Source organism: Aquarana catesbeiana, linkage group LG01 (genome assembly GCF_042186555.1).
Source record: "Aquarana catesbeiana isolate 2022-GZ linkage group LG01, ASM4218655v1, whole genome shotgun sequence".
Lineage (NCBI taxonomy): Eukaryota > Metazoa > Chordata > Amphibia > Anura > Ranidae > Aquarana > Aquarana catesbeiana.
Window position 1 is genome coordinate 902,015,496 of NC_133324.1, and position 72,089 is coordinate 902,087,584.

General features: G+C 43.5%; 1 protein-coding gene across 2 annotated transcripts; it reads left to right on the forward strand.

Moving 5' to 3' along the window:
- The first annotated feature begins 6,056 nt into the window (after nt 1-6,056).
- LOC141119193 (charged multivesicular body protein 3-like) lies at nt 6,057-35,476 on the forward strand. 2 transcript variants are annotated; one of them, XM_073610970.1, is made up of 6 exons: nt 6,070-6,416; nt 12,393-12,453; nt 17,914-18,093; nt 24,000-24,121; nt 27,023-27,137; nt 29,674-35,476. In XM_073610970.1, exons 1-6 carry the CDS (start codon nt 6,372-6,374, stop codon nt 29,808-29,810), a joined length of 660 nt encoding a protein of 219 aa, XP_073467071.1. In that variant the 5' UTR covers nt 6,070-6,371; the 3' UTR covers nt 29,811-35,476. The 2 variants fall into 2 exon arrangements, with proteins under 2 accessions (XP_073467072.1, XP_073467071.1); XM_073610971.1 differs by lacking the exon at nt 17,914-18,093 and having other exon boundaries at nt 6,057-6,416.
- Nucleotides 35,477-72,089: the final 36,613 nt, after the last annotated feature.

Here is a 72,089-nt window from a genome sequence, read left to right on the forward strand (position 1 = left end):
GGCGTCTGTGACCCTAGGATTGGCCCTGGGCCTGCAGTAGGGTGCCCACGTCTCCCGGATTTCCCGGGATTGTCCCTCAATTCAGATTTGTGTCCCGGGAACCTTCATTCAGGGACAATACAGTGTCATGGAATGAAATAAGGACACATAGCCACCCTGATAAACACTGCCAAACTGGTTGCTAGGGCCGCCCTGCCTTGCATCTATCAACCAGTGACATCATTGGCAGAGTCAGTCAGAGGCTGAGCGTCGCGAAGTCCACCCACCTCCTCTCCTTCTCTGCCTCCGGCCGCAGCAGCAGTATCAAAGAGAGCAGCCCAGTCCAGAGTGAGCGTCTGTATCTCCTCCTCCAGCGGCATTCTGCGCTGCAGATCCACGGCAGCCTGTGCCCAGTGCCAGCCAGTCCCGGGGCCGACTCCTGCTGCCTGCAGTACATTGCCAGCAGCCAGACTTCTATCCTCCTCCCGCCCACGAGGGCCGCGGCCCGAGCTGCCTGACTGAGTGCCTGAGGGAGGGTCCCCCAGCCAACTTCCAGGTTTGTAATGTATTAGTAGGTGTGTGCTCACTATTCTATGAGAAGAACATGCATGCTGAGCTCAGTGGAGTCCCTGCTGCTAGCCTATTCGTGCACTATATTTACAATTATTCCACTAGGTGTATGTTACATGTAACACTGTATAACAGTTAATATAATAATACCATATGTAAAGTTCATTTTTTTGGGGGGGGGGGGGCTGTTTGCAGGGGGGCCCCATACAACATTTTGCTATGGGGCCCTGTGATTTCTAGTTACGCCCCTGAGGACAAGGTAGAAAATATGTGGAGTGATCGAGGGGTTAGGAGGATATGTGCTGGGGGGCTTTGGCAGGAGGAAGATATGCTAAAAGTGTGGATTGGATTTGAAATCTGACAACCCCCTCCTAGCAGTATCTCTCTTCCTTCCCAAAGATCCCCTCCAGCACATATCCTACCCCCCCTACCCCCCCCCCCTTGCACTGGCCCTCTTCTCTCACAAAGCACCCCCCCCTCCCCCAGCACATATCTGACCCCCCCAAGCGCCCCAGCACATATGGGCACAGGCTGCATATGATGGGCACAGAGGCTGTACAATTGGCACAGAGGCTGTACAATTGGCACAGAGGCTGCATATCATGGGCACAGTGGCTGTATGATAGGCACAGAGGCTGCATATGATGGGCACAGTGGTTGTATGATAGGTACAGAGGCTGCATATGGCTGCATATGATTGGCACAGGGGCTGTATGATTGGCACAGGGGCTGCGTATGATGGGCACAGAGGCTGCATATGATGGGCACAGAGGCTGCATATGATGGGCACAATGGCTGCATTTTATGGGGCACAGTGAGGCTGCAATTGATTTTTTTTCCTGAATTTTTCAGTTTGTTTGCGTCCCCCCAAATTTTGAGCGCCAGCCGCCACTGCCCCCCAGCAAATATCTAACTCTCCCCACCCCCCTGCTACCACTAGCCCTCTCCCCAGGACATATCTGACCCCTGCATTCCATGCAGAACACTCACAATTCAGCCACGCGCACTGTTTGATGCGGCGAGATATGCGCCATATTACTACTCTCTTTCAGGCCACCAAAAGTGTCCCAGGTCTTTTACAATCTTATAACGTATACCCCCCCCCCCAAAAAAAAAAAAGCTGCCGCTAAAGTGTTCGGGTTTGGCTTTAGGAAAAGGTGGCAACCCTATACGAGGGGCCAAATTACACAGCACAAACACTGTGCTGTATATAATGCTTTAAAGGAACAGGATCTTTATTTTTTATTTTTTTGGGTTAACAAGCACTTCATCCCTTAAGAACCACTTTAAAGTCTCTCAGGCACCTCCTTGCGTTTGACACCGAGCTGCGCTTGTGCAGCTCAGTCTACAATTTCAGCAATGTGAGGGAGTGACATCATCTCGTTCTGGAGTGGGAGTGAGTATAGTTCTGCTTTAAGGCCTTGTTTACACATGCATTGCACCGTGAAGAGCAATCAGCTGTGGAATGCATTTCATTGAGCTGTGCAGGTGTGGCATGTTTTTTTTTTTTTTTAAGACAGCAAAATGGGCTATTTGAATGGGAATACGTGACACAACTGCTAGCCAAGGGCTTAATTTACCAGCGCTTTATGGCTGGGGCATGTGTGCAACCCTGTCTAGCTGCTTCCTCATGACCACCAACACTGTTTTTTTTTTCTTGGCCATTTTTTTTTTTTTGTGTGTTTAAAGGAATAGTCCACCTATTGTAAAAAAATATATAATTATTTGCGCTCACATTGCAAAAAGAAAAAACGTGCATTAAGCAGTGCAACCATGATCATTGGATCAAGGGTTCAATACACAGACTTCTGCAGACCCTTCCTCCAGCCCAAGGTCTATAACAAGGTTGTGTGTATATATATATATATATATAAACCCACTTTGAAAAAAATAAAAAATAAACTAACACCTGCAAGAAAAAGGCATAATGAGCTAGTATGCATAGCATACTAGCTCATTATGTAATACTCACCTGAGATCGAAGCCCTCGCTGTGGTGCCCGTACACAGCACCGGCCAGTGACATCACTCCCGGGGGTAACTCCGCGCTGTGATTGGCCGGAGCTGCGATGACGTCACTCCCTGGCATGCGCGTGGTAACGGCACACTCACTGAAACAATGGCACGTACATCCCATTGCTTCAGTTTGTGTCAGTGCGCATGTGCCGATGACGTCGGCACATGCAAATACAGGGGATATCTCCTAAACCGTGCAGGTTTAGGAGATATCCTGGATAGCTACAGGTAAGCCTTATTATAGGCTTACCTGTAGCGAAAAAGTGGTCTGTAAGGCTTTACAACCACTTTAAGTTATGGAGACAAAGAAAGTAAACAATGCATTACAATTGTGGTGATGTCACTGCACTTGTGCTCTATTGGGGCAGATGGGACTTGTAGTCTTCCTTGTGGTCTTCACACCCATGTGAATGGATGACGCAGGTAGAGGCATACACAACCACGACAAATTTAAAAATCAGCAGAAGCCTGCGGGAAGAAGCACCCCACAATTCTGTTAGGGGAGAATGGGTGACTGGGGGATGGCCCATGTTTAAAGTAGTTGTGAAGCCTCAAGATTTTTGACCTTAATGCATTGAGTTTTGCTGTGATTTTTGTACGTTTTTTTATATGACAATTGCGGCAAAGTTGCACCGTGTTTGGGGTGCCATTAAGAACTAATGGCACCACAACATACCTCCCAACTTTCTAAGATGGGAATGAGGGACACCTATAAGCAAAAGTATACAGGCATAGGACACACCCTCTGCCTCACTTCCTTGAAGGAGAATTATGCAAAAGAAGTTAAACCCACAAGTGTTTTTTTTTTCTTTTTTACCACTACTATTCCTTTATATTGGCTTTTGAAATGTACAAATACAACAATTTAGAAACTGGGCGAAAGGCTTAGCACTGCGAAACACTTTTTGAAAGATCAATGGTGCATTTTATATACAACTATATAGATCAGACCAAAATGAGGGACAACCAGGGACAGTTGGGAGCTATGCCACAAGCGTGTCAAATGGTTCGCTGCCATACTAGAATTGCAGGCAGAGTCATGTTGTTCTGTCCGCGATTCCGATATGAAAAAGTGTAAAAGGGGTCTAAATGATTTTTGTCTCCCTTCACGCCTAATTGCGATTCTAAATCGCTGCAAAACGCATGACGCGTTTGTGATGCCATTACTTTTAATTGGACCTTGTGACGGGAGGGCCCGTGGAACTCAGAATACATCTTATGTCTAAGTCACCCTCTGCTATCCTGGAACAGGGTGAGTGAGAAAATATATCTTGGACTACTTAAAATGGGACAGTAATATTTGTCCACAATATCTCCCAGGATGTATGTAGAGACTATTATTGGTTTGGTTGATTCTGAACTCAACCTGTTAATTGAGTGAGCTGATCACATTAGCCTCCAGGACTGGCTAGGAGACGAACTGTTGATGAATAGGCTGAGGAGGGGCGGAGATTGTTGTTTGTATTGTTAATTGTAATTAGCTCCAGCTATTGTGTTTATACTACTGTGTGAAGCTCAGTGCCCACAAGTCTGTCATCTGGTCTGGGTAAATTTTTTAGTAAATTAGCTCATGTTAATTAGGTTAGCTTTGAGTCAGCCTGCTGTATAAATGTGTGTGAGATCTCAAATAAAGAGTTAGTTCTGATGTACTCCAAGACTGGTGTTGTCTAGTTCTTGGGGGATCCTATAGCCAGATCCATTGGACTTGTGTTCCAGAACTTAGGAAGCGGTATACTGACGGAAGCACTCAAGCGGAGTGTGGGACGTTCCGTGACAGACCTCAAGCGCGCCCCCATTTTGCCGCAATTGTCGCACGGTAAATCATGCCGCAATTGCAACGCGCGCTGCAGTCCACCAAAAGAAGCTCATGTATCTTTGTGAGCGACAATCGTGGCAAAAATCGTGGCGTGATTGGGGTGCCATTTAGAAGTAAGGCTTTGCAGCAATTTGAATTTGCAGGCGGAATGGCTGTGATTCCATCCGCGATCAGGTGTGAATGGAGCCCTTATGCCGCGTACACACGACCGGTTTTGCCTTCGGAATAAACTCCGATGGAACTCCAACGGAATTCCATTCAAGCGGTCTTGCCTACACACGGTCAAACCAAAGTCTGACCAAAGTCTGACCGTCCAGAATGAGGTGACATACAACACGTACGACGGGACCAGAAGAAGGAAGTTCAATAGCCAATAGCCAATAGCTTCTGTCTCGTACTTGCTTCAGAGCATGCGTTGTTTTTGGTCCGTCGGAACAGCATATAGACGAGCGGTTTTCCCAAAAGGAATTGGTTCCGTCGGAAATATTTAGAACATGTTCCATTTCTAGGTCCGTCAGAATTTAAAAAAAAAAAAAGTTAGATGAAGCACACACACGATCGGAATATACGATGAAAAGATTCCGTCGGACATTCCGCTCGTGTGTACGCGGCTTTAGTGTTTTGGAGCCTCGAGCTTCAAGCTCGGTTCACACTGATGCGACAATCGCTCTGACTTTGGAGCACTTGTAGCGTCAGAAGTCGGACCCCATTTAGTGCAATGGAACCGTTCTAATCAGTGCGACTTGAGTCGCTCCTCAAGGTTCCTGCACTACTTTTGGTCTGACTTGCATTGACTTCTGTTAGACCCCTTTCACACTGAAGTCAGTTTTCAGGCGTTTTAGCGATTGAAATAGCGCCTGTAAACCACCTCCCATGTGTGAAAGCCCGAGTGCTTTCACACTGGGGCGGTGCGTTTGCGGGACAGAAAAAAAAGTCCTGCAAGCAGCATCTTTGGGGCGGTTTGGGAGCGCTGTATACACCACTCCTAAACTCTTTCTTCAGCCGCTAGCGGGGGTTAAAAGCATAGCTCCCAACTGTCCCTGATTACAATGGACTGTCCCTGATTTGGAGCAATGTCCCTCTGTCCCTCATTCCTCCTCATTTGTCCCTCATTTTGGTCTGATCTATATAGATGTATATAAAATGCACCTTTTATCTATCAAAAAGTGTTTTCCAGTTCTAAACCTTTCATCCGATTTCTAAATTGCTGCATTTGTAAATTCTAAAAGTCAATATAAAGGAAGAGTAGTGGTAAAAAAAAGCACTTGTGGGTTGAACCAATCTTTTATTTTTTTGTACAATTCTCCTTCAAAGGGGCGTGACAAGGGGTGTGTCCTATGCCTGCATACTTTTGCTGATAGGTGTCCCTCATTCCCATCTCAAAAAGTTGGGAGGTATGTAAAAGCGTCCCGCTAGCGCTCGAAAAGTGCCACTAAAATGACAGTAAATCGCCGCTAAAACAAGTGTGCCTTTCCCGCCAACGCAACCGCGGCTACAGTGTGAAAGTAGCCTTAAAGTCTCATGCAAGTTGTGCCAAAGTTGCGCTGGGGTCCGGATTCAAAGTTGCCCTGTAGTTGCGCGACTTTTGAAGCCTCGGTGCTGGTGTGAACCCGGGCTCAAGCTACTAAACGATCAGGCGTGAAAAGGGCCTCAATAACGCAACACACATGCAATAATACAATGAATAATGGGTGCTTGTTATGTTTATTCGCCAATTTAACAGCAGACAATGGAAAACCATAAAGATTAAAATAAAAAAAAAAAATCAATAAAAAACAAACACATTGCTACTTTCGCCCAGGTCCCATAGCCCCGCCCATCTCTTGGCAGTGGCGTACACGGTGTGACGCGTAGCACCCTTACGTCACGTTCAGGGCGGAAGAGAACGGAATGCTGTGAAGGGACGGGCGGAAGCAGGAAGTACAACTACCGGACGTGGTTAGGAGATATTTCTGGGGACTTGTGTAGTGGTTGTAGTCGGGTGAGCTGACATGGGGCTGTTCGGGAAGACGCAGGAGAGGCCGCCTAAAGACCTGGTGAGTGAGGCAGGCGGTAGAAGGGTCATGTCCTGAATTCTCCTCGAACCTCATAGGGGTTACCCGGTGATATTAGTCAACCTGTGTCACGTGAATAGGGCTCAGCACTTACATCATCTGTATAGGGGGTGATCTTCTAAATAAGGAACATCAAGAGCCGGTACATGGCATAGGCTGTCTAGGCTGTGATGCTGGTCATTAAAGAGAACCTGTCACTAGTTCATGGCTCCTAAAGGTGTTCAGGGATGCTTGTCACCGCACCTCACAGCCACCGGAGGGCCCCGTTTACTTTAGTGTTCTACTATGTTCATACCGCCAACACCTACTGGACCCTTCTATAACATCGGTTATATTGTTCTACCGATAGGGGATCTGTCCGTGTTATGAGAGAGCCTGACCACTAAAACATGCTGGAGGGCTGCAAAGGATGCCTGTCGGCATGGCAACCCATGTCCTAGAAACAGCGGGGGTGGGACAGGGGAACGCTGGCCAACATGGCCCCTCCCCTTAGGTGTGTTCATTGAACAGGGGGCTGTGTTGGCAACTGAGCTTAACATTAGAGACGCCCACAAATTGGGCTTTCTTCAGGGGAGGAGCAGAGAAGCTGAAAAGCAAGTGAATTAAAAAAAGGGTTTTCCCTCACACTTCAATACAAGGCTAATGCAGATATTCTCACATGAATGTATGGACTGGTATTTAAAGTGTAAGTTCACCTTTTACAGTAAATCTGTAAGCTGAACTTACACAGGACCCCCCCCTCCCTATTCGCCGACCCCCCCACCCCCGGTCCCACTCACCTGGATTCCCGCAATCACACGCTGTGAGACAGCGGGTCGCCGCTTTACCAGTCTAGAGATTTAGAATCCCCGCAGCTTTCTCTCTCCTCTCCTCCAGCACTTACAGGATGGATGCCTCCTATATGTACCTTTACAAGATTAAGCCGCAGGGATTTCAAATCCCCTGACAGGTGAAGTGGCGACCGAATGTGTCACAGTGGGTGATTGCCGGACTCCAGGTCAGCTCGACCAGGGGGGATAGGGAGGGGGTCCAGTGTAAGTTCACCCTTTAGAGAGGTATTAAACCCAAGAGCAAACATGTTATTATATTGCAGCTTACACATTCTTAGATGTAATGGTTGCATTCATTTTTATTTTTAAGCTTTCTTTCCTTCATTTTGAGCTGGTGATCTATCCAGTAAAGCTATTATTTTTTTCAATAGAACAAGCTGTCCTGCAGATGTAGCAGTTAAAGGGCTGAGACAAACAATTTAAAGCTGGCCATAGATTGATCAAATCTCTGTTGGTTAGTTAGTTGGAGTAAACTCCCATCTCTGACTTGTACCTATAGGCAAGTCCATAATAAGGCTTACCTATAGGGTACTGTAAATATGTCCTAAACGTGCCGGAGATATTTATTGTACATGCATCCGGTGACGTCACCGGCGCAAGCGCTCTGAAGGGCTGACCACCTGGGCCATTCCTTCAGAGTCCTGTGCCGTAAACGGCAGGTCCCGGGTGCATGCGTGGGAGTGACGTCATCGCAGTTCCAGCCACTCACACAGCCAGAGTCTGTGGACCCGGAAGGAAGACCAGGTGAAGATGGGGTGCCTGCAGCGGTGACAGCACGGCGCTGAAAAACTTTGTTTTCAGGTAGGTTTAACATAATGTGCTAGTATGCGATGCATACTAGCACATTATCTTGCAGGTTAGAGAAAAAAACGCCCAGCGCTTTACTACCTCTTTAAGCAGGGACCAGCCTAGATTTGAGCCATCTGTAGCCATCTATTGATCGTCTGGGGTACAACCAGCCTGTTGAATTTTTTACATGCAATTACTGCCTGTGGGTAAAGCCGCTACCAGTAATCATTGTGTTCTGCCAGCCAGAAAGGCAAAAAACTCAGAGCGATTCCCCCATCAACACTGACTGAGTTGATGGGGGATTTGAGTGATTTTCTTTCAGTCCACTGGTTATGGAAGGAAAGAAAATCACATAAACTTTGGGCTGCTTAACACTGACAGGAGTGCTTAAAATGATCAGCTTTTATTTATTTATTTATTTATGTAAAACCTTTGTCCCAAAAGGAAAAAAATTAGTTTGCTGTAACCGATTATAAAGTATTAGCTTCAGTTCATCTTCTTCAATCTGTTAATGTATTTAAATCTGCTAGTACATCTAACACTCCCGTCCCCCCCCCCAAACTGACAATGTTTTGTCCAAAGGGGCCCCCTGTGCTCCTTTATCCAGAGTGTAGGCACTCTAAGGCTCCATTCACACTAGCGCGTTTTTTGATGCATTTTGCAGAAATGCATGGGAATTTTTTAACATGGGTTCCTATGGAACATGTTCACATCAATGCCTTTTTGTACCTCTGCATTTTTGGAAAGGGTCAGGGACTTTTTTTTTCATGCAAAATGCAGCGTTTTGCATGTAATAGAATTCAATGGACCAGCATCAAAAACGCAAGTGCAGCGTTTTTGGCGTTTTGTTTTTTTTTTCTTTTTTTTTTTTCTTTTTTTTTTTTAGACTGTATACAGTCTAAAAAAAAATGTAAAAAAAAAACCCACAAAACTCTGTAAAAACGCTACAAAAACGTGGTGAGCATCACAAAAAAAACTCCAAAAACGCTCAAAAGCAACATGCATAGGTGTGAATCGAGCCTAATACAGGAGATGTATTACAGATAGAGTTGCCACCTTATCCCTTTAAACCCGAACACATATGAATCACACGGGTTCTGTGGCTGATTTAAGGTGATAATTAAACTCACTTATTGCCTAATCTGCATTTAATTAGCCTCAGAATCTGTAATTTATATGTGTTCGGGTTTAGGCTAGGTTCACACTGCTGCGAATTCTATTGCGAATTTGAGCCGTTGCGATCGCTCAAATTCGCAAGTCATTTAAATTACATAGATTAACATTAGTGCCGTTCACATCGACGCGTTGCGAATATAACCTGCGTGAAAAAAAGGTCCTGTGCGAGTTTACTGCGTTGCGTTGCGAATTTAGTCTCCATAGACATCAATGTAAATCGTTCTTGAATCGCATTGATGGTTCACATATGTGCGAATTCCACCACACTACTCTCCACAAAAACCAGGAAGTACACAGGAAGTTAAGACCCTTTTTTTTTTTACATTATGATTCCATTGGCTAGACTATCAATCTCAGCTATATCCAACTCCTGAAATTCGCGGTAAAATCGCGGTAAATTCGCGGTAAAATCGCGTTAAATTCGCACTGCAGCAGTGTGAACCTAGCCTTAAAGAGATGAGGTGGCAACCCTAATTACAGATCACTGGGTAAAAAAAAGACTAAGGAAAAAAAAAAAAAACAAATGCAGCCACCACATCTAATGATTGGTAAGCTGCAGTATATTACATTTTTGGGTTTAATACTGATATTTATAGTAGAATTTTGGGATATATTATTATTATTATTATTATTATTATTATTATTATTCAGGATTTATATAGTGCCAACAGTTTGTGCAACACTTTACAAAATGAAGGCAGACCGCACAGTACACACAATACCATTTGGTACAAGAAGAATCAGAAAGGCCTGCTTGTTAGAATTGGGCTGATTTACTCAATCTGGCCATACACACAGATTTTTTTTTTTCCCTTCAGTTTGCAGCTTCCTCTGCCCATACTCAACAATGCAGATGTAGAAGTCTTCCACTGCAGCCATTGTACTTCTACAGCCTGTGTTGCAGCTGGCTGTCTAAATACCTGCCTGTGATTGGATGCAGGCTCTGCTCAGCTGACAATTTCCTGAGAGGCTTCTTCAATTTTTTTTTTTCAGATGTGTGAATGCACACTTCAATTATCCAATCGTGTGCAGATGAAATAAGTAAACAGGAATTTTGCTTTTCACTTAGGTGGATAATTGAAGTGAATATTCATATAATTTATGGCATTAACATTCTCAGCTCCTTTAGTAAGACATCCTCACTGTGTACAAGAACAAACATTGTATCACATTGGGATGGCTGTGTACTCCTTATGAGGCTTCCATCTTGAATTGATCATGTACACTGCTATTATTTACACAGTACACCCTGATGTGTCAGTTTGTGTGTACATTCACTGCTATACCTTCTCCGTGGGGTTTAGGTTGATAGGACTAGGCTATGTTCACTTTTAGGCTCCATTCACACCTGAGCTCAGAGCTTCAAAACACTCAACGTCCAGAATCCTGTGTATTTTATTGGTGGCCATTCACAAATGAGTGAATCTGATCTTAAAATTGCTTTCCCCAAACACCTGTACTAACTAACCCATGTAAGATAGATGTACTGTATAGTACATTCACATCAGTCTCTGCCCTCAGGGAGCTTACAATCTAATGTCCTGAACTCACATTCATACATAGACATACTAGGGCCAATATAGACAGGAACCAATTGGCCTACCAAGCGTGTCTTTGGAGTGTGGGAGGAAACCCACACAGGGAGAACATGCAAACTCCAGGCAGGTAGTGCTGTGATTGGTGTGTGAACCAATGACCCTAAAGCCTCGTACACACGATCGGATTTTCCGATGGTAAATGTTTGATGACAGGCTGTACGCTCCATCGGACAATTGTTGTTTGATTTTCCGTGGCCAAATGTTGGATGGCAGGTTTTTTAATTTTTTTCGTGGACAAATGTGTGTTGTCAGATTTTCCGATCACGTGTACAAAAGTCCAAAGTACAAACACGCACGCTCGGAAGCAAGGGCGAGCCAGAAGCGGTCGGTCTTGTAAACTAGCGTTCGTAATGGAGAATTAACATTCGTGACGTGGCAAACTATGAATTCTCGAAATGAAGCGCACAATTCTCTTCTTCTTTAATGGGATAATAATGAAGCTGCTTTGCTGGTGATACTGATGGAGTTATTGCAAACTAATTTTCAAAGGCTTTTTTTTTCTAGTGATATCAAGAATAATAATATTATGCTTTTTTCTTTTTTTTTTTTTTTTTTTTTTTTTTTTTGGGGGGGCAAATTACCACAGCACCATTATCCCGTAGTTTTTAAGATCAAAGATGTTGGTGTCCCTTGTTAATTTTACATTGAAAAAAATACAATGTAACCGCCTACTCCCAAACTGTCATTTGAAGTAAAACACATAGCCAAGTATTATTCTCCACAATTTTTTTTTATTGTGCATTAAAAAAAGAAAACAAATAAAATTAGACATGCTATCTGCCAATAGAACTTAACCAAAAAGTGCATTCTATGCATCCAAAAATATAGAAAATATAACAAATCAAATCATTATTCAACCAAAAAAATAATGTCAAACCAATAACTCCAAGGCCAATAATAAATAACACGTTATCTACTCCGATTCCGCAACATGTCTGGTTCACGAACGGCCGTTCAGAAACTAACTGAAAAGTGCGAAATGAAAAGCGCGAATCAACACTCACCAAATTTCTACTAACACGAAATTAGCAGAAGGAGCCCAAAGGGTGGCGCTAAAGAGCTGAAAAACAACGTAGTACGTCACTTATGTTCGTATTTGTTGGCCGACAATTCCTTGCCATTTCTATGCAAGACAAGTTTGGGCCAATGCCCTTTGGACAAAAGTCCACGGTTTTGTTGGCCAACAATCCGATCGTGTGTACTGCTAGGTGGAAGTGCTAACCAGTTCCTGCTGAATCGTTGCAATTTAAGCTGTGGCTGGTCTTGTTGAAACCACCTGGCTCAAGAAAAGTGACAATGACTGCATCCAGTCAGGTATTCAGGCAGCGGGTGTCGGGTATATATCATGACGTGTATTAATAAAATTACCATTGCAGTAGATACCTTACTCTGTCCAGTGTTTATATAACAGTCGCTCTTTTTAACCTAACATTGTAGTGTATAGAAAGTGTACTTCATCTATATTATGATTCTGTAAAGTGCATGACACTGTACATTTTATAAATGATCTTGTATTATAATTTTAAAACTTTACTTCTTTTTTTGTTCTCTTTTTTTAATTTTAGGTCAGTGAATGGTCACTAAAAATTCGTAAAGAAATGCGTGTTATTGACAGACAGATAAGAGGTAAGAGAATGATTTCATCATCATAGAAGAAGCCTCACTAGACTTCTCAATTTTCTATGTAATCTGTTAGGTGTGCCCATAGAAATTGGTCCTACAATTGCTAAGCAGTGTGGTCAGACAGTCCCCTTTAGTGCAGTGTTTATTTTTTCATTCATAATATTATTAATAATAATAATAAAAGAACAGTTATCTTTTATGATGGCAAAACACATCTAGAATTTCATTCAAAAATTTTTGTTTTAAGAACGTTCATTCAATTTTTCTAATCGTTGGTGGGGTCAAATCGACGTTAGTGTTCGACTACAGGGACGGGAAAAATTCGAAGAGCGGTATAGAAAACTTTTCATGATCAAATTCATTTTCGGACAGTGTGTGTGTGTGGTTTTCGTGCAGAAATTGCATTCATTTTAAAATGGAATGTTAAAGTGGTTGTATGCCCCAAAAAAACAAACAAACTGTAAGGCAAAGGCATAATGAGCTGGTATGCGGTGCATACTAGCTCAATATGTCATAATTACCTTAGAACGAAGCTCCCACAGGGCCGCCCAGTCACCGTTGAGGGAGCCGACATGTTCCGGGTTCACGGCTCCGGAGCTGTGAGTGGCCAGAGCCGCAATGACCTCATATGCACGCGGAAGCCCTCCGTTCCGGCACAATACGTGGGACCCTCACTGCGCATGCGCCGTTGACGTCAGCGGCTGTATGCAAGGACTGTAGTGCAAATCTGCAAAATGCAAAAAGCACTAAAAATGCTTAGGTGTGAATCAGGCCTAACACAACAGGGAGCTGAAACTGGACGTTTTAGGGAAGCTAGAAACATTGTTTGTTTATAAGAAGTTCTGTAAAGTACAAAAAGGCAGAGATGAATAAATATTAAAGGATAAGTTCACCTTTTTTTACAAAAAGAATTTTAAATGCACGTTTCTTTTGCATGTAAAAAAAAAAATGTGCATTTTATTATTATTTTGTTGTAGGAACCTGTAAAGCATTGCACCAGCAATCAGCAGATCCCGGGTGCCATGTAGGTCACCTGCAGACCTGTCAGTGTATCTGCTTGCTCGTACCTCTTGCAGGCAAGCCAATACACTCTGGCAAGAAGAACCATTGATCTACCGCAGTGCTCAAGGCGCCAAGCTTAGCCCAGGAAAGGCAAGTAATTAAAGGGATTTTAAGCCCTCGCCTTTTTTTGATAATCCTGCTCCTTTACTCTAGTCTAGCGTGTAATCACACACTAACCTTATCCTTCATTTCTGCATAGAAATGCCATTTTGTGAGGTCCGTTTTCCCCACTTCCTGTCCTCTCCTATGGGTGCCCTGTCTTCAGCGCTGTTCTCAAGGAGTCTCCCGTGCATGCATGCTCCCATGACTGGGACTTCATCCCTGCGGGGAGGCACTGGTTTCGCTTGCAGGCATGAGAGCCGTGGCCGTGTACGGCGCTGTAGCTCCGCCTTGTATGGGAGATGGGAATGGGCGTGACTTCCAGGAGGTGTCTGAATACAGAAGGCTGTACTAGCTATCAAGAACTAGGCTCATTCTCAATCAAGCAGACAGGGGAAAGGGAATGTGCGATGCCGCTAAGCATGATGGGAATCGTAGTTCAAAAAGCCATATGACGTAGCGCAGGGAGCGTGCTCAGAGAACCTTAAGCTGTGGGAATCTAAAGGAGGAAGAACATACAATGTATGTATAATACACAGAAAATAAACATGTTGGGGGATATCTCTCTATCTCTCTCTATCTCTCTCTCTATCTAATATATATCTCTCTCTATCCCCCAACATGTTTATTTTCTGTGTATTATACATACATTGTATGTGTGTGTGTATGTGTATGTGTGTAATATATATATATATATATATATATATATATATATATATATATATATATATATATATATATATATATATATATATATATATATATTTCCGTATGTATGTACCATATACAGCAGATATATGCAAAAAAAAAAAAAAAAAAGTACCTTTACAACCCCTTTTTAAGCTCTTCTAGTACTGTTGTTTTATCAAAACCAGCTAGACCATGACTTTATGGTTTGAGCATAAGTCCCAAAATGGTATAAGCTGCGGATTTACGTGTTTTTCAGTTAAACAATAGGAATGTCACCTCTGTTAATTCAATCAAATGAAATTTTAAGATTTTTTTAAATTGGTGTTTAAATCACCGTTCTGAAAAAAATTCTTAAAAAAAAACAATTACAGCGCATGGACCAACTTACTGTGCAATTCCAGGCTATACCTAACTAAAATTGCTCCCTCCCCCTCCTCACACCTCTGTTGACTAACCTGTGTAAGAAAGATGTCTATACTTGCCTATTTTAAGCCAATTCGGTCTGGTCATGTGATCTGGCTTGTACTGACAACGGATGGGCCATAGGAGTCTATGGGTAACATCGCTGCTCCTAGGCATTACCAGCAGTTGCCGAGTGCGCTCCCCTGCAGCCACCACTGGCTGACAGAGTTGTTCACTTGACCAGACCAGATTGGTCTGAAAATAGTTAAGTATATACATCTTTGTTACACAGGTTAGTCAGAATAGGTGTTGGGAGGTGGAAGGGAGCATTTTTAAGAGTAGTTGGGTATAGGCTGGAATTCTACTTAAGTACATCATTAAAGAGCATGCTGGGACTTGCAGACTTTTCACAGTTGGAGGTCATCAGCTTGCCCAGTCCTACTGTAGTCGGTTACTTGACTTTGTACACAAATAGCTTCCTATAAATAACTTAAGTCACAGTGATGTGAGCTGGTCTTGTGACTAGATCGATGGCGTCATCTCCAGTGTTTACTTTATAGTTATCACTCGCCTTGCAGTAAAACCGTTTTTTCTGATCTTAATGTGTCATATAAAGATTATTCCTTCAAGGGCGCCATACTGATACGGTATTGAGAAAACGTCAACATATTGTAGAATGGAAATCTGCATAAAAATGTTCTCGTATGATTTCAGAATAATCTTGTAGATGTGAGAACTTTTGTCAACCTGACCTAGCCTAACAAGTGTCCTAGATAACATGAGCGTTTAATGCTGAACTCGGGGCTAGTTTATAAATTCTCTAAATGCTACTTCTCCTTTGCTAGAGTAAAAACTAGCATGTAATTTAATCTACGCTTAGTGTATTTTGTGCTATATTTACCTATTTAAAAGGGTGTGATGCTAACACTGAATATGGAGAAATAGAGACCTGACTGGGCACCACAAGGAGGGGTCAGGGAAGCGGCAACTTCACTTCCTCTGCTGCGGGAGCTACTATTCCTGTCATGCAACTGTAGTTCTTAATTGCTGTTATGTGGGTGGTGGTGTTGACGATCCTGCCATTCACTTACAGTAGGCTTGGATGTGCATGACAAACCAGGAGTCTCCTGGTCTGTCAATCAAATAAAGCAATGTAAGTAAGCAGGTCAGACCAGGAGTTTGAGACTTCTAGGTTCTCCCAGTAATTCTACTCACTATTTGCTCAGTTTTTTTTACCAAATGTTTACTGAGCTGTTCATGCGCAGCTCGGTGTGGTCCCGGCACACTTCAGCTGTGCCAGAATGACTGACTCCATGTGCATTTGCAAGATGATGCCATCCCTGCTAAAACCTGGCATCTGAAGAGGAGATTACAGTGGCCAGTGAGCGATGTAACTGTTGCATCGCTGGAATGTGGAGGTGAGTATACTGGGAGTTCCGCATTAAAATAAAACAAAGGCTATTCTGGAACTAAGGCACGCCCACTGTTCTTCAACTGTCAGAACCTCTGGGGAAATCCTAGGATGGAAAAGGACCTGGGGGTCCTAGTAGATGACAGGCTCAGCAATGCCAGGCTGCTGCAAGCAAAGCCAACTGAATATTGGAATACATTTAAAAAGGGGATCAACTCCAGAGATAAAAACACTAATTCTCCTGCTCTACAAGATTCTGGTCCAGTCGCACCTGGAGTATGCCGTCCAGTTCTGGGCACCAGTCCTCAGGAAGGATGTACTAGAACTGGAGAGAGTCCCGAGAAGGACAACAAAGCTAATAAAGGGACTGGAGGATCTTGGTTATGAGGAAAGATTACGAGCACTGAACTTATTCTCTCTGGAGAAGAGACGCTTGAGAGGGGATATGATTTCAATGTACAAATACTGTACTGGTGACCCCACAATAGGGATAAAACTTTTCCGCAACAGAGAATTTAAGAAGACACACGGCCATTCACTAAAATTAGAAGAGAAGTGGTTTAACCTTAAACTACGTAGAGGGCTCTTTATTGTAAGAGCGGCAAAGATGTGGAATTCCCTTCCACAGGCGGTGGTCTCAGCGGGGGGCATTGATAGTTTCAAAAAACTATTAGATAAGCACCTGAACGACCGCAACATACAGGGATATACAATGTAATACTGACATAAAAGTGCACACACAGGTTGGACTTGTGTCTTTTTTTCAACTTCACCAACTATGTAACTATATAAGAACCTCAGTCTGAGGTAGAGAGACTGGAATTCCAAAGTTGAATAAAAAGGGGCAGAGCTTAGTAAAGAAAGGGGGATTATTGTTAAGAGAAGTATGGGATTTGCTTTTTTGTGAATCATACTTACCTAGGTGGATGCAGCATCTGTCCCCCACTGGCTTAAACACTAAGAAGAACCAAGCGATCAAACACCGCCATCCACTCAGTTCTCACAGCTCTGTGAGCAGTCGGCTCTCTGCTCTGCCCCCCCGAAATTCCGATCGTGTGTACACAAATCCGACGCACAAAGTGCCATGCATGCTCAGAATAAATTAAGAGACGAGAGCTATTGGCTACTGCCCCGTTTATAGTCCCGATGTACGTGTTTTACGTCACCGCGTTCAGAACGATCAGATTTTCCGACAACTTTGTGTGACTGTGTGTATGCAAGACAAGTTTGAGCTAACATCCGTAGGAAAAAATCCATGGATTTTGTTGTCGGAATGTCCGATCGTGTGTTCAGGGCATTAGAGTGACCTGGTGGTATAGAGACAGCAAGTGTTGGAAAATCTCTTCAACTGTAGTGTGGACAGCGATAAAAACCTGCCAAAAGGTCTCACCCTTACTCACTGAAATCAAAACATAAAGAAGTTTAGGCTGGAGTTCCACATAAAGGCAAACTTTGCCAAAAACTTGACTGGTAACATAACCCACTTGTAGGCCCCCAAAATCTAGATTTTCCACTGGTTTTTCTGTGCCATAAGTGTGGGCACACCTGAGTCTCTTCTAAAGGTCAACCTTGGTCGCATGGTCTATGCTTAAGGGGTTGGAATGGTTTAGGCAGACCCGTCAACTGTGATTGACCGGGGAGAAAAGTTATCAAGATGCAAAATAAAAATTAATTTGACCTCTCTAAAATGTTTTATGATGTCTGAAGAGGTGGTTTAGTTGTGTGGACAATACGGGTGCGCTTCTAAATGCTTCTGTTTTTTTGTAGCAAGCCAGATGATATATGTACATGTGTTCTAGATATCCAGAGAGAGCAAGAGAAAGTCAAGCGCTCAATAAAGGAATCGGCAAAGAAAGGCAACAGAGATGTTTGTAAAATATTGGCAAAGGAGGTTGTGCAGTCCAATCGGGCAATAAGTAAGCTCTATGCCTCCAAGGCCCACATGAACTCTGTACTCATGAGTATGAAGAATCAGTTGGGTAAGTCTTTTTCTTTCTAGGGGAGGGTTAAACCGCTTTGTTGACTCATTTATGATGTATGCCTGGTTTTGGATTTCTGTTCTTGTATGTGTGTTTTTTTTTTTTTTTTTTTGTTTTTTTTTTGTTTTTGTTTTTTTGGATCGAGTAAGAACTTGGGCCCTCTGGCACGTTTTTGTTTTCCTGTCCTGGGAAACAGGAAGTGAGGGGAAATCTCTTTAGATTGAGGGGAAATTCTCTCTCCAAAGCAAGTGTCCACATTGGAAGATTTTCCCTTATTATTATATTATTTTTTTTTTTTTTTTTTTACTTTTTTCAGTTTTCGATTTCTCAGTAAAAATCGTCACCAAGACAGAGAAGGGGGTGAATCTTGCCTAGAAATGTAACTGCACAAAAAAGACTGAGTGGTTCATCAAGTCTGCCTTTTATTTATTTTTTATTTTTTTTTATTTTTTTTTTGTACATGTTTTGTGTGTGTGAAAATATATATATATATATATATATATATATATATATATATATATATTATAACATGCACCCCAAGTTTAGGAGGGAATTTTAAGGAAAAAAAACTTACATTTAAATGCCCATCAATGCAGCGTTATCGTGTCCATCTGCAGCCTTGTCAGTGCAGCCTTGCCCCCAGTGTACATTACATGATCGCCGCCGACATACACAAGTTTAGTGTGTAGTTTTAAATATGGCGCCTCGGAGTTCGGAGGGACTCGAGCTGAACGAGCGCCGCCGAGAACACAGTGACTGGGTGGAACCAAGATACACATAGCCGAGGGTTCTCGGCCCTTCTAGGCGCCCTTCACAGTCACGCCCAGTCCCTATGATGGACATAACACAGGTCCAATGGCGGGACTGGGCGTGACTGTGAACGGTGCCGAGAACCCTCGGCTATGTGTATCTCGGCTCCGCCCAGTCACTGTTTTCGGCGGCGCTCGTTCAGCGTCCCCGAGTCCCTCCGAACTCCGCGGCGCCATATTTAAAACTACACGCTATGTGAATGTCGGCGGCGATCGCTCCGATAGATCACAAAATAGCGGGGATCGGCGTATAACATGCACCCACGATTTTTCCCTGATTTTAAGGGGAATATATATATATAATTTTTTTTTTTTATTTATATTATTAGATATATATTAATCTATATCTATTTCTCTTTTGTCCCAAGCATGTTTAAAGCCATTTAGCCTAGGTTCACACATATGCGATGTGGGAACCGGCGCAATTCCAGCGCTGGTTCCCGCATCGAATCTCTCCTGCATGTAGTTTACACTGCCCTCTGCAAACCGCTGCAGGTGTCAATACAATGTTAAACACACCCCCAGTTTGGTTCACAGATCGCAGTGTGAACTCGCACAGGAATCAGTTCCCTGCACTATTTTCCTGCGGATCGAATGCGGGTTCAGCTATACAACTGTATGGCTGAACTCTCATTGCAGATATTGCATGCGATCGGCACCGTAGTGCGAGTGCGAATCACATGCGATGTCTGTGTTCGCACAAGTGTGAACCCAGGCTTACTTTTGAATAAGAGCCAGAGGACAGCAGTAAAAACATAATTAACCACTTGCCCACTGGGCACTTATACCCCCTTCCTAACCAGGCCAATTTTTAGCTTTCAGTGCTCTCACATTTTGAATGACAATTCCTCAGTCATGCAACACTGTACTCCTATAATTTTTGTGTGTGGTGTTTTATTTGTTTAAAAAAAAAAAAAAAAAGAGCTTTTTTTTGGTGGTATTTAATCACCACTGGGTTTTTTATTTCTTGCGCTATAAATGAAAAAAGACAAAGTTTTGTAAAAAAAAAAAAAAAAAATGCTTTTTTTCTTTGCTTCTGTTATAAGATTTTGCAAATTAGTTATTTTTCTTCATAAATGTTGGCCAAAATTTATACTGCTACATATCTTTGGTGTATATTATTTGGTCTTTGGCACCATAGCTTGTAAACTCTATAACTTTTACAATCACTGAAAATTGATCACACCTGATGTACTGACGGCCTATCATTTCTTGAGACAATTAGACCACTTTCAGACTGGCACCGCTCCGTGTTGGCGGTAAATCGCTGCTAGTTTTAGCGGCGCTATACTGTCGTTTTAGCTGTGCTTTTTGACCGCTAGCGGGGCTCTTTTAACCCCCGCTAACGGCCGAAGAAAGGGTTAAATTGCCTGAAAAGCACCGCTGCCGAAGCGCTTTGCAGGTGCTTTAGCAGCGGCGCCCATTCATTTCAATGGGCAGGGACGGTGTACACACCGCTCCAAAGATGCTGCTTGCAGGACTTTTTCTAACGTCCTGCAAGCGCACCGCTCCAGTGTAAAAGCACTTGGGCTACAAATTCCCCCCAAATGACCCGTTTGGAAAGTAGACATTCCAAGGTGTTTAGTAAGAAGCGTGGTGAGTTTTTTGTAGTTGTAATTTTTTTCCACAATTCTTTGAAAATTGAAGATTTTTTTTTTTTTTTTTTTTTCCCCATAAATTTTTTTCACAACGTTGTCAACTTTATAATAATATTTCCAACACATAGCATGTACATAGCAAAAATTACACCCCAAAACACATTCTGCTACTCCTCCTCAGTATGGCTATACCACAGGTGTGAGGTTTTTACACAGCCTGGATACATACAGAGGCCCAACATGTGGAGAGAACCATCAGGATGAGCACTGGTGTGGCACTGATGTAGCACGGTTGAGGTATGAATGAGACGTGTATGAGGCATGGATGGGGCATGAGTGGGCACAGATCAGCGCTGTGGGCACTTTACATCCAGCCCACTCGCACTGCTGCACCGGCTCCCTCCTTTCCTCACATGCTGTACCAATCGTTGAGAGGAGAGAGAGCTGAACCAGATGTGCTGGCTTGTTGACAAGTGATCGCTCCGTTATTGGATGGAGCAATCTCCAGGTAAAAGGCCACTATCATCGGCCCTTTACCCCGATCCGTGATGCGACAGGTCCTCCCAGGGGGCTCCCCTGAAGCTTGAGTTCAGGAGGACGTCATAGTTCGCCCCCCTCAGAACTAGCTGACCGTGATGTAGCGGTCATTCGGCTGTGGCCCGGTCGGCAAGTGGTTAAGGGGTGGTTTGGGAGCTGGACTGTTAAATATGGTTGTATCTAGAGCCCAGGTCTGGAAACTGAGGCTCTGTTTCCACTAGTGCGACTTGTCATGTGACTTTGGAGTCACTGTCAATTTGTTTTTTAATGGCACCCGTTCCAATCTGTGACTTAAAGTTGCAGCGGCTTTGAAAAGATGCCCGCGCTACTTTGATGTGACTTTGATTCAGAGAGCGTAGAGTTGGATCAAAGTCTCACTCTAAATCGCACGACTTTGGAGTTGCACTAGTGGAAACATAGCCTGAAGGTTATGTTTTTGTTTTGATATTTGTACTTTTTAGGCAGCTCAGCGCAGAGGATTGAAGGGTGCACACCCCATATGTTGTGTAGAAACTTGACAGATTCTAAACCTCCCTACTACGTCTACACTCCAAACTTCTACAAAAAATAAAGTTCTGGCTCTATATACACATTTAAAGCTATTCTAGAACTAATCTAAAATTGTGTGTCGAGTGTTGTGTGCAGTAGTCTCATGGTTGATGTGCTGTGGTCTCATAGTTCTACTTTAAGCCATTGTAGTCTCTCTGGTTTGTTATTGCAAGTAGACTGGTTTTCCAGCAATGCACCCTTAAAGCTCATAGATTGATCAGAATACCTGCCCCCTGTATAAAATGCTTACAAGGGAATCTGTCCTTGCATGTACTTCCCCTCCCACCATGTCCCCTCCTTTAATTCACATTTATCTATTTAAACCTTGCGAGTTGCCTACACTTTTGACTATGACAAAGCACTCCTGCGCGAAACGCGTCGTCAAGGCAACCCCAGTACAGTGGCCCCAGCCAGAGCCATTTCACAGTGAACCTTGATCCATCCATCCATCCATCCATCTTTTTGTGATACCGCCCCATCAACCAGCAGTGGCTTTCCCTCAGCATCATTCCTTTTACCACTCCTTCCTGGTCTGGCGACTTCCGATCCAGTTTTCCGGGTTGCTCCATTTTTCATTTTTTATTTTTATTTTCTACCCTTTATTTTTCAGTTTTTTATTTTTACTATTTTATTGCATTTACATTTTTCTGATGAACCCCAGGCCGTGTGGGCAGATGAGAGCTCCATCAGCCTGCTGGCATCATCATTTCCCCCTTGACCAGCCTCCCAGTTTCAGTACAGATCCCTGTGCTGTGTCACCATATTTCACTGAGGAGCTTTTACCCCTGTGGAGACAACATCCGGCAGAGCAGCGGTTCGCTGCCCACCCACTGACATCCCAGCGGCTCCCCCCGTGCTGACGTCATCTCTCAACGCCACGGAGCTCCAGCTGGGCTGCTCTCCTCACGGCGGAGCTCTGTCACCATCCACGCTGCGGTCATTTCACAGCCCGTTGGAGCCGGTGAGCCGTTCTGAATGATGCCAACCTCCCCAACGAATGGGGTAGCTGCGTGTGTTTTTCTCCTGCTGTGAGTACTCTGCTTCACCCCCACCACTTCACCCACTGCCTCCTGCTGTGAGCACTGTGTTCCGCCCTGACCACCTCACCCACCATCTCCTGCTGGGGTAGTTTTTTTGGCAAGGATCTCCTGTGATTGTCTCTTGTTGTTCCAAGGCTGACTGTATCCCATTTCAAGTGCTCTTCATATGTTGAAACTTAGAGCAATACCTATTAAGTTTTTTATTATTGTGAGATTGTGGTTCTCAATACTGTGTTACTGTGGTTTTTCTGTAACAGTGCTTTTTAACTTTATTTTTTTCAATCAGTAGCCACTACTGTCACTTTATAAATATTTATTACTGATTTATTAAATTACTGAATTTTTATGACTGTTGCAGGTTGCTTTTAATACACCCTGAGCGCTGGGCTGCATTTGTGTTCTTTTTTTTATGATCTGTATTTACCAGATATGGTTGGTCCGGCTGCACGGGTGGTCCCTGATTGTCTTCTTCCTCTACTCTTTTGTACAAGTTATTTGATATTTATTTACAATGTTCTAGTACATGGCATGGTTTATACACAAGTTATATATTACATGTCCTGCTTGGAGCTCTCTGGGTAGTATAACATTGGCGCTGGGTTATTGCTGTGTGTGTCTCTCAGATTTGAGTGTCATGGCAAAGGCTGCGAATACTTTTATGTACATGTGTATGTTTTTTTTTTTTTTATTTTTTTTTTATTTATAATAAATTTCCTAAGATTTTCAAACAAATTTCTTTCACGTTGTAATTATGGGGTGTTTGTAGAATTTTTGTGGGAAAATAATGAATTTAATCTATTTTGGGATAAGGCTGTAACATAACAAAAATGTGGAAAAAGTGAAGCACTGTGAATACTTTCTGGATGCACTGTAGGTTAAATTCTAATATTTCTGCAGGATAGAGGGACAGTGGTGGGAGAATAAAGGGAGCAGTGTTAGAGCAATAAAGGGGGCAATGGTAGAGAAATTAAGATAAAGGTAAAAATGTTTTGTTAGCAGTATTGCCCTCCCCCTTATACTTGCCTGAGTCCCCACTTGATCCAACGCTGTGCCATTCTGTAGTGGCTCTCCTCTCTCCCTGCTCTCACAGGCTTTGCTGAGGCAGTGGTAGCCATTGGCTGATCTCAGTTAAATCCTATGACAAGGGGGCAGGGTCCTTTCAGTGCAATTCCATGAGACCGCTTGGTAAAGATGGCTATCAGATTCCATTGATCCAGAAACCCGTTCATGGAAAAAATTCCATAAAATACGAAACGGTAAGACATTAAAATGTCATGGTATAAGAAAAAAAACACAATTATCACTCTGGAGGTGCACACTGTTAATACATCTTTTGTATCCCTTTTCTTAGTGATTTTCATGTGTTTTTACAGCTGTCCTCAAAGTCTCTGGGTCCTTACAGAGGAGCACAGAGGTGATGAAAGCCATGCAGAACTTGGTGAAAATCCCTGAGATCCAGGCTACCATGAGGGAGCTTTCCAAAGAGATGATGAAGGTAAGAGCAGAAAGTTGGAGACTCCATTGTTTGATAGTTTTGTGTAGTATTTTGTCGTTTTTGTTGTACATCCCAAGACAAAAGGGTATCTTCATATCTATTACTATAAGGTAATGCCGCCACTTTCTGATGATTGGATACTGGCAAAACAGACAGGAAATCCCCTTCCAGGCATAACTCCTTTAACTGACAAACCAGTACTATAACCTGACCGTAATAAAAAGTTTGATTTTATTTTTTACTGTGGTTGTATGTGATCATTACAGTATTGAACAGTTACACCATGCTGTCTTCAGGTCAGTGTGGCCTCTGCAAGGCTTAGTGTTTGTTGGCAGGCAAACCCGACAGCTTGCATATGATCATTATGTCAGATTCCATTTGATAGTAAATGCTAGAACTGTCAGATAAAGCAGGTATATCTGTGCACTGCTACCAGTCAAATTGTGTAACGTTGGTTAACGTTATCTCTGCACAAGGCAATATGGTGGGAAACTTCAAACTACAGATTAAAGGATGCTGAGGACATTTAGATCTCTTATTGTGTTGCTTCACAAAACATATTTGCAAAAAATGCACTCTTTCTATTGGCACATCGATCTAGAAAACTTAAAATAATTCTTAGGCAAATAAGACTTTTGCACAGTAGTGTGTATGTACTGACCATTCTTCCCAAGAAAAAGGTCCAGAAAGCATGTTTTAAAACTCAGGTTTATTTTCTATTTTTGACACATTACCCAAGGGTAAATTTTAAAGTGATACTGTACTAAACACACAATATTTAATTTACATTTTCCCTTCTATTTCTCTGTTTGAATGATGGAACTGTAATTACCGTATTTTAATTTAAAAAAACATCCAAGTACCTTTTTCCTAGACGATATACAGCTGCCACATGACCCAGATCTTACCCAGCCTGTCTACAGGGAAACCTAAGCTGAAGGAGCTTCTAGTCCTCTACTGCTGGTCACGTGTTAAAAAAAAAAAAAAAAAAAAAAACAGCCTTTGGAATACAGAGAAAAATATCAATAAACTGTTTTAAATTGTCATACAAATATATATTTGAAACCAAATCTTTGTTTTGGCAATAAAATGTTGTGGGTGGACTTCTGCCAGTTACAGGCCCCTCCAGCCTGTGTGTTAGAATAAGAGGGAGGTGGGGTGTCATTTACCACGGTGTATACACCCACTTGTGTGACTCTATAGTCACCTGGGCTGCTCAGATTTGATAGAGAGGAAATGCTCAGCATAGATACTCGCCGAAAACTGAGCATGTGCAGAGTTGCCACCACAGCTGCAAAATCCCTAGCTGAATTGGGGACATGAACAGAAGGTGGAGATAGAGAGCGGCAGGATCAACCAGGATTTTTGTAGAATACTGAAAACAAATCTCCTAGTGACTGAGTATGAACAGCATGTAATACACAATTTATTGACAGTTTTCTATAATGTGGGTTTAGTGACACTGGTATAGAAAAGATATTTCTCTTACAGCTGCATGCAGTCTATCAAACATGTATGCATATGTTTAAATCCTTGTGTGTTTTTTTTGGCTGGCCTTTTGCTTACAGTGAACTTGTCACAGATAAACATTCAGTTTACAGTTGTTAGAATTGTAAAGCATGTTAACTATGAATAAGAATGTATCATTTAAACTTGGGGGGTTATTTACGAAAGGCAAATCCACTTTGCACTGCAAGTGCACTTGGAAGTGCAGTCGCTCTAAATCTAAGGGGTAGATCTGAAATGAGGGGAAGCTCTGCTGATTTTATCATCCAATCATGTGCAAGCTAAAACGCTGTTTTTTATCTTCCTTGCATGTCCCCCTCGGATCTACAGCGACTTTCCTTCCAAGTGCACTTTCAGCGCAAAGTGGATTTTCCTTTATTAAATTACCCCCATAGTGTCAGTCATTTCCGGCATGGTATCATCCTTACAGTTTTCTCAGACAAGGCCTCTGGTTCTGTGTATTTCTGGGGGTACATCTCGTCCCCTGACAACAGGCTCACAAGATGAGCATGGTGGCTTAGTGTTTATACAACCCCAATTCCAAAAAAGCTGAAACCCTGTAAGATCTACATAAAAACAAGATGCAATGATTTGCAAATCACATAAACCCGTATTTTATTCACATTAGAAAACATATCAATCTTTAAATTGAGATGCACCAATTTAAGAAGAAGAAAGGATAATTTTAAAATTGACGTCTTAAAACATTTTGGACGGGGCCATGTTTACCATGGTGTAGCATCCCCTCTTCTATTACCAACACTCTGTAAATGTCTGGGAGCTGAGGAGACCAGTTGCTGGAGTTTTGTAGAGGAATGGTGTCCCATTCTTCGCTGATATCAATTCTAACTGTTCAACAGTCCTGCATTGTTTCTTTTTTTTCCCTCATTTGTGATTCAAAATGCACCAAATAATCCAATATGCACCTTTTGGCAACTTTTTTTGGAATTTGGGCTGTGTCACTTAGTAGGGGAGCAGTGTACAGACCTGGAATGTGGGGGTGTAGTGTTCTGGAGTGTAGACAGGTTTTTTTTTTTTTTTTGTTTTTTTTTTCATTTTAACTAACCTTTTGCATAGGAAGCAGGTAAAGTACTAATTGCATGTTTTGGAGAATTTAAAATGTAGGTCTTGCAGCATTCTCCTGGTCTATTAAATTTGCATTAATAAGTCAGAAGATGTCCTTGACAGGGCTGAACAAATCCCAGGAGCTAAAGAGCCAATCTACCTACAAAATATTAGTGAGTTTTCGAATGCTTTTCTTCAGCTTCTACAAAACATTATGGCCCAGAAGTTGCCTGCAGGCCCCCAGATTAAATGGAGTAGCTTTCAAATTTTAGAGTATTTTGTTCATGTTCATCCTAGGTTCTTTAATTGCTTTTTGTTTATTCCCTTTAGGCAGGGATTATAGAAGAGATGCTGGAGGACACCTTTGCAGGAATGGAGGATGAGGATGAAATGGAAGAAGCAGCAGATCTGGAGATTGATAAGATTCTGTATGAGATCACAGCAGGTAATTTCCGATAACAATATTGCATTCCATGGGAGGACTGTAATATAAATCGAGAGCACCAAGCCTGCTCTATGCAGGCAGGGAGAAGGTATAAAAATATAGATTACTGGAGTACTGCTTTAAAGCGTATGTAAACCCTAAAGCCTTGTTCACAGTGCAGAGTAGAGTTGTACTGTGGCAAAAATCAGTGTAAATCTACGCCAAGGATCACATGTGTTTGAGATCAGGAAGTCTGTTCAAATCGATGACTCCTCGACTCTTCTCATGTAATTGCACACTAAGCAGTTACATGCAATTAGGGACAGATGAATGGCCATGAATGCAAACTGTCTGTGTGGGTTTACCTGGACTCTTGCCACACTACAACCCTAATTGACCGTGTGAATGAGGCCTTACTGTACATTTTTTGTTAATTTTTTTTTTTTTTTAATGTATTTTCTCTTGATCTATTAAATATATACCATTGAGAGTGTTTTGTTATATCTGTTGGATTAGTGCAGAAAAATACTTATTGATCCTGCCTTCTCATCTGATAACTTCATGTGCTCTCTTCCTGTGTTGTACGCTAATCACTTAGGCAGGCCATACATCGTTTGAACCTTGTATGGGCAGGCTGAATGTACCAAGTTAATCCATCAACTTGGGTACAACCAACATGCCAGGTTTTACAAACGATTATCACTAGCGGCTGCTACATGCCCTAGCAATAATCACAAACTTTTCCTGGTTGGGGGGGAAGCTTCAGGTCAGGACTCTGTGCAGGCCAGTCAAGTTCCTCCACCCCAAACGCACTCATCCATGTCTTTATGAACCTTGCTTTGTGCACTGGTCCAAATCATTTAGTGGAGGGGAGATTATGAGTTTATTAACCACTTGCTGCCCGCCTGCCGTCATATGACGGTGGGACGGTGCAGCTGTTGTTCTGGGCCGCCATCATATGACGGCGCAGACCAGGGGGCGCGCGCCGCATCGCTCTGGTCCCAGTGCGCATGCCCGGCGGCTGCGATGTCCGCCGGGCACTCGCGATTGCCCGGTAACCGAGCAGGACTGTGGATCTGTGTGTGTAAACACACAGATCCATGTCCTGTCAGATGGGAGGAGACCGATGGTGTGTTCCTTGTACAGAGGAACGCCGATCGGTCTCCTCCCCTTGTGAATCCCCACCCCCCACAGTTAGAATCACTCCCTAGAAACACATTAACCCCTACAGCGCCCCCTCCTGGTTAACCCCTTCATTGCCAGTCACATTTATACAGTAATCAATGAATTTTTATAGCACGGATCGCTGTATAAATGTGAATGGTCCCAAAAATGTGTCAAAATTGTCCGATGTGTCCGCCGCAGTCAGATTAAAAATCGCAGATCGCCGCCATTACTAGTAAAAAAAAAAAATAATAATAAAAATGCTATAAATCTATCCCTTTATTTTGTAGTCGCTATAACTTTTGCGCAAACCAATAAATATACGCTTATTGCGATATTTTTTACCAAAAATATGTAGAAGAATACGTATCGGCCTAAAATGAGGAAAAAATTTGTTTAAAAAAAAAAAAAAAATTTGGATACTTATAGCAAAAAGTAAAAAATATTGTGTTTTTTCAAACTTGTCACTTTTGTTTTGTTTATAGCACAAGAAATAAAAAAACGCAGAGGTGATCAAATACCACCAAAAGAAAGCTCTATTAGTGGGGAAAAAATGATAAAAATTTTATTTGGGTACAGTGTAGTATGACCGCGCAATTGTTATTCAAAGTGCGACAGCGCTGAAAGCTGAAAATTGGCTTGGGCAGGAAGGGGGTGAAAATGCCCAGTATGGAAGTAGTTAAAAGCCAATTGGCACATGGGTAGAAAAACAAGAAGGCACATCGATATGTCTGTGGCAGAGGTGGTTCAAAGGAGCTGAAAGCTCCAGATACTGGCGTGCCCAATTTATGATTGGATAAACCTGGCTGGAAGCATCAGCAGAGGGAACCAGGTCGGGAGTGACATTGGTGAGAGACTAGGAATGCGGCATCCGCTTCTATCTCAAACCTTTAATTCTAACCTGCTACGCTTAGTCTGGTGTCCTCTTGTGTTTCCTAGTGTTAAAATCAGCACACTTTTTTTTTTTTTTTTATTTAATAAATTTACACACTTTACTATATTAACACACAATATTTGTCCTGCATTAAATTCGGATAGGAAAAGGTCAAAACCGTATTGGTTACTGTCTTTAGGAGAGGAAATAAGGGAAAAATCTCACTAATGGGTAAACTGCAGCTAAGACTTGACCAAAGTTCCAACACTTCCCCATGTTGCTAAAAATACATTTGTTTTTGTTGCTGTCTATGCCCCTATGGGGGATATTTCCTCTTATTTGCTGTGTTGGTGACCACTCTCTCTCAAGGAAAGGAAATAAATAAAAACCTCCCCTAAAGAGAGCAATAAAAATCTAGTTCTCACTCCAAAGAGAAACCATGTTTGTCTGTTAGGCTTAAAGGATAATAAGTGTGAATTTTAACCTTGATCTGTTTTTTTTTTTTTTTTTTTTTTTCAGGGGCCCTGGGCAAAGCTCCCAGCAAAGTCACTGATGCCTTGCCAGAACCGGAGCCAGAGGGCGCCGCCGCCGCCGTTTCTGATGAAGAGGAGGATCTGGAAGCCATGCATTCGCGACTGGCTGCCCTTCGCAGCTAATGGTGACCGTGCAGTTTCTCCAGTACTGAGCGACTTTGTTTTCCTCTATATGTAACTTTCTTTTGTGAAAGTATTTGGGGTAATATATCTATCTTTGGCTTATTAAAGGTGGCAAAACCCTTGTGCTGACTCCTCCCCCTGGTACTGGTATTCACATCTTGCTTGAGAAGGAGGCACGCTGAAGGCAAAGACTGGACATCTTTCCGTGCCCATAATGTACTTTGCACTCTCTATCTCTCTCTGCTGCCGGGCAGGCCTTACTCTTAACGGGAAATAACCAATTGAACGATTTTACCTGCTGGGCAAGTTTAGTGGAATAGACTACCAATGGACAAAGAGAGGAGTCTGCATCCATCATTAATGTCATTGCACTCTGTGTAAACCATTATTACCAATGTCTTAGTCGCAGCATATTCTTCCTCCACCACGTGGCCTGGTTCTCCTTTTAAAGACATTTGACGTATGTTTGATCCTTGTACCTTACCATAGATATATTGTACAGTTTTAGCACTCATCCATATAAGGCTGCCTAACTGGTAAGAATCATTTTCATTGATAGGGCACCTGGTACCTCATGGAGAAGAGGTAGTGATTTTGTAAGCTTGGGGATTTGATTTTTCAGGTAAATATTCTTGGTTCCTAGTGCATAAAAGGGTCAGTCCACCCGAACTGATATTCCAGTTATAGGTGGCTGCTGCTGGGACGGTTAAGTCACTGGCTTATCAATTTATCAGTCTAGGATTCAGGGCTCACAGGTGAGCTTTTGATCAATTGCGATCATGAACCCCCTTTAACCACTTTCTGACCAATTGCTCACTTTTTTTTTTTTTAAAAGGGCTAGTTGTCAAGGAGGGGTTAAATTGTATGCTATGATAACCATCTCATCGGTAATCCTACATACAGTCAATCAAATGATTGGCTGTTACAACCCTGTTGTAGTGGCTGAAGTGATCTTTCATTACAACACAAAGAGGCAAACCGAGGCCCTGTTCACACTTGGGCCATTGCGATAGTGGGCAGAATGACAGCGATTCTGCCTGCGATCTCAAAACTGAAAAATCGCACTACGCTTGTTCAGGATCTGTTGTGATTGCCGAAAATTGTTGCCCAAAAAAAGCTGACTTGATTAAAGAGAAAAAAAAAAAGATCTGAGTCATAACAGTGAAACAATAAGGCCCCATTCACACCTGGGCGTTCCCATTGTATCTGCCCGTGATCCCAAAACACTCTACAAAACTGACAAATCGCACCATGCTTGTCATAAATTGCACTGCAATTGTGGCAATCTGCATCGTGAGATATTTGTCACTCAAAAAGCAGTAGAAGCTTCTTTTGGGCACCAAGTTTTGACAATCGCGGCAGAACCGTACTCACGTTTAGGTGCCATTGAAAATGAATGGCACCTGAACAAGTGTGGTGTGATTTGTCAGTTTTGCAGAGCGTTTCGGCATCGCAAGCAGAATCACGGCATTTCTGCCCACGTTTCCTAATGCCCAGGTGTGAATAGGGCCTTAATGCTTCAATGTTATGACTGAGTAACATCCGTTTCCACCATAAGCTCCAGTGAGCGCATATGATTTGAATTTTGCTAACAATCCAGTTGTTTTCATCTTTTCCTAAGGCGTAACTATACTCTCCTTCTCTCCAGTGCTGTGGTGTCTGTCCCAGAGCTCCCCACCAGCTGCTGATCTCTTCGGCTGGCCTGCTTCTGGGTACCGATCATCAATCGTTTTCATTGGCCAGGCCAAGGTGACGTCACTCCTGCGCATGCGCAGCAGTTCAATCATTTTGGTATTACTGAAATTTTACATTGAGTTGCACTTGACAGTTTTATAGCAGCTAAATAAACTCTCATCATTTTTTAATTTTAGAAAATAATTGAAGTAAGGGAGATGTCAGTTAGCATTGGCAGCTCTGTTGCTGAGCCAATGACTTCTCAGAGCTAAAGAATCTCAAGCTTCAATACCTTTTTATCATGTAACCCAATGCAGTGAATAGTGATCATGGCCTACCACTGTATCTGCATTGGTCACTGTTGTAGACAGAAGCAACTCTGTATCCAGGTACTGATCACAAATAATATAAACCATCACAAATCTCTGCTACAAAGTGGTTGCTGGGACATGGCTGTAACATCCAATAGAAAATAGCCAACATAGAGTGGGGAGCCCCTTGTAATGGCAGCTGATGAGAGATTGGGTTTTGAACTGGAAACTATTTCAACATCAGAGTTATTCGGAGAGCTAAAAAGCCAGTTGGTTGGTCTGCCGCAAGCATCTGTCTATAACTGCCAGCAGTTTTGGTTGGATTGGTGCTTTTGTAGCCTGAATTTCTGTAGCGCCGGCGCAATCCATGAGACGGCTGCATCTTGTGAAGGTGACGGAACTGTTGCTGCTGTTCCCTTCCACTAATAGGTCTGTTTGATCTTATCCATAAGCCCCTGTCAGTTTGGAAACACAGTAATGAGGCTTGTTTAGGTACACTAGGAAAGTGGTGATGTCAATACAAGAAATCCACAAGACTACAACTGTCCATTTATCTAGTGCAGGCTAGAAAGTGAAATTTAGTTGATTTTGATATGGGCAACACATATTTTTTCTTTCTTTTTTTTTTTTTTTTTTTTTTTTTTATGGAACCTGTTAAAATAAAAATAATAGACACTGCCATTGCTGACTTGTTTTTGTAGGTGAATGTTCCAGGATTGCCATTTTTATCCTTCCTTCTCTAGTTCGTGAGACAGTGACCTGAAACAAACATGTTGAAAGAGAAGTATTAGCTTGTAAAAAAACAAAACCTTTTACTCACCTAGATGGATGCAACATTGATGTGATGCTGCATCTGTCCCCCGCTTCTTCTAAGACTGAGAACAGAGCGATCAAAGACCTCTGATCCCTCGGTTCTCAGCCTTCAGCGAGCAGAGAGTCTGAGACTGTCAGTCACTGGCTCTCTGCTCTACCCCTGTGGAGGGAGTTGGAGCGGCTGGCTCAGCAGATCGCTGAGAGGCTGAGCCAGCTGGCGGTTCAGGCTTCTGGGCAGATCCGGACCATATGGTGAGGATCTTTTCAGAGCCTGGCCTGGCTCTCTGACGTCAGCCGACAGTGGGCTTTAGCCCGCTGTCTGCTGAAAATGGGTCACAGGAGTGCAGAAGGAACTGAACCCCCTGTTATCCCTAGGAGAAGTGTAGCCAAAATAGTTTTGGCTATACTTCTCCTTTTAAGTGTATGGATACTTTGACATACCCATTGCTTGTGACTTGCCAAGCAAGAATAAGAAATCAGCCTTGAACTATACACCTGCAAAAACAAGTCAGCATTGGCAGCTCCCATGTTTGTCTCCTGGCAAGTTCCCTTCAAATAGACACCTTCTCCCCCCTATTGGCAGCTGATGTACCGTAACTTAACACTACAGAAAAAAATATTTCTTCATGTGCAATTTTTAAATAAAATCTATATAGAGAATTGTAGGCTTGACCCCTCCCCCACCCCACAGGTGAGCAGCAGAGCTTCATAGATGCAAAGCAAGGCATATTGGGAATTGTATAACTGGTGTAGGATGCATTTTAACACTTTAAACACCAGAAGGTAGTCATTTTTAAAACTCTTTTAGGCTAAAGAGGGCAATTTGTTTCCGAATTTATTTGAAGCTAAACTCTGAGCAAATATAAGGACACAAATTAATTCAGCTCTGTAGTGATTAACCTTTTCTTATAAGTGCTCATATTTACAGCAGGAAGGGTGGACCTGAAGATCCACACACTGCACATATGCATTTGTGGCAGGTGAGGTTTCTGTGCTAAAAGTGTGCTCACTGCACACTCAAAGAACAGTGATAGAGCTGTCACAAATAGCTCCCAGTCTTTGGTTGTGATCGGGCTGGCAGAGGGGGTCTCCGATTATGAGAGCACTGTCACAGCCAGTCGCAGTGAACACATGCTTGGGAAGCCGCCCCCCCCAAAGCCCAACACTGCGGTGTCAAGACCCATTTAAAAGTGAGTCGGAATGGGTTAAAATATCCTTAAAGGACAATTGTAAAGTATATTTATTTAATTACTCCCCCCCCCCCCCCCCACCTTTTATGATTACTGTCGATTAGGTGCTCTATTTTATCCTTTTAGGCTGGGTTCAAATATATATGTGAATTGGATGCATTTTTATCAGCATCCAATTCACATAACGTGAATGTGACCGGCTCTCACATGCCTGGGGCAGAAAAGGGTCCTGGATGTTTTTTGGGTCCGGTTCAGGCGCAAATTCAGGCAAACATTCTCACCTGGATCGGTGAACAGAAACGCACCGGACTTTGGACTGGAAACCGCAGCCTTACATGCGTGAACCCGGCCTTATACCCTCCGCCCTGATCCAGTGGTCTTCATTGTGTGGCCCTGCTCGGAACCACATTGTCTTCCTTCTGAAAGTGGCCTATTTTACTTTACATGCGCACTGTGGCCCCATTCTGTCTTATGGGACTTTCCTATAAAAAGAAGTGAGGATAAATCTGCAGCAGACACAGATATTATTATTATTTTTTTTTTTCATTTTATTTTTAAATTTGAATATAGAAAAGTAAAACTCCACCAGATTTTTATTTTTTTGTCTGTGTCCCTCTTGCAGATATTTCCCCACTTTCTATGGGAACTGTTGTTAGCAAAACAGAATGTGAATGAGCTCCAGATAGCAGTGAAGACCTCACAGGGATTCTAATCCCTCCCTACTGTATCCAAAATGACATAAAAAAGACCATGAGTTTTACAAATGTCCCCCCCAAATAGAAAGCCATTTTGTGGGTTGGGCAAACATTTTCCAAAGGGCAGCCTCACCACGGTATGGCCAAAAGCACGTGGTAGCCCTGATGGAATTGGATATGTGGTCTATGGCAATCAAGTTTTTACCCTTAATGTTGACTTCTGGGATGTGGATATACCAGCTTGAAGCTGATTGACCATTGTGGTGATAAAGTTGCACGATTTCAGGAGCTTTGGGAAAAGAGGCCCCAGTGTGTCGCTTATTCACTAACATGTTGTCCCATTCCACAAAATGACTTCACACGGGTTTCTCAGGTATATGTTGAATCTTTCCAATGGATCACACTCTAAAAAGCTCACACAGCTGCCACTGCAAATAAGTAAGTAAAAATGTAAAGACGTGTGAAGTTTATTACAAAACTTCACACGTCTTTTAGAGAACAGACATTTGTAAGTGCAGTGGCAGCTGCATGAGTCTGTTTTCCATTTCCAAGATTATCTATGAAGACATCAGTTTCCATCTTTATAATATTTGTTTGATTATATTTCTTGGAGGTTTCTGGCATTTCTGTTTTTAAAATGTTGACTCTTACCTGTATGCCAAAAATATGTACAGTAAAAGTGAAGTCTGTAAAATGCAAGCCGCCGTTTTGTGAACAAAGCATGTTTTCAGCACACATGCTCCCGTGATGGCTTAGCAAGTTGAAGGCCACAGGCCAAATTTACGTCCATAACATCACCAATACTGTAAGCAAAAAAGAAAATAGTTGACTCTGTTGCGTAGCCTAATTATAATAGCCTGGCACAAGAATTTAATAGAAATTGGCTGGCGTGGGAGTGTTTAAAATGTGTGAATCCTCTTATTTTTCTACAAGATGGAATTTGTGTGGCACTGTAACTATAATAAAGGCTGTTTATACACTTACTGGGGTCTTTCTTCGTTTTGACAATATACTCCTGCACAGGGCTAGCCAAAACAAGTACTTTTTTTTGGTACCCATAAAGTAAGTTGACCAGATTTTTAAAATGAAATCCGGGGACATATTGATTTTTTTTTTTTTTTTTTTTAATTGGCAAATGGTAAACTTTTTTTATAAGCATATTTTCCTCAAATTATTTATGTAGTGTATGTGTTTATGGAATAATTGTATGATACAGTGCCTTGAAAAAGTATTCATACCCCTTTTAAAATTTTCCACATTTTGTCATGTTACAACCAAAAACATAAATGTATTTTATTGGGATTTTATATGATAGACCAACACAAAGTGGCACATAATTGTGAAGTGGAAGGAAAATTATAAATGGTTTTCTTTTCTTTTTTTTTTTTTTTCTTTTTTTTACAAATAAATGTGAAAAGTGTGGTGTGGATTTGTATTCAGCCCCTTTACTCTGATATTCCTAACTAAAATCTAGTGGAACCAATTGCCTTCAGAAGTCACCTAAATAGTAAATAGAGTTCACCTGTGTGTAATTTAATCTCAGTATAAATAAAGCTGTTCTGTGAATCCCTCAGAGGTTTGTTAGAGAACCTTAGTGCACAAACAGCATCATGAGCATCATGAAGGCCAAGGAACACACCAGACAGGTCAGGGATAAAGTTGTGGAGAAGCTTACAACAGGGTTGGGTTATAAAATAAAATAAAAAAAATATCCTAAGCTTTGAACATCTCATGGAGCACTGTTCAATCCAACATCCGAAAATGGAAAGAGTATGGCACAACTGAAAATCTACCAAGACATGGCTGTCCACCTAAACTGAGAGGCCAGGCAAGGAGAGCATTAATCAGAGAAGCAACCAAGAAGCCCATGGTACCTCTGGAGGAGTTGCAGAGATCCACAGCTCAGGTGGGAGAATCTGTCCATAGTCATGCACTCCACAAATCGGGCCTTTATGGAAGAGGGGCAAGAATAAAGACATTGTTGAAAGAAAGCCATAAGAAGTCCCGTTTGCGAGAAGCTATGGGGTGGACATGGCAAACATGGAAGAAGATCCTCTGGTTAGATGAGACCAAAATTAAACTTTTTGGCCTAAAAGCAAAACGTTATGTGAGGCAGAAAACGAACACTGCACATCACCTTGAACACACCATCACCACCGTGACACATGGTTGGTGGCATCATGTTGTGGGGATGCTTTTCTTCAGCAGGGACAGGGAAGCTGGTCAGAGTTGATGGGAAGATGGATGGAGCCAAATACAGGGCAATCTTAAAAGAAAACCTGTTAGAGTCTGTAAAAAAACTTAAAACTGGGGCAGAGCTTCACCTTCCAGCAGGACAACGACCCTAAACATACAGTCAGAGCTACAATGGAATGGTTTAGATCAAAGCATTATTATGTGTTAGAATGGCCCAGTCAAAGTCCAGACCTAAATCCAACTGAGAATCTGTGGCAAGACTTGAAAATTGCTGTTCAGACGCTCCCCATCCAATATGACAGAACTTGAGCTTTTTTGCAAAGAAAAATGGGCAAAAATGTCACTCTCTAGATGTGCAAAGCTGGTAGAGACATCCCCAAAAAGACTTTGCAGCGAAAGGTGATTCTACAACATATTGGGGCTGAATACAAATGCACGCCACACTTCACATATTTATTTGTAAAAAAAATTGAAAACCATATTTTTTTGGATATGACTACCAAATGTTAAGAAAATAAGATAGAGAAAAAACTTTTCAATGCATAGTTTGTATTTTATTCTTACCAAAGAATTTTGGTTCAACAATAACAATGTAAATTAACAATTCAGAACAGTAAAAGATTGCATAGTAGCACGTAGGATACCTTTGAACATAAATAATCAAATATTAATAGTACTATGTACGGAGTGCAGTGTTCAGGGGTGTCCTACATATAGAGTGCAGAGATTAGGAATGCGTTACGTACAGAGTTCAGGAGCACGCTATGGGGTTTATTTACTAAAGGCAAATCCACTTTGCACTACAAGTACACTTGGAAGTGCAATCGCTGTAGATGTGAGAGGGACATGCAAGGAAAATAAACAACATTTTAGCTTGCACATGATTGGATGATAAAATCAGCAGAGCCTCCCCTCATTTCAGATCTTCCCCTCAGATTTACAGCGACTGCACTTCCAAGTGGACTTGTAGTGCAAAGTGGATTTGCCTTTAGTAAATCAACCCCTATGTGTAGCATTCAGGCATTTAGCGCCTCTCCTGTCACTCCAGTGTGAAAACCCCATTGTAGCTCTGACTGTATGTTTAGGGTCATTGTCCTGCTGGAAGGTGAAGCTCTGCCCCAGTTTTAAGTTTTTTTACAGCAGAGATGCTGTATCTCAATCCGCCTCTGAAATCAGGCTGCCGGGTCTAACTAAAGATTTTTGGCTAATGCAGCTGGAGCTGCTGTATCCCTCCACAGGATAAAGAGTCCCCAGATTTCTGGCATCAATAGAGAATGTGCATGTACAAGAAAAAAAATTGTTACATATGCAAGTAGTGGCATCTGAATTTTAGGGTTGCTATGAGGGTGCGACCTTTCCCTAGCCATGACTAGCTCTGTGACGTTAGCCAGCAGCTGTTTGCTGAAAACAGGTCACAGGAGTGCAGAACGCACTGCATTCCTGTGATCCACAGGAGAAGTACAGCTAAATGAGCAGCTTTGGCTGTACTTCTCCTTTTAAGCCCGCTCGGGGGTGCATTTCTGCAAATAGAGTTGATTTGGTCAGGATCAATGCCATCCTCCATGTTGAGAAATACAGGCAGATACTTACACGCCTCCCTGATGGTATGACATGATGGATGATTGGCCCCAAATTTATTCTGCAGCTGGACAACGACCCCAAACATGCAGCCAATGTCATTAAAAACGAATCAGCGTAAAAAAAAGAACAAGGAGTCCTGAAAGTGATGGTTTGGCCCCCCACAGAGCCCTGATCTCAACATAATGGAGTCTGGAATTACATGACGCGACAGAATGATTTGAGGCATCCTATATCCACAGAAGATCTGTGCTTAGCTCTCCAAGATGTTTGGAACAACCTACCGGCCGAGGTCCTTCAAAAACTGTGTAGAAGTGTACTTACAACCACTGGCAAAAATTATGGAATCACCAGTCCCTGAGGATGTTCCTTCAGTTGTTTATTGTTGTAGAAAAAAAGCAGATCACAGACATGGCCAAAAACTAAAGGCATTTCAAATGGCAACTTTCTGGCTTTAAGAAACACTAAAAGAAATCAAGAAAAATAATTGTGGTGGCCAGTAACAGTTAGATTTATAGAACAAGCACAGGGAATAAATTATGGAATCACTCAACTCTGAGGAAAAAATTATGGAATCACCCTGTAAATTTTCATTACAAACACTAACACCTGCATCAGATTAAATCTGCTTGTTAGTATGTAGGTAAAGAGGATAAGTCATCACGCAGTGTTGCACAAGATGTTGGTTGTTCACAGTCGTCTAAAACATGGACCAAATACAAACAACATGGGAAGGTGGTTAAAGGCAAGCATACTGGTAGACCAAGGAAGACATCAAAGCGTCAAGACAGAAAACTTAAAGCAATATGCCTTGAAAATGTACAACAAAACAAATGGGAGGAAACTGGAGTCAACATCTATGACCGAACTGTAAGAAATTGCCTAAAGGAAATGGGATTTACATACAGAAAAGCTAAAGGAAAGCCATCTCTAACACCTAAACACAAAAAAACAAGGTTACAATGGGCTAAGGAAAGGCAATCGTGGACTGTGGATGATTGGATGAAAGTCATATTCAGTGATGAATCTCGAATCTGCATTGGGCAAGTTGATGATGCTGGAACTTTTGTTTGGTGCCGTTCCAATGAGATTTATGCAGACGACTGTCTGAAGAAAACATGCAAATTTCCACAGTCAATTATATGGGCTGCATGTCAGGTAAAGGCACTGGGGAGATGGCTGTCATTAAATCTTCAATAAATGCACAGGTTTACATTGAGATTTTGGATGTTTGGGGATGATGAAATCATTTATCAAGATGATAATGCATCTTGCCATAGAGCAAAAACTGTGAAAAAATTCCTTGAAGAAAGACACATAAGGTCAATGTCACGGCCTGCAAACAGTCCGGATCTCAATCCAATTGAAAATCTGTGGTGGAAGTTAAAGAAAATGGTCCATGACAAGGCTCCAACCTGCAAAGATGATTTGGCAACAGCAAGCAGAGAAGGCTGGAGCCAGATTGATGAAGAGTACTGTTTATCACTCATTAAGTCAATGCTTCAGAGACTGCAAGCAGTTATAAAAGCCAGAGGTGGTGCAACAAAGTACTAGTGATGTGTTGGAGTGTTATTTTGTTTGTTTGTTTTTCATGATTCCATCATTTTTTTCCTCAGAGTTGAGTGATTCAATAATTTATTCCCTGTGCTTGTTCTATAAATCTAACTGTTACTGGCCACCACAATTATTTTTCTTGATTTCTTTTAGTGTTTCTTAAAGCCAGAAAGTTGCCATTTGAAATGCCTTTAGTTTTTGGCCATGTCTGTGATCTGCTTTTTTTCTACAACAATAAACAACTGAAGGAACATCCTCAGGGACTGGTGATTCCATAATTTTTGCCAGGGGTTGCAGAAGAATCGATGCTGTTTTGAAGGCAAAGCGTGCGTGAGTGTTAAACTAAGTATTAAACACGTCACCATTTTTCTAGGTAAACATATTTCTAAGGGTGCTATTGACATTACATTTTTGCCACATGTCGGTAACAATCCATGCAATCCATACATACAAAGAAACCAAAATGAATAAGTTCAGAAATTAGGTTATGTGTAATAAAATGGAATGACACGGAAAAAGTATTGAACACGCGAAGAAAGGGAGATGTAAAAAACGCATGGAAAGCCAAGAAACCAGCTGAAATCTATCAGTAATTAAAAAGCAACCCTGACCCTTGCCAGTTCAAATTGATATCAGCTGGTTCAGTCTCAACTGATGGCCTATAAAAAGGTGTCTCATTACCAAGGTGTCACACAAGAAACATCTCATGATAGGTAAAAGCAAATAAGTTTTTCTCAAGACCTTTGCAGCCTTATTGTTCCAACACATACTGATGGCATTGGTTACAGAAGGATTTCTCAACTTCTGAATGTTCCAGTGAGCACTATTGGGGCCATAATTCGGAAGTGGAAAGAACATCATTTCACCATAATCCAGCCAAGACCAGGTGCTCCTCTGAAGATTTCTGACAAAGGAGTGAAAAGAATTATCAGAAGAGATAACCAAGGACCACTTGTGGAGAGCTTCAGAAAGACCTTGAATTAGCAGGTCCAACTGTTTCAAAGAAAATAATAAGTAATGCACTCAACCGCCATGGCCTGTAAGCATGCTCACCATGCAAGACTCCATTGCTGAAGAAAAAGCATGTTGAAGCTCATTTAAATTTTGCTGCTCAATTTTCTGTTAAAAAAAAAAAATTTGCTGCTCAACATTTAGACAAACCTGTGAAATACTGGGAGAATATAGTCTAGTCAGATGAGACCAAAATGTATCTCTTTGGATGCCATAATACACACCATGTTTGGAGGTCAAATAGCAAATCACCCCAAAATTAAACCCATACCAACAGTGAAGTTTGGAGGTGGGAACGTGGTGTGGGGCTGTTTTTCAGCATACGGCAAACTTCATGTCATTGAAGGAAGGATGAATGGAAAAATGTAATGTAAGACATTCTGGATAAAAATCTGCTCCCATCGACCAGGATGATGAAGATGAAACAAGGGTGGACATTTCAGCAAGACAATGATCCCAAACACAAAGCCAAGGAAACTCTCAATTGGTTTCAAAGAAAGAAAATAGAGCTGCTAGAATAGCCCAGCCAATCACCTGACTTGAATCCAATAAAAAAATCTATGTGAAGAACTAAAGATCAGAGTTCATAGAAGAGGCCCACGGAACCTTCAAGATTTGATGACTGTGTGGAAGAATGGGCCAAAATCACACCTGAGCAATGCATGGGACTAGTTTCTCCATACAGGAGGCATCTTGAAGCTGTTATTACCAACAAAAGATTTTGTACAAAGTATTAAATACATTTTAGTTAGTGTGTTCAATACTTTTTCCCTGTGTCATTCCATTTTATTACACATAACTTCATTTCTGAAGTTAATTGTTTTGGTTTCTTTGTATGTATGGATTACATGGACTGTTACCACCATGTGGTGAAAATTTCATGTCAATAGCACCTTTAGAAATATGTTTACCTAGAAAAATGGTGATGTGTTCAATACTCTATTTTACCCGATATATATCTATACATATATCACACACACACATATATATAGATATATATATATATCTATATATATATATCTATATATAGATATATATATAGATATATATATATCTATATCTATCACACACACACACGTAGAACTCCTATTATAGTACCCTTTGTGCTGGCCTGAAGGCTATGCTCACACAAAGTTTAGCACAAATGATTTAACAGACAATACCTGACTTTACCAGCAGGTGCCAGTATAGGTTACATTTTGTTTTTATTGCAGCTATCTAAGAAGACACTAGAGGTCGTTGGGAGCTTTCAGTGTAACTACAAAGACATGTTTAGATTATAAATCTCCTTTAATTGGAATGCTTCTTTCTCTAATGAGCTACAGTCATATATCTTATTTTTAATGGAGCTGGCCTTACAAGTAAAGCTTTCCTTTGAGAAATATGGAGACTGTCACTGCTGACCTCCTGAAATTTCCAGTTGCCTGGTTGTTATGCTGACCCAGCACAAGTTATCAATAGCTCAGAGTTGAATAACATGACAGGCAGACAACCGGCATTTGCAGAATGAGAAATTAGCAATGTCAGCCTTGATGTTTGTCAAGAAGATTTTCTTTCAGCTTTAGTTCCTGAAGCCGAGCTTGGTCCTATCCTATATAAAGGTCCTATGTTATCAGACTTCTTAGACTGTATATACTTGTAGATTTTTTTGAAGATTTGATTTAGTATCATTAGCTTTCCGTTTTTCAGCTTCGACCTCTGCCAACTTGATTTTTATTTTTTGCAGCTTATATTAGATTCATAGTTCATTAATTAATACACTCAACCTTCAGTCCCACACATACCTATGCAGTTTAATGTGCATCAAAACCCGTGCAAGGTTCTCCCTCGTTTTTGATGGTACTAGTTCACACATACACAGCTAGTTGACATGAATGAATGAATAATAATAAATATTTTAAAAAAGCTCATGTCCATTTTTACATCCATTGACATGCATTACAAGGGCTTGTAGCCTCCCTGGCGCTTTTCCCGAGTGTGGCTCGGGGTTAAAATTCAGCACCATTAGTGGTAACCCCGAGCCACACTCGGGATTACATCTCAGGATCCTGGTGCCTCCTTACTTACCTTGTCCCCGGGATCCTGCAATGTCCCCCGCAGTGTCCAAGGGCTCCGTCCTCCTCCGAAGCCTCTCTGTGCCAGGCTCCGTTCCCTGCGAGCATCGCGACGCGCGGGGGCGGAGCCTGGCGGCAAATTCAAAATAATGTAAAAATCATAACACATAAAGTACTGTAATCTTACAGATTACAGTACTGTATGAAATGATTTCACATCCCTTTTGTCCCCAGTGCTTTGGCCCATGCCCTGCATGCAGTTTTACATGATATACACTGCTCTTTCTGCCTGGAAACTGGAGATTGTCCATAGCAACCAAAAAGTGTCCCTTTACGTCAAAAGTGACTTTAGACCAGCTAGAAAACAGCGATAGTAAATTAGAACACTTGCAGAATTGAGCGATAGTGAATCGTGGGGAAATTTATTTTATTACTATTTAGTTTTATTTTTTTTAATTATTTATTTTTATTTATTATATTATAATTTATGTTTTTGTGTTTCAAACTTTATCATACCCGGGATATCTACTAGACTCTGGTTTGGACAGATTTAAGTGCGTTATTGTTAAGATTTACAGACCTACAATATAAAACGCCAAATTTCCATGCAAAATAATTGTACCGCTTTCAGCACCTAAAATCCGAAAGAATCATACCGCCAGGGAGGTTAATAGGCATAGTCGCACATGTGAACAAATCAAGATGCGTGTCAAAAACTTACGATGCAAGCTCTTATGTGTGTATCAAGCCTAAAGTGTTAAAATGCTCTTTTCCGCCCCCATATTATATTTAAAAGAAAATCCAATCTAGCCACATGTTTCTTTGTATTGCCATTGTCTGGCTACTTTCATCAAATGAAAGTTTGATAAGCACAGACACCCACGTCTTGAGTTTAGGTGGATTCACAGGAATCAGAAATTCGAGCGATGTATGGCCAGCTACAGCCAGCAGACTGCAATGCACAATAATTAGGCACATCACTGTTTTTTTTTTAAATGTGTGGAGCCTATTTTCTTATTTTTACCATACCAGTGCTTTTCAAATGTACCCCTTTGTTCCTATAAGAACAAAAATGTGTGCAGCGCTTACAGTTTTTCCTGGAGGGAAGGCAGACTTCTTGTATGTCTAAGTAACACATCCTCTTGGACTAGTTTGGGGCAATTTGAATCACCAGAATGCCCTCCCTCTCAATCCTGTGGATCAGATGAGGGAGAAGCTGGGGTAAAGGCAGAGATTAGACCCGTGAAATCACCAGTTAACTGTAAAGGTCCAAGGGTCCTTTGAACTGGCGACAAACCTGGCCAGTTTGTTGTTGAATCTAGACGCCAGAAATTACTTCTTGTGTCCCCCACCTAGGTCTTGGAACACTTCCGGGTGTTCTACTGAGAAAAAAGCGCCCCGCTAGCGGCCGAAATGCGCCGCAAATCTGACGGTAAAACGCCGCTATAAATAGCAGCGTTTTACCGCCGACGCTATAGGCGGCTCAGTGTGAAAGGGGTCTAAATGCTATACATTCGTTACTGTATAAGCCCAGATGAGATAAATCATCCTCATCAACATGCATCATTACTAAATACAACCGACAACATGCTAAAGTACGACATATTTATAATAAATTTTGGTACTTATTGGCAGCTGACCAAAAGGTCTCTAAATTTATTAAACCTCACCCGGAAATCACCTTTAAACGATCTCGATCATTAAGAGACACCTAGGTAAGTAGTCATCATAGCAACCTGGCTACCATTAAAACCAAATCACCGGGTACCTATCCTTGTGGCAAGTGTAATTTTTGCCCCTTTATTATAGAGGGGAAAAGTATTATGCTTCCCAATAACAATATCTGGACCCCCAAACATAGGACTAACTGCCAATCAGTTGGCTCGGTATATCTAATGAAATACTCCTGCGGAGCGTTTTATGTGAGGAAGACAAAGCGCCCACTATTCTGAAGAATCAGAGACCATGTATCTCTGATTTCCAAACACAAGATGGAAACACCAAAAAGCCGTCAAGTGGAGCTGTACCATAAATTTGATCTCAAGTCCATTGGCTTTTTAAGCCTTGAACATCTTTCCCAAAGTGAACACGGGGGGGATATTGACAACAAGCTCCTCCAGTTGGAGACGAGATGGATCTATTCGCTACAGGCGACTCAGTTCCCAGGCCTTAATGAGGGGATTAGCTATAAGCCTTTTCTGTGATCAGTGTCTTTCCCCTGATGTGTTTATCTTTGGCTTTTTTGATTTGGTGACTAGGAGTGTTGGCACCTGTTTGGAGATGTTAGCTATTGATTTGGCCATATTTTTCATCTATCCTCTTATTCTTTGCTATTCATCTACCCTTCGGTGATATGTGACTTCATGTGTATGTTATACTTTGTGTACCTGACGGGTTGTCCCGTTTGATGTTGCCAGCTATATAATTTGCAATATAAGGAAAGGAATGTATGGCTAGTTATATAGAATATTTCATGTGATTTTCTCATTTCCTTATTATACAAATGTAATTAATATTCAGGTTATTGAAACCTAATTATTGTGATGCACATATATGGCCACACTCATGCTCACTGCAGCCCCTCAGTTGGGTAGGTCTATACGCACACAATTTATTTTATTTATTATTTATTTATTTTTTATTTTTTTCTCTCTTCTACACCCATTCCACTTGCAGTCTCTCTGGTCCCTCGCCAATAGATCCCCATATGGGCACCCAAGGGTGTGCAGTAGAGCTAGCAACTTGCCCTCTCGCGTAGTGCTGCCCCGCTGCACGCCCGCCTTGAGGTACCCTGTTTTCCTATGGCGCTCTGGTCATACAGCGATCAGTCTACCACATACCACCTTTCCAGACCACAATTCCACTCTGTTGGTCTGGTACTGTTTCCACTGCAGGCTACAGTGGTGTTTGACTGTTCACCGGAGGTCTTAGTTACTTCCGACTTCTGGTATCCGGTCTTCAGTCCATAGGACATGGACCTTCCCTTTGCGTCCGCTTGGCGTCAGTGTGGCGTGACATCACACGCTGCATTTTGGTGCCATGGGGAGGGATATTTAAATCCCATACCTCACCTTTCTCACCTTTCTGGCATCCTCCCACATCTATGTTCTCTCCTAGCTGTGGTGATTGGGGCAGGGTGTAACCCTGCACACAGTGGTGAGACATATTGAGGTGAGCAAACTTTCTTGAAGCTATAAGGATATATTTGACATTTTCCTAATGTATAGCATTTACATATATTTATATATACACATTTTTAGAATTCGTTTGACGGTGTGTCGGTTTCGTGTATTTGATCGATATATACCAACGTCCTCCTTTGTGCCTCTCTGTCCGCATGAGCTCTCAATAGAGATAATTTTACTTAACTGGATTATGGTGAGTACAGTCCATTTACAAGTTTGTGTTATAGACCTATGCTCTCTTTATCCTCAACTTATTGTCCTTACAATTTATGATATATATTGCAGGTATGGTCACACCTCTATATGACTGATTTATTAACATAAAATACACATCCCTCCCTACAGGAGATCTGGCATTTTTCTGCACCGGTCTGAAAGCAGGCCCTTGGGGGCCCCCTTGGACACTTTCCCAGTTGCGCTCTTTCCGAAATTCATTCATAAGGTATGGAGTTTGCGTAGTTGGGGTGTCTCAGTGGCGGAATTACCAGGGTCGCAACAGTCGCACTTGCGACTGGGCCCTGGAATTCTGCCAGTGGGGGGGGCCCAAGACGCCGCACCTCCCCTGGCTGGCATCTAACTATACAGGGGAGGGGGGAGGGGGCGATTGGCATCTATGTGATGTCTGCGCTCTGCGGGATGTCCCTCCAGGCAGCACACAGTTCACTTCCCGAGTATCAGTGAGTACAATGGAGAGGGGAGGGGCCTCTGACCCGAGCAGGCACCAGATTCAGTGCACAAGTTTGCCCCTCTGCTTGTACACTCTGAGTCTTGTTGATACATGCTCGGGTCAGAGGCCCCTCCCCTCTCCATTGGATACAATGATACTCGGGAAGTGAACTGTGCTGCCTGGAGGGACATCCTGCGGACATCACAAGGAAGCATCCTGCTTCTTCCATATGTGCTTCTCATGTAAGTTAAGCACAACACCTGTCACCTTCCACACTGGCCCCCACCTGTCACCTTCCACACTGGCCCCCACCTGTCACCTTCCACACTGGCCCCCCCACCTGTCCCCTCTCACACTGGCCCCCACCTGTCCCCTCTCACACTGGCCCCCCACCTGTCCCCTCTCACACTGCCCCCCCACCTGTCCCCTCTCACACTGCCCCCCCACCTGTCCCCTCTCACACTGGCCCCCCACCTGTCACCTCTCACACTGGCCCCCCACCTGTCCCCTCTCACACTGCCCCCCCACCTGTCCCCTCTCACACTGGCCCCCCACCTGTCCCCTCTCACACTGGCCCCCCCACCTGTCCCCTCTCACACTGGCCCCCCCACCTGTCACCTCTCACACTGGCCCCCCCACCTGTCACCTCTCACACTGGCCCCCACCTGTCCCCTCTCACACTGGCCCCCCCACCTGTCACCTCTCACACTGGCCCCCACCTGTCCCCTCTCACACTGGCCCCCACCTGTCCCCTCTCACACTGGCCCCCCCACCTGTCCCCTCTCACACTGGCCCCCCACCTGTCCCCTCTCACACTGGCCCCCACCTGTCACCTCTCACACTGGCCCCCCACCTGTCACCTCTCACACTGGCCCCCACCTGTCCCCTCTCACATTGGCCCCCACCTGTCCCCTCTCACACTGCCCCCCCACCTGTCCCCTCTCACACTGCCCCCCCACCTGTCCCCTCTCACACTGGCCCCCACCTGTCCCCTCTCACACGGGCCCCCACCTGTCCCCTCTGACACTGGCCCCCCACCTGTCCCCTCTCACACTGGCCCCCACCTGTCCCCTCTCACACTGCCCCCCCACCTGTCCCCTCTCACACTGGCCCCCACCTGTCCCCTCTCACACTGGCCCCCACCTGTCCCCTCTCACACTGGCCCCCACTTGTCCCCTCTCACACTGGCCCCCCACCTGTCCCCTCTCACACTGGTCCCCCACCTGTCCCCTCTCACACTGGTCCCCTACCTGTCCCCTCTCACACTGGCCCCCCACCTGTCCCCTCTCACACTGGCCCCCCCCACCTGTCCCCTCTCACACTGGCCCCCCCACCTGTCCCCTCTCACACTGGCCCCCCACCTGTCTCCTGTCACACTGGCCCCCAACTGTCTCCTGTCACACTGGCCCCCACCTGTCACCTGTCTCCTGTCACACTGGCCCCCAATTGTCCCCTCTCACACTGGCCGCCACCTGTCTCCTGTCACACTGTCCCCCCACCTGTCCCCTCTCACACTGGCCCCTACCTGTCCCCTCTCACACTGGCCCCCCCACCTGCTACATAGCCCCTCTTTTATCACACTGCCCACGTCATACTATTTCCCCATCATACTGCCCCCACTTGTCTCACTGTCCCCGTCACACTGCCCCCTTGGCACAATACCCTCCTGTCATACTGCCCCTCCATCATTCTGCCCCCTCGTCACACTGCCCCCTTCTGTCATATTTACCCGTCTCCTGTCACACTACCCACCTCTTGTTAAACAGACCCCCCCCTTTCACAGTGCTCTCTCATTACACTGCCCCCCTTTTGTAATACTTCCAAGGTATCCTTTTCCTGTCACACTGCCCCCCTCTTGTCACAATATCCCCCTTTCACACTGCCCCCTGTCATACTGCCCACTCCTGTCTTACTGCCCCCATCATACTGCCCCTTCTTGTCACACTGCCCCCCTTCTTTCACAGTGCCCCCTCTTATCACACTCCCCCCTCTGGTCACACTTTCCAGATACCCTTCTTTGGTCACACTGCCCCCTCCTGTCAAAATACCCCGTCATACTGCCCCTCATCCTTTCACAATACCCCCCCCCCATCATACTGCGGGTCAGGGGCCCTTCATGGGTTCTTGCACTGGGGCCCTGAAGGTTATAGTTACACCTCTGGGGTGTCTGCAGGGGTTGGGGGGTGTGGGGGTGCTGGGGTGAGAGGATCTGTGGGTTTTTTTTTTCTCAAGGGTGGTTTTTGCTCTGTGAGTATGGTGGAGCCATGTTTGTGCAAGCTATATATCTATGTTAACCCTTTGTGAAGTGTGACATATTAATTTTTTGTTTTTCTTTTTTCTACACATCTAAGGTTGAACATGTCATGTGCTTTTATATTTATTAACCAAATATCTTTGTCCTTTTCCTGATGAAGCCGTCTCAGCGAAACATGTCGAAATTTTTGGACGTTGTTATATTTAGTTGTATGTGACTACAGTACTCTCATTTGTCAGTGATAGGTAATATGTGTATACCTATGACCAATGCTGTATCCTGGCCTAGGCCAACAAGGACCAGGCCTAGGGCAGCACTTTGCAGGGGAGCAGCACGGAAAGAGTCCCCGCCGGCTTGCGCTACACTGTTAATGTAGCGCCAGTCTTTTAGGGCGAACAGGGCTGAGAGGCAAATTAGTCTAATGCCCCCAAGAAACCGGCAGCACTGCTTCCGACATGCCGCTTCTAATTTTGACTGTCCTATCATCCTGGACCACAAACCTTCCTCACCGTGCTATATGTTCTCTGCTGCACCATTGGCATGGATATATCTTCTTAGTCCTCTCCATAAAATTTTCAGAAATTTGTAAGTAGAACTATAGGCAACACTTTTTTTTTTTTTTTTTTTCATTTTGCATAGAATAAGGGAGGGTTATAGCCCCTGTCAGTTTATTTTTTACCATCCCGGTCCCATTGCAGAGATTTCCCTTCACTTCCTGCCCCATGGCCAATCAAAAAGTAATCTATGCAAATTAAGGGAATCCATTGCCCCCCCCCAGGCCCTCAGAACTAGTGTCCACACTCAAAAATTTCAGGGGTGTGGCCTTGACAGGAAGGGGTGGGTCATATTTAAATTAGGGGGTGCACGAGCTTAGTCAGGCCTAGGGTAGCACAAAACCTAAATACACTACTGCCTATGACTATGACTGTAAACTGTATTCTCTACTTTTTAAAGTGTTTTTTCTAATAAATATTTGTATATTTTTATATAATTGTGTTTCTGTTCATATGATGTACCCTTAAAGTCCCACACTCTCTACTTCTCTGTTCTACTATTTTTTTATTTAGTTTACTGCAGGTCTTTAGGATTTATTTATTTTTTGTTATTTTACCACACAAGAAAGGAATTTTACTATAACCTCATGGAATGTTCGGCGCCTGGGGGATCCAATTAAGAAAACTACGGTCCTATCGACACTGGAGGGGAGTGGGCCTGGACTGCTCTGTTTGCAGGAAACGCATTTAACTAATGACACTGCGGCACAAATTCCCAACCGGAAGTTCCAAGTTCAATATCATTCAGTACACTCCTCCTATTCGAGGGGGGTGAGTATTCTAGTTGGGAGAGGAGTGGCGTTTTCCTGCAGAGAGAGCTGTATCGACGAACAGGGCCAGTATATTTTCTTGCTTTGATCTATTGAAAACAAACTTTTTGTGTTGGCAAATATTTATATTCCACCTCCTTTCAAGCTGGAGGTTCTAAACAAGCTATTGGAGTTTGTATTGGATAAAGCAGAAACCCCGATAATAGCGGTGGGTGACTTTAACCACTTCCCGCCCGGTCAATAGCATATTGACGTCCGGGAAGTGGTTGCGTTATCCTGACTGGACGTCATATGACGTCCAGCAGGATAACATGCCGGCGCGTGCCCGCGGGAGCGCGCAGCGCGGCGATCGGCGGCGGCGCGTGTCCCTCGGACACAGCGCTTCCCCGATCTAGGTAAACAGCCAGTTCTATTGGCTGTTTACCCCGTGATCGGCTGTGTCAAAGTCACAGCCGATCACCTGTCACAATAAACTCGGCGGCGCGCTCCCTGCGCGCCGCCGAAAGCATCCAGTGTAGTGATCGAGGAAGGCGAGTGTCCCTTGGACACAGCGCTTCCCCGATCGGTAAACAGCCAATGAAATTGGCTGTTTACCAGGTGACCGGCTGTGTCCAATCACAGCCTGTCACAAATGTAAACAAAAAAGTTGCTGTTACTATCTGATCCCTGCTCTCTCCTCACACACCGATCGTGAGAGGAGAGAGCAGAGATCAGTGAGTTATTCAGTGTCTGTCTGACATTACTGTTATTACTGTACTGTGCACAACACGGCCCCCCCAATAAAGAGGACCTGTCACACAGCCCAGCCAATCAGCCCATCTGTCAATCAGCCCATCTGTCAATCAACCCATCTGTCAATCAACCCATCTGTCAACCAGCCCATCTGTCAACCAGCCCATCTGTCACAGGCCCACCGCCATCGGTACCGCCACACAGGCTACCAGTACCGCCATCGGTACCGCCACACAGGCTACCAGTACCGCCATCGGTACCACCACCAGTAACGCCACTAGTACCTCCATCAGGCCCACCATCTATACTGCCACACAGGCCGCTACCAGTATCGCCACTAGTGCCGCCATCGGTACCACCACCACCCGTACCACCGTCAGTACCGCCATCGGTGCCACCACCACCCATACCGCCACCTGTACCGCCATCACCACCTGTACCGCCACCACCACCCGTACCGCCATTGGTACCACCACCACCTGTACCGCCACCACCACCTGCACCGCCACCACCACCTGTACCGCCACCACCACCCGTACCGCCACCGGTACTGCCACCACCACCTGTACCGCCACCGGTACCACAATCACCACCTGTACCGCCATCGGTACCACCACCACCCGTACCGCCACCGGTACCGCCACCACCACCACCACCCGTACCTCCATCGGTACCACCACCCATACTGCCATCTGTACCACCACACAGGCCCGCCAATAAGAATTGCCATAATGTCACAAAGGGTTTACACACCTGAGGAGGCATATGAGATTCTTGCCATGTCGGATGATGGGAGCAGCGGGGAGCTCACATCATCTGGTTCGGAATACGAGCCAGTGGAGGATAGTGGATCAGAGTCCGAGTCCGCGGAGGAAACCGTCCCTCCCAAAAGATTGAGATCAGGACCAAGATCAGGAGATCTGCCCACCACCAGCAGCGCCAGACCCCAGGAAGAGGAAGAGGAGCCCAGTACAAGCACTGGAATTACCACCAGCAGCGCCAGACCCCAGGAAGAGGAAGAGGAGCCCAGTACAAGCACTGGAATTACCCGCCCAACCCGAAGAACCCCGCCCCAGTCCTACCTTCCCGATGCCCTGGCAAACCCCTTATGGTTGCCTGCCAACTCAAGACCTGCTATCATCCCCCCTTTCACCGCACAGCCAGGTGTGCAGCCCGACACTACGAATTTTTCTGAATTTGATTATTTTTCTTTATTTTTCCCCCAAGATTTTCTACAGGATATGGTGGATCAAACTAATTTATATGCATCCCAATTTATTGCTGCCAACCCCAATTCTTCCTACGCCCGCATGTTCCAGTGGCGATGTGTCACACTGGATGAATTTAAAATGTTTTTGGGCCTAACATTCAATATGGGGCTTACAAAAAAGAATGAATCCCATGCATATTGGTCCACCCACCCCATCCAACACATGCCCATATATTCCGCTGTCATGTCCAGGACAAGATACGACATGATTATGCGTTTTCTCCACTTCAGTGACAATTCCCAGTGCCCTCCCCGAGATCATCCCAACCATGACAAATTGTTCAAGATACGCCCCCTAATCAATTCCTTTTCCCAGCGATTCAGAGAAGTTTTCATCCCAGACCAAAAAATTTGTGTGGACGAGTCCCTCATACATTTCACTGGCCGACTGCACTTCAAGCAGTATATACCAAGCAAGAGATCCAGGTATGGGGTGAAGTTAAATAAATTATGCGATCGAGCCACTGGATATGTCTTCACATTCCGGATCTACGAAGGCAAAGATTCCCAGCTCCAGCCCCATGATTGCCCCACATATATTGGAACCAGTGGAAAAATTGTCTGGGAGCTGGCATACCCCCTATTCGACAAAGGATACCATTTATATGTCGACAACTACTATACCAGCCTGCCCCTTTTTCGTCACCTTTATAATAAAAAAACCCTGGCCTGTGGTACCTTCAAAAAAAACCGTAAGGGATTCCCAAAAAATCTGCTAGCAAAAAAATTAAGAAAGGGAGAATCGGCATTCATGAGGAACGAGGAGGTGTTGGCCATGAAGTGGAGGGACAAGAAAGATGTCCACATGCTCTCTACCATCCACAATGACACCGTGGTGGAGATCCAAAGAAGACGCGGCCCCATTGTAAAGCCCGAATGTGTCCACGACTACAATATGTATATGGGGGGGGTGGATTTAAACGATCAGATGCTACAGCCCTACTTATCAAACAGAAAGTCCCGTTACTGGTACAAGAAAGTTGCCTTTCACCTTTTTCACATGGCCCTTTTTAATTCGTTTGTCTGCTACCAAAAAGCAACTCAAAACCAAGTCACCTACCTCAAGTATTTTGAATCGATCGTCACTCTCCTCATTTACCCACAAGGTCCCGCCCCAGGAAGCATTCGCTCGGAGGCTGTGAGTAGACTTCACGAGCAACACCTTCCCTATAGCATTCCCCCCACAGAATCTGGAAGAAGACGCCAAAAAAAATGCCGTGTATGCAGCAGAGGAGGAATAAGAAGAGATTCCAGCTATTATTGTCCCCAATGTCCCTCCCAACCTGGCCTGTGCATCGGAGATTGCTTCAGAAATTATCATGCATTCATCCAATATTAGTTCCCTGTATTATTACCAGACTGCCATTTCCCCATTTGCCTGCTACCATGTTAATTAACTGACCCTGGCCTGTTTACCGACGATGTCTTTGCTTGCCGTTTCTGCACGTTTCTGACTTGCATGTGTACCAACCTCAGCCTGTTTACCGACGATGCCTCTGCCTGCCGATTTAAACCACATTTCTGACTTGCACGTGTACCAACCTCAGCCTGTTTACCGACGATGCCTCTGCCTGCCGATTTAAACCACGTTTCTGACTTCCACGTGTACCGACCTTGGCCTGTTAATCGACCATGTTTTTGCCTGCCACTTGGACTGATCTTTTGGCCATCTACTTTAGTACACAGGGGTCTCACATATGTGAGGGGCTTCAGAATAGCGTTCTGAGTAGAGAAAACCAGTTTTTCGTTTTCTGTGCTCCCAGAACAGGGTCTGGTTGCCCGGAGGCTTCAAAGCGATTTGGGTGGGAGAAGCCTCTACCCCTGTCCCCCTGGCCCTAAGCTTGATGGTCCTTTCTGCTGCCCGGACCAATGCTTTGGCTGTGCTGACCATATTGCTGCCTGTAAAGACCCATGACATTATGGACCATGTTTCTTCCTGCTGTTTGGACCAATACTTTGGCTGTGTTGACCATATATCTGCCTGCTGCCTCTACTGACTTTGGACAGTATTTCTGCTGGGACACCTCTGCCTGCTACCTGGACCTGTGCTCTGGCTGTGCTTTGGCTGTGGTCTGGCTGTGCTGACAGTATCTCTGCCTGTATGAACTATGGACAGTATTCCTGCCTGCTGCCTGGATGATTGCTTTTGCTGTCGCTGACCTCATTCCTGCCTGCTGCCTGGACCGATGCTCTCCTCTGTGGACCACTGCACTTCTAAAACCACAGGTAATCTTTTGTTATTTGGTATGTACCTGCTATGTGTTAGAAATATGAAGGGCCTGCAAAAATGTGATCGGTAGTCAGAAAATGATATGTGTAATTAATGCTGCTAGAATGCCTGGAGGTGCTACTTGGATTTTGGGCCTCTGTATGTGGCCAGGCTGTGTAAAAGTCTCAAACATGTGGTATCGCCATACTCAGGAGGAGTAGCAGAATGTATTTTGGGGTGTCATTTTTGCTATGTACATGCTATGCGTTATAAATATGTTATAAATGGGCAACTTTGTGTAAAAAAAAATGCATTTTCATTTTTTTCCACATTTTCCAAAAACTTCTGGAAAAAAATGAACCGTTCAAAAGACTCATTATGCCTCATAGATTATACGTTGGGGTGTGTGCTTTCCAAAATGGGGTCATTTTGTGGACAATTCAATTGTCCTGGTGCTCCAGTGCCTTCAAAAGTGTAATAGGTGGTTGAGAAAGGATATGTGCAATTTATGCTTGTAGAACGCCTGAAAGTGCTACTTCAGTGTTGGCCCTTTGTATGTGGCCAGGCTGTGTAAAAGTCTCACACATGTGGTATCGCCATACTCAGGAGGAGTAGAGGAATGCATTTTGGGGTGTAATTTTTGCTATGTACATGCTATGTGTTAGAAATATCTTATAAATGGACAACTTTGTGTAAAAAAAAATGCATTTTCATTTTTTTTTCACTTTTTTCAAAACCTTGTGGAAAAAAATGAACCCTTCAAAAGACTCATTATGCCTCACAGATTATACCTTGGGGTGTGTGCTTTCCAAAATGGGGTCATTTTGTGGATAATTCCATTGTTCTGGTGCTCCAGGGCCTTCAAAACTGTAATAGGTGGTTGAGAAAGGATATGTGCAATTTATGCTTGTAAAACGCATGAAAGTGCTACTTCAATGTTGGGCCTTTGTATGTGGCCAGGCTGTGTAAAAGCCTCACACATGAGGTATCGCCATACTCAGGAGGAGTAGAGGAATGCATTTTGGGGTGTCATTTTTGCTATGTACATGCTATGTGTTAGAAATATCTTATAAATGGACAACTTTGTGTAAAAAAAATGCATTTTCATTTTTTTTCCACATTTTCCAAAAACTTCTGGAAAAAAATGAACCGTTCAAAAGACTCATTATGCCTCATAGATTATACGTTGGGGTGTGTGCTTTCCAAAATGGGGTCATTTTGTGGACAATTCAATTGTCCTGGCGCTCCAGCGCCTTCAAAAGTGTAATAGGTGGTTGAGAAAGGATATGTGCAATTTATGCTTGTAGAACGCCTGAAAGTGCTACTTCAGTGTTGGCCCTTTGTATGTGGCCAGGCTGTGTAAAAGTCTCACACATGTGGTATCGCTATACTCAGGATGAGTAGAGGAATGCATTTTGGGGTGTCATTTTTGCTATGTACATGCTATGTGTTAGAAATATCTTATAAATGGACAACTTTGTGTAAAAAAAAATGCATTTTCATTTTTTTTTCACTTTTTTCAAAACCTTCTGGAAAAAAATGAACCCTTCAAAAGACTCATTATGCCTCACAGATTATACGTTGGGGTGTGTGCTTTCCAAAATGGGGTCATTTTGTGGATAATTCCATTGTTTTGGTGCTCCAGGGCCTTCAAAACTGTAATAGGTGGTTGAGAAAGGATATGTGCAATTTATGCTTGTAAAACGCATGAAAGTGCTACTTCAATGTTGGGCCTTTGTATGTGGCCAGGCTGTGTAAAATCCTCACACATGTGGTATCACCATACTCAGGAGGAGTAGAGGAATGCATTTTGGGGTGTAATTTTTGCTATGTACATGCTATGTGTTAGAAATATCTTATAAATGGACAACTTTGTGTAAAAAAAATGCATTTTCATTTTTTTTCCACATTTTCCAAAAACTTCTGGAAAAAAATGAACCGTTCAAAAGACTCATTATGCCTCATAGATTATACGTTGGGGTGTGTGCTTTCCAAAATGGGGTCATTTTGTGGACAATTCAATTGTCCTGGTGCTCCAGGACCTTCAAAAGTGTAATAGGTGGTTGAGAAAGGATATGTGCAATTTATGCTTGTAAAACGCATGAAAGTGCTACTTCAGTGTTGGTCCTTTGTATGTGGCCAGGCTTTGTAAAATCCTCACACATGAGGTATCGCCATACTCAGGAGGAGTAGCAGAATGTATTTTGGGGTGTAGTTGCAATTATGCATATGCTGTGTGAGAGAAATAACCTGTTAATATGACCAGTTTGTGTAAAAAAAAAAAAAAAAAAAAAAAAAATCTTAATTTTCCCAAGAATTGTGGGAAAAAATTACAGCTTCAAAAAACTCACCATGCCTCTTAGTAAATACATTGGACTGTCTACTTTCCAAAAAGGGGTCATTTGGGGGGTATTTGTACTTTCCTGGCTTGTTAGTGTCTCAAGAAATGAGATAGGCCTTCAGGTGAGATAATACATCAGTTGTGATCAATTTTCAGTGATTGGCACCATAGTTTGTAGACTCTATAACTTTCACAAAGACCAAATAATATACATTAATTTGGGTTATTTTTACCAAAGATATGTAGCAGTATACATTTTGGCACAAATTTATGAAGAAAAATGACTTGTTTGCAAAATTTTACAATAGAAACTAAAAAAAAGTACGTTTTTTTCAAAATTTTCGCGGTTTTTTTGCTTATATCGCAAAAAATGAAAAACCCAGTGGTGATTAAATACCACCAAAAGAAAGCTCTATTTGTGAGAAGAAAATGATAAACATTTTGTTTGGATACAGTGTAGCATGACTGAGTAATTGTCATTCAAAGTGTGAGAGCGCTGAAAGCTGAAAATTGGTCTGGGCGGGAAGGTGCATAAGTGCCTGGTATTGAAGTGGTTAATGAAGTTCTGGATAAGAGTCCAGATAGATTCCCATTGGGAAATAGACTCAATACGGCAGGCGAGGGTCGGCTATCTCGATTCTTGGTGGAAATGGGTCTGAGTGACATATGGCGAATGCGCTATCCATAAGAAAGACAGTATTCTTGCTTTTCAAGCTCTTATCTCACTCTCTCTAGAATTGACATGGCCCTGGGTAACAGGGAGGCAATATCGTCAGTAAGTAATATAGAGTATGGTCCAAGAGGAGTCTCGAACCATTCTCTGCTGGTGCTGACAATAAATACAGAGGGCAAAGCTCATCCTAGAGAATGGAAAATTAGCCCTTGTTGGCTGGAATTGATTGGCAACCCTGGAGAAGTGATGTCTAGATTTAATGAATTTGTACAAATCAATAAAGGCCTATCTCAGAGGCCTCTTAATCCAACAAGTGGCAGGCACTAAGGGGAAATATAGAGGGTTGGGAAGGGGAAATTAGGAACGAGGCAATCCAGGCAGAGAAGCGATATGTTGAAGATCCAACCCCTGACAGACAGAGGGAATGGTTAGATAAGCAACAAGTCTATAAAATGGCAATTCTTGGGAGGACGGAGAGTAGACGAATATTTCAGCTGCAGTGCCATTTTGGTGAGGGGGAGAGGGTCGGTCATACACTCTCCCTCTTGATTAAATCTAATACTTCCCCCACTACTGTTTCAGCGATCAGGACATCAAGAGGAGAGATTACTACCGACACACTAGAGATAATGTTTGCATTTGGCGATTATTATAAGTCTCTGTATAAATCCAATAGGGGAGAGGGGGGTGCAATGTTGGATGATTTCCTCCAGCGAATATCTATCTGGACCTTGTCAAAGGATAGAATAGATCTAGAAGCACCAGTGCCTAACCATAAATCACCAGGCCTGGATGGGCTTCCGGTAGAAATATATAAACATTACGGTAAGGTACTACTCCCTGAACTGCTGAAAACACTGGGATGGGCTTCAGATAATGATAGACTCCCTACCTCAATGTCGGAAGCCACCATCATTGTAATACATAGGGAGGGGAAAGATCAGCAGGACATCTCCTCTTATCATCCAATTTCATTATTATGTACTGATGTAAAAATCTTAGCTAAAGTTTTAGCAGCTCGCCCAAACAAATGTATTCAAAAGCTGATACATCCTGACCAGTCAGGTTTTATTCCCAGTAGATCAACTAGCACTAACACTAGAAGAGTCTTCTTAATTCCAACAGACAACTTAGGCCCCAGGACCATTTTTGCCTTGGATGCTGCTAAGGCCTTCGATAGTCTAGAACGGGACTATCTATGGAAGATGCTGGAGCGATTTGGGTTTGGCCCCTCTTTTATTAGATGGGTGAAACTACTCTATAATGAACCTAGAGCAAGAATCAGGATTAATAATGAATATTCAGAAGTGCTTCACCTAGAGAGAGGGACGAGGCAGGGTTGTCCCCTATCTCCCCTATTGTTTGCTCTGGTAATGGAGCCCCTCGCAATCATGACTAGATCACAAATAGACATACAGGGGTTCCGGCATCAGTTAGAAGACAGGATCGCACTGTTCGCAGACGATGTCCTGTTTTTTCTTGGAGACATTGAATCTTCACTAAATGCAGTGATACAAATGGTCGGCAAGTCCGGGCGACTTTCTGGTCTGGTCATCAACTGGGCTAAGTCGGCTCTGTTACCAGTTGACCCACTTGGTGACCAGATATTGCCGGGAACCCTCCTCCTGAAAGTAGTAGCCAATCTGAAAGATCTGGATGTTTGGAATACTAGGGATATAAACCAGTATGTCAATGATAATTTAGCCCCATTGCTATTGAAATTAAAGCAAAAGGGAGACATTTGGTGCCGTTTTCCTGTCTGTTGCAAGGCGTTGACATCTAATTAAACTGATAAACTAATATGGCTTCCGCAGATATTGTACATACTCCATAACTCTCTGACCTGGATAGGGATGAGCCGAACACCCCCCGGTTCGGTTTGCACCAGAACCCGCGAACGGACCGAAAATTCGCACGAACGTTAGAACCCCATTGACGTCTATGGGACTCGAACGTTCAAAATCAGAAGTGCTCATTTTAAAGGCTAATTTGCATGGTATTGTCCTAAAAAAGGTTTGGGGACCCGGCTCCTGCCCCAGGGGACATGTATCAATGCAAAAAAACTTTTAAAAACGGCTGTTTTTTCGGGAGCAGTGATTTTAATGATGCTTCAAGTAAAAAAAAAAAAAAAAAAAAAAAAAAGTGAAATATTCTTTTAAATATCGTACCTGGGGGGTGTCTATAGTATGCCTGTAAAGTGGATCGAGTTTCCCGTGCTTAGAACAGTCCCTGCACAAAATGTCATTTTTAAAGGAAAAAAAGTCATTTAAAACTGCTTGCAGGTTTAATGTAATGTCGGGTCCTGGCAATATGGATGAAAATCAGTGAGACAAACGGCATGGGTACCCCCCCCATTACCAGGCCCTTTGGGTCTTGTATGGATATTAAGGGGAACCCCGCACCCAAATTAAAAAAGGAAACAGCAGTATACAGGCTCTGTACTCTGAACAGCAGTATACAGGCGGTGCAAACAAGACAGGGACTGTAGGTTTGTTGTTAAGTAGAATCTGTTTGTAATTTTGAACTGGTACATTTTTATCGTGTTTAGCTCCAGCCAAAAAAACTATTTTAAGCTTTTTTGGAAAACATAGGGAAGGGTTATCACCCCTGTGACATTTGTTTTGCTGCTTGTGCTCCTCTTCAGAAGATTTCACCTCACTTTCTGTCCCAATGACAAATGTTTTTTGAAAATGTGGGTTTTTTTGTGAAACAAGGATTGGTGATAAAGCATCAGTGGAAAGGAGAAATGTTTTTCCCATATTAACTCTTACATGAGAGAATTTCCCTTCCTAGGGGTAGATTTCATCTCACTTCCTGTTGTCTCCTTCTGTTTGCAAGTAGGAGTCGTTTGTAAGTTGGATGTTTGAAAGTAGGGGCCTGTCCTATATAGAAATTTGGGCCTTAGGTGTTGTTGTGGCCACAACACTGTAAGCCCTCACAGGGCCCTGCTGTGAAATATTAGATCAAGAATTGTAATTACATGCCCCTGTTGAACAGGGGCAGAAAAATTGGGCCTTTGGTGGTGGTGGTGCTGTTGCCACAACACTGTAAGTCCTCACTCGCTCTTGGTGGGCGCAGAAACGGGCTCTGCTGTGAAATATTACATCAAGAATTGTAATTACATGCCCCTATTGAACAGGGGCTGAAAAATTGGGCCTTAGGCACTGGTGCTGGTGCCACAACACTGCAACCCCTCACAGATACTCTAGTTGGGACGTAGGAATGAGCCCTGCTACAAAGTATTGCATCAAAAATTGTAATTACACACCCCTGTTAGACAGGGGCTGAAAAATTGGGCCTTAGACACTGGTGCTGGTGCCACAACACTGCAACCCCTCATAGATACCCTAGTTGGAATGCAGGAACGAGCCCTGTTGCAAAGTATTGCATCAAAAATTGTAATTACACTCCCCTGTTAAACAGGGGCTGAAAAATTGGGCCTTAGGCACTGCAACCCCTCACAGATACTCTAGTTGGAATGCAGGAACGAGCCCTGCTGCAAAGTATTGCATCAAAAATTGTAATTACACGCCCCTGTTAGACAGGGGCTGAAAAATTGGGCCTTAGGCACTGGTGCTGGTGCCACAACACTGCAACCCCTCACAGATACTCTAGTTGGAATGCAGGAACTAGCCCTGCTGCAAAGTATTGCATCAAAAATTTTAATTACACGCCCCTGTTAAACAGGGGCTGAAAAATTGGGCCTTAGGCACTGGTGGCTACGCCCAGAACCAAAAATGTTCTTACAAGCTATCAGCGTGATCATTGAGGAGGAAGAGGATAATTACTCAGGATAGTCACTCAGCATCAGCATAGGCAGTCTTTGAAGGGATCTGAGATTTCAAAAAAAATTATTCGGTTACATCAGCTGGGTAGCTGGTAGCTGGTAGTGATCCAAGACTGATTCATTTTTATGAAGGTCAGTCGATCGACCGAGTCGGTGTACAGACGCACCCTGTGATTGGTTACAAAGCCTCCAGCAGCACTGAATGTGCGTTCCGAAAGAACGCTGGATGCAGGACAGGCCAGTAGCTCAATTGCATACTGTGCAAGTTCTGGCCAGTGATCCATCCTCAAGACCCAGTAACCCAGAGGATTTTCGGTGGGAAAGGTGTCCAAGTCAGATCTTGCCCCTAGGTATTCTTGCACCATGTAAAACAGACGCTGGCGATGGTTGCTGGAACCGATCATATCTTGGGGATGCGGACTAAAAAATTGACTGAACGCATCGGTCAGACGGCCACCTTCTCCACCGCTCCTTCTTTGACTGACCGAAGCCTCAGCAACACGTTGTCCAGAAATAGGAGTTTGTAACCTCCCAGTCTCTGGGAACGCATTGCACAGACCTTTCTGCAAGGCCTCCCGAAGATGTTTCATCCTCTGCTCCCTCTGCAATGGCAAGATAAGGTCCGCAGCCTTACCCTTGTAACGTGGATCAAGGAGGGTTGCCAGCCAGTATTGGTCCTTCTCCTTGATACCACGAATACGAGGATCCTTACGCAGGCTTTGCAGGATCAGGGAGGCCATGCAGCATAGGTTTGCTGAGGCATTTGGTCCGGAGTCCTCTGGGTCACTAAGGATGACATGGTCCGCAGCCACCTTCTCCCAGCCACATACAAGTCCATGTGTTTCTTGGGACTGATCCTTTAAAGACTGCTACTGATTCTGAGTGCCAGGCTTCACCTCCATACTGACACAATCCTCCTTCTCCTCCTCGTCCTCTTCCTGTGTGATCGGCGGGCACGCAGGAACACTGTCTGGGTAAAGGAGGCCTTGAGAGCTAAGGAAGTCCTCCTCTTCCTGCCTCTGTTCTGCCTCAAGTGCCCTGTCCATTATTCCACACAGCGTGTGCTCCAACAGGTGGACAAGGGGGACAGTGTCACTGATGCATGCACTGTCACTGCTCACCAGTCTCGTGGCCTCCTCAAATGGTGACAGGACAGTGCATGCATCCCTAATCATGGCCCACTGGCATGGGGAAAAAAAAAAACAAGCTCCCCTGACCCTGTCCTGGTGCCATAGTCTCACAGGTACTCATTGATGGCCCTCTGCTGCGTGTGCAGCCACTGCAGCATGGCCAACGTTGAGTTCCACCTGGTGGGCATGTCACAGATTAGGCGGTTCTTGGGCAGGTTAAACTCCTTTTGGAGGTCTGCCAGCCACGCACTGGCATTATATGACTGGCGGAAATGCACACAGACTTTCCTGGCCTGCCTCAGGACATCCTGTAAGCCCCGGTACCTGCCCAAGAACCGCTGCACCACCAAGTTAAGGATGTGAGCCAAACAGGGCACATGGGTCATTTGTCCCTGTCGGAGGGCAGAGAGGAGGTTGGTGCCATTGTCACAAACCTCTAAACCTGCCCCTGCAGAGCTGAAAGAACCTCTGCCCCAGTGTGGCTCCTGTCCCCCAAGCACACCAGCTCAAGCACCACATGGCATCTTTTGGCCTGCATACTTGCGTAGCCCCTTGAATGGCTACAGAGCACTGCTGGTTCCGAGGACAAAGCACAGGAAGAGGCCATGGAGGAGGAAGAAGAGGAGGGGTGGAGGAGAGAGGTGTGTCACAATCATTAGTAGTGGCATTTTGGAGGCGTGGTGGCGGAACAACCTCCAACACTACTGCACCTTGTCCTGCATCCTTCCCAGCTGCCAGCAGAGTCACCCAATGCGCGGTGAAACTTAGGTAACGTCCCTGTGGTGCGATCTGATGCACTCGTCTCAAAAAAGGCCCACACCAAAGAACTTTTGGAATAACGCGCAGAGACAGCAGCGCCCTGCACATGCAGAGCTTTGGGGTGTGATGCAGTCAGTGTGCTGCCCTTAGGCTGGCCCCTGGAGGGCATCCTGCCTCGTTGGTGATGTGCCTCCTCCTCCTCTCTCCTATCAGGCACCCACATTGAGTCAGTGACCTCATCATCCCCTCCCTCTTCATCACTGGAGCAAACCTGGCAGTATGCTGCAGCAGGGGGAGCATGACTGCCAGATTGCTGTCCTTCTTGGGCACCCCCTCTGTCCGTGCTCACGTTACTGCCTTCATCTAGCTCAGTATCATCATCAGAGCCTTCTAAACCCTGAGCATCCTCCTGGAGCATGTACCCAACACTGTGGTCAAACAGTTCGAGGGACTCCTCAGGAGGACATGGTGGGGCTAGGGAAGGAGTCACTGATGCCATTGAGCCGAGGGAAGAGGCCGCGTTGGCAGCTGCTTTGCCAGACAAAGTACCCTGAGCATGGGTGAGAGAGGATGAGGAGGATGAGGACGGCTTGGTCATCCACTCGACCAAGTCTTCTGCATGTTGCGGCTCAACATGGCCAGCTGCCGAAAAAAAGGCCAAGTGTGTCTCACGGCCACGTGCTGATGAGGATGCACCGTCTTCACGACCAGCACTGTTGCCTCTAGACACAAAGCCTGCTTGCCCTCTTTTATTGGCTTGTGACTGTCTGCCTCTCCTTGTTGGCCTTCCAGACAAACTAATGGCCTGTAGCTGCACTAAGCTGGGATATATATATATATATATATATATATATATATATATATATATATATATATATATATATACTGATACTGCAGCTAGCAAAATCAACTGCCTGCCTGTAGTATGAGGACACCACCAACCTTCTACAGGTAGCTTTAGCTGAACACTGTGCAGAGCTCGCAAAAAACTAACTTGTAGCTTATTTAGCTGCCTGCGGTAGTGATAGGATCAGGAAAACACCACCAACCTTCTACAAGTAGCTTTAGGTGAACACTGTGCAGAGCTCGCAAAAAAGTAACTTGTAGCTTATTTAGCTGCCTGCGGTAGTGATGGCATCAGGAAAACACCACCAACCTTCTACAGGTAGCTTTAGCTGAACACTGCGCAGAGCTCGCACTACACTTACTTGTAGTTTTAGCTGAACACTGTGAGGAGGACGCACTACACTAACTTGTAGCTATAGCTGAACACTGTTCAGAGGACGCACTACACTAACTTGTAGCTTTAGCTGAACACTGTGCAGAGGTCGCACTACACTAACTTGTAGTTTTAGCTGAACACTGTGCAGAGCTCGCAAAAAACTAACTTGTAGCTTATTTAGCTGCCTGCGGTAGTGATAGGATCAGGAAAACACCACCAACCTTCTACAGGTAGCTTTAGGTGAACACTGTGCAGAGCTTGCAAAAAACTAACTTGTAGCTTATTTAGCTGCCTGCGGTAGTGATAGGATCAGGAAAACACCACCAACCTTCTACAAGTAGCTTTAGGTGAACACTGTGCAGAGCTCGCAAAAAAGTAACTTGTAGCTTATTTAGCTGCCTGCGGTAGTGATGGCATCAGGAAAACACCACCAACCTTCTACAGGTAGCTTTAGCTGAACATTGCGCAGAGCTCGCACTACACTTACTTGTAGTTTTAGCTGCACACTGTGCAGAGCTCGCAAAAAACTAACTTGTAGCTTATTTAGCTGCCTGCGGTAGTGATAGGATCAGGAAAACACCACCAACCTTCTACAGGTAGCTTTAGCTGAACACTGTGCAGAGCTCGCACTACACTAACTTGTAATTTTAGCTGAACACTGTGAGGAGGACGCACTACACTAACTTGTAGCTTTAGCTGAACACTGTGCAGAGGGCGCACTATACTAACTTGTAGTTTTAGCTGAACACTGTGAGGAGCACGCACTACACTAACGTGTAGCTTTAGCTGAACACTGTGCAGAGGTTGCTCTAAACTAACTTGTAGCTTTAGCTGAACACTGTGCAGAGGTCGCACTACACTAACTTGTAGTTTTAGCTGAACACTGTGAGGAGGACGCACTACACTAACTTGTAGCTTTAGCTGAACACTGTGAGGAGGATGCACTACACTAACTTGTAGTTTTAGCTGAACACTGTGCAGAGGTCACACTAAACTAACTTGTAGCTTTAACTGAACACTGTGAGGAGGATGCACTACACTAACTGTAAATAGTCTAGCTGCCCGACTGTGATACTAATAGGATCAAAAGAACACCAGCAATTTTCTTCAGGTAGCTGTAAATACTGTAACAAGACAAGCCTGCCTGTCAGTAGGAAGATAACAGGAAGGGATCTAGCTAAACTGAATACAGTGTGTGTATGTATATATATATATATATATATATATATATATATATATATATATATATATATATATATATATATAACACCTGGGATGCATATATATATATATATATATATATATATACAGTATATACACAATACACTGTAAGTGCAGCTAACTCACTGACTGTCCTGCCTAATCTAACTTAAATCAAATGACACTGTCTCTCTGTCTATCTCTTTCAACGCCGGAACACACACTACACAGGGCCGCTGTGCAGGCGGCCTTATATAGTGTGGGGCGTGTACTAAATCCCCTGAGCCATAATTGGCCAAAGCCTCCTTGGCTTTGGCCAATTACAGCTCTCTGTTTAGACGGCGCTGTGATTGGCCAAGCATGCGGGTCATAGTGCATGCTTGACCAATCATCAGCCAGCAATGCACTGCGATGCCGCAGTGCATTATGGGCCATGACGCACCACACAAATTTGGCGCGAATGGCCCATATCGTTCGCAATTCGCCGAACAGGCGATGTTCGAGTTGAACATGAGTTTGACTCGAACGCGAAGCTCATCCCTAGACCTGGATAGGCCAGAAGTGGTTTAAGAGAAAATTGAATCCCTGTTCAGGGAATTAATTTGGAAGATGGCCCAATCTAGGATTGGCCTTCAAACTATGCAACTACCCATTAAAGAAGGAGGTATGGCGATCCCGCATCCGAGATTACACTTCTTGTCATCCCAGCTCCAACACCTAGTGGGCTGTGGAGCCCTAGGTGGTGGGAATTCCAGCAATAAAATGATGTTAATGTGGGCCCCACACAGTACACTAGTTAAGGCATTAGAAGCAGACTCTTTTATTCATAGATGCTCAATGATAGTACTAGTTACTAAAGTGTGGCAGACAAGAAAGGCAAACGGGATATGATGGGGTAACTGAATATACCCCTTTATGGCATAATAAAAATTTGGTCAAAATAAAGGGTATAGAGAGACCTCGGGAATGGGAAAGACAGGGTATTAGCCGCTTAATTTTCAATTGTATGAGGGTAACCTCATGAAGTCATTCTCAGATTTAAGACGGGAATTTAATATCTCAAACAAGACGCTTTATAAATATCTCCAGATTAGGCATGCCATTCAAGCCCAATTCAGGTCTCAAACCATTGAATGGACCAAGATTTCGGTACTCATAAAAATAATTAAACCAGACTCAACTAAAGGCTTAATCTCCAAGCTATATGCTAGCTTGGGGGATAGAATTATGAATGGAGTGGGACCTCTTAAGAGCTAAGCAGGGTCAGAGAGAGACGTAGGGACAATAACTATGGAGCAATGGGACAAGATTTTAGAACAAGGTGCCCTGGTCTCAATCTCACCTTCGCAGAAAGTCTCTCACCTGTTCCTAATCCATAGAGCCTACTATACCCCCCAAAAAATGTTTAAACTCGGATGGAAACCAAATGACGAGTGCCCCAGGTGTAAGGCGATAGGAGTTCTTATTCACATGGTGTGGAAGTGTCCAAAGCTATTTAGATACTGGGTGGAGATAGTGGATAGGATAAATAAAATCTTTAGCACTACATTGGAACCTGAGGCTAAGACATGTCTATTAGGGAGCTTGGAGGAAGATAGAGTTCCGCCCGGTACTACCGTAGCAGTGCTGAGATGCTTGTTGCAAGCGAGGAGACTAATGGCACAGAAATGGCAGGCACAGCCCCCCCCCCCCCCCCCCAACTGTTAAGACCTGGATTGAGTCTATCAATTCAATGGTTTGGAGTGAGAGAGTGGTATATATTAGGAAAAATAACTTTAGAAAGTTTGTGAGACTGTGGAGTCCTTGGTTGGAGGATTTGAGATGTCCCTTATGATGGGATGGCTCTCCACCATACTTCCGTCTCCTCCACTATTTTATTTCTCGTGGTCTCTGTCCTACACCTTCTCTCTGCCCATAGAGTGGGTTAATTCTCTTTATCTGCCTGCTTTTGATAAGTAACAGCCAATTTGATATGTATAATTATAGATGGGATGATGTGTGGTAGAGGGTTAAGAGTTGATCGGGTGGGAGAAGAAATTTAAAATAACAATATTTTTTTTTTGTATTATGCGATACTATATGTCAACTCATGATGTTGTATGTTTTTAATTTTGCAATATGAAAATCATATTGTATATTTAAAAAAAAATATTTGTATGTATATATATATATATATATATATATATATTATTATGTAAACACAATAGTGTTTACATGAGATCATTTGTACAAGCAGTTCATGAATTAAATATTATGCTTTCTCTGAGTCCATCTTGAGAATAATCTTAAGAATTTAAACAATTCATTTCTAGATTCAAGTTAAAGTCATTAAAGAAGTTAGATTTTTCCATTGATGTTTACTCAACAACTGCAGCATAAATGTATATATTAAAAAAAAAAAAACAGATTGTAAGCTCCCAGGAGCAGGGCCCTCCTAACCCTCTTGTATTAAATTGTATTGTTGCTGTATTGTCTCCCTTTATATTGTAAAGCGCTGCGCAAACTGTTGGGGCTATATAAATCTTGTATTATAATAATAGAAGTTATTTCTTTGTCAAAAAAAAGAAGAAAAAAAAAAAAAAAAGGCAGTGAAACTGATCAAATCACCTGTGCAAAATAATGGAAAACCTGAAAAGATGACCTGTTGGGGCGCCTTGAGGACTGGAGTTGAGAAACACTGCTTTAGGGTAAGAAGACTTAGGCTCCTCTAACCCTAAAAATGAGCATACTGCATCAGTAAGGGTAGCAATACAATTATTGAGCTTTTGGCACTATAGGCTGCTGAATTCAGGAAAACATCCAGAGACTGCTGTGTACTACTGTGGGAGCCAGGGAGTCCAGTGCTGGCTGAGAGATGCACGACAAAATGGAATTTTGATTCCATAGCTTGGAGTACAGTACAGGACAAAGGCAAAGTATTCACAGGCCTGGGTTATGGACTCATACCTTCAGATGACTGAACACTGGCAAGCTCTTGAGGACACGACCGACGGGGCACCTTCCCTATTAACCCTACCCCACTGCACGGGTCCTCAGTTTTGCAGCAAGCAATGCACAGTAACCCAGGATAGAAGGAAGGGTGGACTATGTCCTGTACTCCAAGATAAGAGGTAAGTCAAAATTCCACTTATCTTATTTGTAGAGAACAGGGCACAGGCAAAGTATTCATAGACCTTGGGATGTGCACAAGCAATGAGAAGGGTGTGCAAAAACTAGGCAAACAGAACTGTGCCAATAGGCCCAAAAAGATATGTCCATGAAAGTGTAAGCTTGAGCAATCAGATTTCTTATTCATGCCAGCATGGTGGACTTAGAAGCCTGGACCTTGGCTTTTGAAAGTGGTGATTCTCCACTGCAAACCAAAGAAACTCATAAGGTGTAGAAAAGCATCCTTGATATCCACTGATACCATGAAAATTTCCCTGATGAAGAGGCCACTGCATCTGTAGAAACCTGTTGAGTCTTTTAAAGTCCATGATGAGACAAACATCGACTGGCTTTGGAACTGTGAAAAGGTTTGAGTAGAAACTGCAAAATCTTTTGCCCTCTGGACTAGAAGATGATCGAGAGCCTGCAAAAAGAGTAAATCATTTTTATGTATTCAAATAAATATTTGAAAGCATGAAGAAATGAGGGAGAAGGCACTAAAATCCCAGTTTGTAGCTGAGAGCCATTATGTTGCAGACTTGGAATTACCACTATTTTATTCTCCAGGGTCTCTGCTTTCAGAAACAATATAATGTTTGTGGATTTTAACTAATCTTCATGCCTACAATGTTTTTTTTAACGTGTCCAAAAAACACAAAACTCTGGCAGCAAAAGCATTAAATACCAGGACTACTGGACATACGAGGGTCTTACTGGGAGAAGAAACTGCCGGATCCACCTCAGAACACTTTATCAGCGTGAGCCCAAACTATGTGAAAAAAAACATCCCTAAATTGAGGCCGTACAGGAAAGGATTATGGAAATTGTGGTGGCTGCCACAATCCAAAGGGGAGGCTAAACAGGAGCAGTAGCCGTACAAGAAAGGATTATGGAAATTGTGGTGGCTGCCACAATCCAAATTCTGTAACCTTTGGAGAAGAGGACTCAAGAAGTGGTAACTTTAAATTGGTCCAGACTACTTCTGAGAGAAAACTCACAAAGGCCTTTTTGGGTCTGAGATTACTCCTGAAAGAACCCCATAGTTCAGGTTTAACTCCTCAGATGAGGATTTCTCTGCATTCCATTTTACCAGAACAGTCTTGCTGTTCTCTACCTCATCATCCACTGGTTCCTCTGTTAACACGTAGGGGGAACGCTTTCGCATGCAACCAAGGCAGTCCAACCCGGTAAGTATTCTGGAAAGCTGCCGCTGTATGCAATGATAGTATATGAGGATTCCTCCCTTGTCACAATGGAACTGGAGTAAAGTGCCCCAGATAAGTATAAGTGGAGGGAGTCAGATCCACATGGAACACACTGACCCCCAGGGAATACATTACACTGGGAGGGGGGTGTTAGGCCCAGATTCTTCCCTACCTATAGGTATTTGGGACCCCTGACCCCCTACATCCCCTCCTCTTTTCCATCTGTGAGACATGGCCTGCTGACACGTGTTTAGGAACCCCTTTCCTGAAACAGCGTTCCCTGTCAGCCGAGAGGACACCGAGTTAGAAAAAAAAAATACCAGTGTACTGGTGACCCCAGGAAAATAGACCACTTTTAATCCCACCAGTGCCCCACCACCCAACAAGGAAATGTGTGTCCTTTAATAATTACTGTGTCTCCTAATCCCAGATGGAACTGTTGAGAAGCTGCTATGTTTTCATACAGAGACTGCACAGACTTGGCTATTACCTAAGACGCTAGCAAAACAACAGAAGCCTTGCTTAATGGCAGCATAACCCTATTGTAATGGAGAGGAGGATACTCTGTGTCTCAGAATGTACAATACTGAAAAAAATTAGATTTTTGATTTATCTGTAAAATCCATTTCTTTGATTACATTACAGGACACCTTCCTATCCATTACGATAGGGTTATGCAGCTACCTTCAGGTGATTAGACACTGGCAAGAAAAAAAAAACAAGTCAGAAAGTCCCCTCCCAGGCATAACCTCTCCCCATTAGGCTAAGCTTCAGTTTTTGTAGCCAAGCATAAACCAAAGGAAGAGAAACTGATTTCTGAGTCCCCTTCCCTGCCAGTGTCATTTTTTACATTGATCAGTGCATTTTTATAGCACTGATAAATGTAATAATGTCACTGGTCCTCAAATTGTCATTTGGGGTCAGATTTATCCGCCGCAATGTCGCAGTCCCCAAAAAAGAGATCGCCGCCATTACCAGTAAAAAATTTAAAAAGTCCCTAAATCTATCCCGTACTTTGAAGACGCGATAACGTTTACGCAAACCAATCAATATATGTCTATTGCAATTTTTTTTAAGCAAAAACATGTAGAAGAATATATATATCGGCCTAAACTGATGAAAAAATAGGATTTTTATAACAGCTTACCTGTAAAATCCTTTTCTTGGAGTACATCATGGGACACAGAGCCTTAAGTAATTACTTAATGGGTTATGGGCCACCTTCAGGTGTTGACACTGGTATACCCAATACAGGAAGTTCACTCCCCTATATAACCCCTCCTCCTTCCAGCAGTACCTCAGTTTTTGTAGCCAAGCAATATACTTAAACCCCATAAAAGAGGGGAGGGACCTCTGTGTCCCATGATGTACTCCAAGAAAAGGATTTTACAGGTAAGCTGTTATAAAAATCCCATTTTTTTTTATCGTACATCATGGGACACAGAGCCTTAAGTAATTACTTAATGGGACGTCCCATAGCAATGCTACTTGAGGGGAGGGAGAGACAACCTGTAGGGCACCCCCAGACCTGAGGACTTATACTGCTGCCTGCAGCACACTGCGCCCGAAGGCGATATCCTCATACCTCCTTACATCCACCTGATAAAATTTTGTGAATGTATGCACTGAAGACCAAGTCACCATGGAGGCCTGGTGACGCACTGCCCAAGAAGCACTAACCGACCTGGTAGAGTGCGCCTTAACTTGAAACGGGGGAATCTTACCCCTTAAATCATAAGCTTGAATTATCACTTGTCGAATCCACTTAGCGACAGTGGATTTCGACGCTGCCTGTCCCTTCTTAGGACCCTTTGGCAGAATAAATAGGACCTCAGTCTTACGAATCTGGGCAGTTGCCTTTAAATAGATTTTCACTGCTCTCACCAAATCAAAACAATGTAGTGACCTTTCTTCCCTGGAACATGGTTTTGGAAGAAACAATGGAAGGACAATATCTTGGTTCAGGTGAAAACCTGAAACTACTTTTGGCAAAAAGCCTGGACGAGGGCATAACACCACTCTGTCCTCATGAATAATCAAATATGGCTCTTTACAAGAAAGGGCAGCCAATTCCAAAACCCTCGTTGCTGAGGATATA

Coding starts and splice junctions, on each gene's coding strand:
- LOC141119193 (XM_073610970.1), top strand. CDS start 6,372: ATGGGGCTGTTCGGGAAGACGCAGGAGAGGCCGCCTAAAGACCTG. Junction 6,417..12,392: donor AGAGGCCGCCTAAAGACCTG/GTGAGTGAGGCA, acceptor TTTTAATTTTAG/GTCAGTGAATGGTCACTAAA. Junction 27,138..29,673: donor TCTGTATGAGATCACAGCAG/GTAATTTCCGAT, acceptor TTTTTTTTTCAG/GGGCCCTGGGCAAAGCTCCC.